The sequence below is a fragment of the Anser anser genome (assembly GCF_964211835.1).
Source record: "Anser anser genome assembly, chromosome: 2".
Taxonomy (NCBI): Eukaryota; Metazoa; Chordata; class Aves; order Anseriformes; family Anatidae; genus Anser; species Anser anser.
In genome coordinates this window covers 26,945,303-27,017,391 of record NC_139721.1, presented here as the reverse complement: position 1 = coordinate 27,017,391, position 72,089 = coordinate 26,945,303, and the positions used below count along the sequence as shown (strand labels likewise).

The following is a 72,089-nucleotide window of genomic DNA, read 5'->3' as shown; positions in this document are numbered from 1 at the left end:
GGACAGTGAATAAAGCAAACTATTCTGGGTGATCTCCAGCTGACCAGGAGCTGAGTTCTATAGCAATGGAAGCAATAATCGGTTTGCTTGCAGATGGTGAACTACAGGAAGCAATGTTCATTTCCAGTTTTCCACCAGACTCACCAATAAGCAACAACAAAATGAAGTTTTAGAATTTTGAATCTAATGCAATGTTAGTGCACGCATACTGTGTGTGCATATTTAACTGAGATGTAATGCACAAGTGTCCCTCCCTGCTAGTCCTCTGTAGCATCTACATGGGAACATACAGGTGCAAAACTTTAGGTTAAGTTTGGCAAGCCAGAAGACTTCAAGTGCTGGTAAAAATTGTACTCAAAGGAAAATATTAGTTGTTGATGAGACTTAGGATAGACTGGCTCTGGATTTCCTTAGTTCAGGAGGAACTAAGAGGAGGAGATTCTGCGATTCTGTGAACATTGATCAGCAAAGAAAGTAAGATTTTGTATTTGAAAAATACAGGGCTAAAATGACCAAAAAAAAATAAATCACCAAAATTCAATTTGAGTTAGCCCTTGAAAAAGAAACAAAAATGATAGAACCAGAACAAAGAAAGATTCCATGGAAAATCAATGCATTACCAATTGGATAGTTATAAAGACAGTTAAGGATAATCTAAATCTGGGTCCAAAGTTAAATAAATACTTTCCCACAGTTCTGTGGGAAAGATCTCAGTGCATGCGAAACAAAAGTGCTCATAACTTAAGGAAGGTAGCTGCTATTCTGGAACAATGAGAGAACTGCCAGTCCTCTCAACACAGATTTCTAATTTGTCACATTACGAACAACATATGACTGGACAAAAGGCAATGTGATGTTTATGTTTAAGAAAGACAAAATTGTGTTCAAGTAAACTACAGGCACATTGATCGCAATAATAAACAGGGCTTTAGAACATATTTTGGAGATGATAAAGACAGAATGAAAAGCACAAGGGTATATAGTTTAACATGATTTTTTAGAAATTATAATTTCTATTCATTATAATAATAATAATAATTTATTAAATAATAATATAATAAATTTTATATAATATATAAGTAATATATATAAATTATAAATATAATAAATATATACATATAATATATACATAAAATACATATAAATTATATATAAATTATATAAATAATAAATAATATAATTATATAAATAATAAATATAATAAATTTTAAATAATTATAAAAATAATTTATTGTTAAATTATTATTATCTAAAAATAATATATTATGATTTCTATTGATTTCTCTTTTTGAGAATTATTGCATTGTCCTGTTTTTAGAGAATAATGATACAGCAGGACTAATCGGTTTCAGGGAAGTATTTGATGTAGTATTTCATGGGTATTTATTGACCATCTTCAAGCAGACAGATAGGGTGGGAAAGAAATTGGTTAAAGTTGAAAACAGACACTTGGTTACATTGAAAGAAGAATTACCAGGCTAGAGAAAGATTATTACAGGAGCTCTTCATGGATCAACCTTGAGATTGGTCTGATTTAATATTTTCATTTATTACCTTGGCACACACAAACATTTCTAATACAATTTTCTGATGACACAAAGTTTTTAGACTTACTACAAAGGTTGGAAGAATTGATTGGAAGTTAGAAGAATTTAGGTTGGAAGTTGGAAGAATTTAGGACACACAAAAGACTTGGATGACTTTGAAAGTTCAAGCAATGGTAATGGGGTAAAGTATAGTCATACAAAGTGCAAATTCACACACAATTTAATTATGAAGCACTTTTCTATAAACTGGAGGATTATCAGTTGAGAGTGACAGGAAGGAAAAAAAAAAAGCATACGTAACACAGGACCTTACTGACAGTGCACACTAGCTGCCACTGAACAAAAAGGGTATGAAGAAAAGCTGAGAAATGTGGAGCACAAAATAGAGTGCTGCTGAACACACAGGTAATGTCAGATTACTGGCATATGTATATTAAAAGTATGGTTGTCCCAGTAACTGTAGTTATAGAATCAAACTCATAATCACACAAACAGACTGATGTTGTACATAAGGATTAGAAGACAAATCAAAGACACTAGCTCTGCAAAGAGAGAAAACAAGTTTATCTCCAATTTATGGTTCTCGCCAAACATTAGGGCCAGACTTGTTTGGAGATCATCACTCCACCTTTTTGTTTCCAAAGTAATTGTAATTATGATTTCACTATTTCAACTCTGAAAAGCTTGAGAAGGTAAATAAGCCTAGATTCAATCTCAGTAACTCTCTGCAACACCCTCCTATGCAAGCTAAATTTCCGCTTCTGCAGCTCTGGAACTTCTATTACACCTGGAAAAAGTATAAAATAGTGTAATTTACTACATAAACGAATAGATGAGGAGTCATTTGCAAAGTTACAGACTGTGGATCAAAACCATAAAGGGATAATCAGAAAATTATCAAAAAATATATATATTTAAAAAAATCATCAATTTATAAGAATTAGTTAAAGGAGGACTGATTAACATATTTGTGAGGTATTCGACACAATGGAAACGCTATCAACAAGTAATACCCAAAATTAAAGAGTTTGTAAGGCTTTCTTTTCTATCTTTCAGTAAAGCTCAGCTCCGGTCACACACCTGACAATTAAGATCACTAACAAGCCTGAAGGAGAAAGATGTCAAGTTATAATAGCAGAACAGACCTGAATGTTGTTGTTTTGGTTTTATGGCAAGCTGCTTCTTTCACTCTCAGTCTCACTCTCCTGCATTTTCCTTCCCTCATCCTTAGCTGAGTGCCTTACTGCAGTCACTGCTTCCTTTATGTCCAGTATGAAGAGTACAGAATTGCAGGGTGAGCTAGTTCAGCGGCTGCTCTGACAGAAAACTAAATGTCAGATTAGGGTTTAAGCTTTCCCCCCCTCCCTCCAACTCTTTCAATCATCTGTATCAGTTGAGGCATGAGCATAAAGTAAGGAGAAAGTAACACGTGTTACCTGGTAACACATACCCAGGTATCGGTTCTGAAAAAAAATAAAATAAAATAAAATAATATAGATTTAAAGGAAATGTATTATTTTTTGGGGTCCTGCATTTCAATAAAGATAAAGACTAATTAGAGAAGGATCAGAAGAAATAAATGCAATTTACTAGGGTACAGAAGACATGACACACGTACGCCCCCCCCCCCCCCCCCAAAAAAAAAAAAAATAAGGACCTGAAGCATTATATTTGGTTATTTCAGGAAAAGAATATATATAGATATATATTGACAAGAGTCTTGCAAGAAATTTTCTCAAGATACAGAAGGAAGAGAGGAATTATCTGAGGAATTATCTGTTCATTTTCTGTGATGGATAAGTTTTGATGTAATGGACTTAAATCTTTCTTACTGAAACTCAGGAGAAAATTTCTAAAATATTTGAATGCTGGAATAAATTAGCCTGGAGGATTGTGGAATCTCCATTATTAGGATATCTTTAAGAACAAGGGCAAAAACATCTGTCAGAAATGGCAGAGCTATAAACAATCCTGGCTTTAGATAGGAAAATGTATGAGATGACAAAGCTGAGCTTTTCCAACCCCTCAGAACCAACTTTTTTTTTTATCTCCACTTCCAGACTTTGAGATGTGCATTTTAAAATGTTTTTTCATGTTAGTATTCACATGAGTAGATATTTCCAAGTAAGATTAAAAGCGAAAACTGAAAACAGACCAATTTCAATACTTTTTGTCCTGTTTGATGCTAAGAAACCAAAAAATGCGTAATATAAATGTACTCTTAATATCTCTTCCTATTTTATATGACATTATTTTAGAGAGCTGGCTGATACAATTATGAAAATATAACACTAAATATTTAAAATTTTTATAAGAAGACAACAATAACAGGCTGCCCTTATCTGTTGAAACTGGTGATCTTATTTAGTTTCACTGTCTCCCATCCTTCCTTCTGTTTATAGCATTATTGTTAAACGTTTTCACAAGCATCTTAAAATATAAAAACGTATATGAGAGGTACAAACACTGAAGAGGAAATTACGCAAGTTTCAAATAATTAGAGGGACACTAATACAGCAATTAATATTGGAATATTATTAATCCTATATATACCCTCTCAAGTTATCTGAGGTTAAACATTGAATACATCAATTGCTTTGTCTCAAGAGATAACATAATTGTTGTCTTGCTTAAGGAAGAACCAAAAATATTTTCTTTTAATATTCAGCTTAACCTTATTTGCCATTGTATTACTATTATATGAGCTGTTTTTATCATTATTAAAAATAAAATAAAATAAAATAAAATAAAATAAAATAAAATAAAATAAAATAAAATAGTAAAAAAGAGCATACTTTGATGTATTAAAGGCAACAATTATCAACCTACATGACATTTGCTAAATGTCAGTCGTAGTTTATTTTGTCTCTGAAAACATACCCAGGAAAATGAAACATTCAGTAAGTCAGTCAATGCACTTACTCACTTGTTGCTGGGTTTCGCCAGGAAAAATGAAATGCAATCATGGAAGCTAAAATATTTCTGATATTCTCAGCCTAGGATAAATCCTTGATCCTTGTTTGCTACTATGCTTCATATCTGAAATATATAATTTTTCATCTTTTGTTCATTCTTTATTTTTCTAATCATCTGACTTCAGTCTGTAACTCCCATTCACATCTATAAAAGGCTAATTTGTCCATGTGTGCTTTGGGCAAAATCTTCCTAAACATATGAGTGGATTCTCACAAATGAGTTGTTAATCAACACTTTATAACTGACGACATTATTTACTTGATAAAAAGTTCAAAATGTCTTCTCTATTTAATGTGCTAAGACCAAAATGTACCAAAAGTTCTTATAGCTAATTAAATCAGTTCTCTTCTCAGTATAGAGATTTCTCTACTGAATAAAAAGACTCCCATTACTGGGAGGGAGCCTTGTCAATTGATAAAATCTTTAAAAACTTCCTTTTTCTTTCCTTTTCATTTTCTGAAGTGTCAGTTCATGCAGACAACTTAGCTTCCATATTTCACTTTTCAACATTTAATCTTTCAGTCCAAGTACTTTTTTTTTTTTCCTTCACTTGAATTTTTCTATTTCTCTTTCACATCTTGAATTTATATCTTCATTCACATTTAGAAAAGTCCAGAGCACCTTTGGACTGGACCTTTGGACTATTGTTTGACTTCCAGTCAATTTTTCTAAATTCACAATTCATCATTTTTTTATTTGATTTTTAGTCCCAGGTCTCCTACCTAAATCTATGCCTTTTTTTTTTTTTGTCTTTTTTTTTTTTTCCTTAAGTTTGTTTAGCAGTCGAAATTATGCTTCAAGTTCCTTAGAATTCAAATTCCACACTTTTTTTGCAATGTAACATAGTTATGTGCACGCTGGTGCTCTGGAAGAATTTAGCGTGTTAGTCTTTTTTGTTAAAGTGTAACAAACACTAAACTTAAAGCTTATTTTCTATCAGTGAAATACATGATGGGGCAAACATCTCCAGAGAAATCAACTAGCTATACAAAACTCCCTCAAAAAAAGCAGCTAAGGGGATGGGTAAGCATTTAGATGGCTGCTTTTCTATGGTATACATTTCATTTTTATGTATAGGAAATTCCACAAATTATCTTTTTACTTAATTCTCTGCATAAATATGTTGATGTACTTAATGATAACTACATCTATTCCAGTGTCAGTGGAAATGACAAAAAAGCATCAGAAAATTCCCTAAAATGCAACAAGGAGAATTAATTTTTTGGTAATCTGTAGAATTATTCCAGTGCAGATTCTGGCTAATGCATATTGTACCTCTCTGGTCACTATAACAGCCTGAATTCTGGCTTTACTAAACAATATCCAGTACAAGAAGTCCTAATTTAAACAGTTAAAATATGTCAGTCACTAAAACACAAGGTCATAGTACTGTTACCATATTTTGTCTGTACTTCCTTGGCTTTCAGCCATATTTCAATAAATTAGTGCATTTACAACCTATATTCAAGATACCTCTCTGAGTTAAATCATCCCATGAGGCAGATGATGCATGTTGGAATTCTCTCCAGAGATTTAGTCTCATTAATCATGAAGCTTATGCAGAATATGGCCCTTTGTTTAATAAGTCATGTGTCAGTCAGTGATTGCATGCACCAGTGCTCTGCAATTTGCACTGGCTATCAGCAGGTTGTTGGGAGTAATTCAGGATGCTGATTTTAACATCAGTAATTCAAAATCATTCCTGCATATGGAAGGGGGAGCTAATGGTGTCAGATTTTGGTTTTCTCTGAAAAGTTGATCTTATTCATGAATTAATTGTGCCATGCATGCAGAATCAAACAAGTGGGGATCACTTCCACTAACTCAAGTTGGTACTTGTTTTAGTGTTGGTCCTTGACTTCAGTGCAAGCTTGTGTCTGCCCATAGAACACTCTGTACTGTATTACACCAACATGATATCACCTGAGGGGTAAAAAATTCTTTGGCAAACAGCTATTTAAGTCACCAATAAAAACATAGTTTGTTTAGAAGATACAATGGTTTAGAAGATACGTGTTTTTTGTTTGTTTGTTTGTGTTTGTTTGCTGAAATGTGGAAACACTGGAACATGAACCTCTCTGAAAGGGACGGAGAGTTAGTGATGCTTCCCATGGAAGGGAACTGACTGATTGCTAGTTCTAGTGCCTGCTGCAAAATTAATTTTTCAGATATATAAAGGTTGACAAGTGCTGTGCTTAATGTGTAAGGGCTTTCACAGTATCTTTAGGCTTGTTAAAAACAAGACTTCATTGTTAGACCAGAACCGAGATCTTGTCTTGCACTAACTGGAGCTTTGGCTGTGGCTTACCTAACTGAAAAATTACTGCACAGGAAGCAAGTTCCTTTGTAACAGGGTGGAGTCTTCAAGATGTAATTTAGAAAATCTAAATTAGGTTCCTGCTCTGCATGATTCCCTCAAAAAGCCTACCAGTCCCCACTAACTATAAAGAAGTCTTAAGGAGACCAGACCAGGACAGCCAAATACTGTCTTAAGAATTATTTTCTCTCTCAGTTTCTGAGCACCTTCAGGGCTTGAGATCACATCAGTCCTACTGTAGTGAGGCCAACCTGTACTTCAGCTGAGGAGCTGAAATTTCACAAAAGTCTAGAATCCCAGGGACACAGATGAAGCCTATCCCCACACTAACATGGCTGTACAGCTTGGGAGACAGAGTTGGTTGGTGCCTTGCTGGGATGTGTGAGGATAGGTGAACTGTGCAACTGCCAGCCCTGACTCCGTAGTCAAGTGTTTATTGCATGCCAGGAGAACCTTTACACACTGCCTTTCAGGGCAGCAGTTTCACTGTGCTGTTAAATATACACACAATTAAATAAAGACTGGAAAAATTTATCATTTTTTTTATCATTTTTTTTTTTTCATTTATCTTCAGAAATTTTGTGAGGGTCAAGGGAAAGAGAAGTGATCATTTACTTGAATAATGTTAATTTCCTTATATCTGTCTAGAGATCTGCCACTAAATGCATCACATACCTTGTAAACTACATTAACAAAATAACACTGAAGAATTTTTGAAAGTTCAAAGGTCATGAGCTTCAAACAAAATAATAATATTCAAAAATCTATGAAAATGTTTTTATTCATCTATCTCACCTCAAATCTTATCAAATTATATTTTATGTGATAGTAATGTAGAAAGTATAAACACATATTCCATATATAGTAATTAGATGGGGTTTGTCAACATTAAATATGTAATATGTAGTGAACCTTAAAAGATTACTGTGTGGTTCTGTGTTCTAGGTATATGGTAAAAGTTTAAGAACGAAAACCACAATTGATGGTTAGTTATGACATGAAATATCAATACCAAAAACCAACATTCATTTACAATACTTTGCTAGCCACTTCTCTGATGTGTTATAGGAAGCTAGTTTGATCTTTCTGTCTTACCATTTGATATGTTTTTATGGGTATTTCAAAATAAATTATATATGTTTAAAAAAAATGTTTATGTGTTTTTGCTAATAATATTGAATTTCTGTCTATAAAATCTAGTACCTTATAGTACCTTATTTAATACTCTGGAAAGCATTGCGTGTTACTTTCTGAAAACATGGAACACCTGTAGCTTTGAGAATTCATCACTTTGTATTATTTTTATTTAGGGCTACAAAGATGGTGAAGGCTCTAGAGAGGAGTGTCTGAGGTCACTTCGTTTGTTCATCCCAGAGGAGAGGAGACTAAGGGGAGGCCTCATGCCGGTTCAGGTTGGATATCGGGAAAAGGTTCTTCACTGAGAGGGTGGTGGACCACTGGAACAGGCTCCCCACGGAACTGGTCACAGCACCAAGACAGAAAACGTTCAAGAACAATTTGGACGACATTCTCAGACAAAGGGTCTGATTTTTGGGTGGTCTTGTGTGGAGCCAGGAGTTGGACTCAATGATCCTTGTAGGTCCCTTCCAACTTGAGATTTCTGTGATTCTATGATTTTATGATCCTATGTAATCATATTTCCTGATTTTCTAAAATCTTACCTACACATATTAATGTTCTGCAAGAGAACACCAACTCTCCTTAAAATTTTCATTCCTAGATGCAAGTCCTACCAGACAGTAAAACAGATGTTCTAAAAAGTTGCTGGTCATCAAAGTTCCAAAGAAAAACTTGAAAACATAAGATTTGAGAACCTGGAACATAATATAAGCAAAACCAATGTAATTTTTTTTTCCTATTTCTTATTTCTTCTTTTTTTTTTTCCCCTAAGAAAACTGATGACTTTTTAATTTTAAATTATGTTGTTAATATTCCTTAATCTATTTTTTTCCATGTGATTAACAATATTCTATATTCTTCTTCCAGAGAACATAATGGCAAATACATTACCTACACAAATGACTCTGAGGTTAATTTGTCTGACTGAATATCACAAGACAGCAGATGTAATGTACCTGGATTGATATATCAGTGAGATTTCCTCAAATGAGTTAATGTAAATTCTGCAAAATTATTTGCTATGCCTTCTGAAAACAAATCATAATTACAATATTTTTATGACAATTACTATTCACTGGACTGTAATGGAGTGTTGCATCTTTTAAAAGGGGTAGCAATTTACTTTTAAATAATATTTCTATTCAAATGGATTTGTGCTAGTTTTATAAACTTATCTCTTACAGAGATTCAGAGAAAAAGTCATTTTATATCATTAGAATCTACACTTTCATGTTCTTGTAGAGACTCAGAATATTCTGCTCCTTGAAGAGACCAAGATTTCAAAATTTTATAGTCTCAAGTTGTTTAATACAAAATTATTTTAGGTCATTTTAGAAGTTTAGAAGTCCCTTGAAGCTATGAAAAGTTAGGCTTACAGTATGTAATACAAATAACAAAAGAAATACGTAGAAAAATGAAAAGGATAAAGCAAAATGTGTTTATGTATGTACATATGTGTGTACATATTATATGTATGTACATATTATATGTACATTTGAGAGGTGTGTTGTTTTCACGCACAGAAAAAAGTGTAAAATAATAAAATTTTTATAGGCCCTTTTTTATTTTATTTTTTTTTTGACTTCCATAGCTGGTAGCTTATCCATCCCAAAACTTCTGTTTGTAAGATTTTGCAATATACAGTGCTATCTTCTATTCTCTAGCTATGAATCATAAAAAGCAGTGAGATAGAAGTGACAAATTGCTAAGTCATATGGAAACTATATTCCTCATTTCTCTTTGCTCACCTCATTTTCACTCTGCTAGCTTGTCTATCTCATTAAACTTTGAACATTTCACAGTTCTGAAAATTTTTAAACAGCTCCTTTTTTTTTTTTTTTTTTTTTTAAATCAGGATGCTGAATAAAGCAACATCTTTCCGGAAAAAATTCAATGTTTTTTACTTACACTTAGAACAAAACTTGAGCTTTCCTAAAGTCCAAGGTAGGCAGCACTTCTTCCAGGAACATTTCTTTTTAACTGCTAAGCTAAAAGAAGTTGAACTGAGGATAAATGTAAAGCGTCAACTTTATCATAGGTAACACATGAAAGTTACCCATTTATATATGTAATATACCTAATATATACATATATATTTAACATTTGTATCGACCTATGTAAATACAAGTTATATATGCGTGGAAGTAGTAGTAGTAGTTTAACTGTGTTTTTTAGCTTTGTCTGTACTTTGCTTACTTTGCTCTGTTGCACAGCTATTAGATTCAGTGTGTAAGAGTTATATTATAATGTTACATTGCAAGAAACCCTCCAACTACTAATTTTGTACTCCATTTTTCAAGTCATGAATTTTATCAAGGCACTGAATGCAGAATGGCTGATTTTATAACCTAAAGGTAAAAGACCAAATTCTTTGTACAGCAGGAAAACATCTAAAATGATATCTTTTACAAACTTCTGGTTCTGATTGTGTTGGAGGCTGAGGTGTTTACTGTTTGTTCAAACTGTTGGCTTTTTGTTTTTGTTTTTTGTTTTTTTTTTGTTTGTTTTTTTTAAACTATCACAGTGCACCCATTCAAATGCAAGCATTAAGTTATATCTCAACTCATAAATGGTTCCCTACAGTTATTTCAGAGCAAGCTGTCAAGTTTTCAGAAAGATGACTTGTGTTCATCTTGAGAACTGTAGTATAGATAAGGTGAAAAAATTTCAGGCATTATTGTTACATTGAACTACATAAATGGCACTTAAGTACTTAAACTTTTTCTAAGTCTTATAGGTGCTAAAAGTGAAAATCTGTTTGAAAAAAAATCCAGAAGTAATTTTTCTCCTGTGTAATCTTGTTTTCTTTATGGAAAAAAAAGATGTCACCATATTTAGAGACTACACATAAAACTTGTGAATTTATGTGGGTTTTAGATGATATATAGAACTGGAACATTCTATACAGAGGTGAATTTCCCTCAGTGGTAAATTAATAATTTCTCCTGTGTTAGCTTGGAATGTGCCTAGCACAGCAAGGACTTGAATCTGATTAATGACTGCAATATTGTTTTATTTTGTTATTATTGGTAATCAAATTGTATAAATATATTTTACTGTTCTCTTCTGATTCACTGATGATCTGCATCAAATGAAATATGTTTTCTCATAACCATTATGACAAAGAGAACGGTAAAATTATAAGTATTAATGCTTAACAGGTGCTTTCAAAAGTGTTTTCAAGCCACAAACTAATAATATTTGACTTAATCTCCAAAATACGTTGATGGATCCATATACTCCAAGGTCTAGTGAATAACATAGTATTTCAGTAAAGTTTATCCCTTTCCTCTCTCACATTTTTATTTCTAATATTCTTCTGTCCTTATAATATACAAAGTGGACCATTCAATTATTGTGTATCAAAGAAAAAAATCCCTATGTAAACCGGTAAGGCAGATGAATTAGGATAGCAGTTTCCACTTTATCTCCTCTGACAACAGTGCAGTCATCCCTCTTCACAGTGAGGGTATGATCTGGGCAGATAGAATCTGGACAACTCATGAAAACAACGTAAACTCCATAGGGCTGTGCTGTCATAGGGTGCCCACACTCTTTGTATAATCACATGCAATGAATGTTTGTGTTTCATCTCCCATGATGTCAGCTTGCCTGTGAAGATGAAGAGGAAGAGATTGATCTCAAGCATGTGAAGGAGTGATTTCTAGGCTGCAAAATACAGAAGGAAACAAACAAACAAACAAAACAAAACAAAACAAAACAAAAACAAACAAAGCAACAAAAATAAAACAAAGAGATGATCACAGCAAGGGATTGAGAGCCTTCATCTCTAATAGAGGGGTGGAAGACAAAGAGCAGAAGGGAACAAGGACCAGACAGCCAGACCACAGAGGTGGCAGAAGACCAGACAAAAACAAAGTTTTCTGCTGTTCAAACATTCTCTGAGCAGCTTCAAACTAAGAAAGTATGCAAGGATATTCATTCAAAGAAGAACTGTTTATAAACCTTGTTTTGCTGTGCAGACATAGTCATTCTAAATTTTCTCTTTTAAAGCTTATACTCCAATAAACCTCTTTTTTTCCTGTTGAAAAGCCAATATTACAGTTATTCTAGAAGAGCTCACTGAAGGGGCAAGTTCTAGGTCCTTCAGAGATTTGGCCAAGTCAATGTCCCATCATATTCAACTAGTTTCCTAGTTTGAGTTTCCTAGATATTCAGATACCAGAAACTGTACAGCTTAATTAGTGTACTTCACCACTGAAGCTAATGAGAAGAACAGACTATACAGTAATGTACAGAGTTCATCAAAACCAGGATTGTTTTCATCTGGCGTCCTGGCTAACTCTGATGTGGTTGGTTTGGATAGATCGGTGCAGTTCTTCACTATCTTACACAGTTACAGGTTCACTAAATATATAATTTTTACAGGCTATACAGTCAGAAAAAGCCATACAGCAAATCAAAATAATCTATGAGGAGCAATATAAGAAAATTATGTCTTTACTGTTAGTATGACAATACCTATAAGTCATTTTCTTCTGTTGCCTTAAGGTTATTTAAAGGTTCCCCATCCAGACCTATCCAGGGTTAAATACCTGCCTCCATTTGAGAATAAAATGATACCGGTCATTAAACAAAATCATTGGACTCAATTTAAAGGTAAGCTCTGTGGAGCTGTATAAGAACTTTATCCCATTCCCTACATCTGTATCCTCCATGTGAATGAAATCATCTATCATCTCCTTCAGTCTGGATAACAGCAACACATTCACCATCCTATTTCTAGCCAGAAAGAAATGAAACTCAAGGGCAAACAGAACCCTGTTGGAAATATCTGAATAAGTTCCTAATGGATGGTTGTTATCAAAGCACTCCCATTTTGCCATCCTCAGACAATTTTATGTTTTGTAGACGGATGGCAGCCTTTTTTTTCATTTCCCAACTTCTATAATTAGCATTTAATCTTATTGGTGTTTCCGAGTGCTCTCTTCAGGGTCATGGTACAAGTAATATTGTCTCTATGGAAAAAATAAATTTACTTATCAGAAAAGTATTTAGGTAGAGATAAGAATTCTGTGCAGCTGAAGGAAAAAGTGAGATAGCTGAAAGCTGGAGTATCTTGGATCCAGTACAAATGCAGACACGTGCGTCCACAAAGATGCAGATGAGATGAATACTATCAGGCTTTTTCACCTTGTCACAAAATAAGAGGTGAATACAAGCAGATTCTCTCACAGGGGTGAGATGGGGAAAATCTCCAGGAATCTACTGAGCAAGACTTGTCTACACCCACCTCTGGGAGAGCACCTAGGGAAGCTAGATACTCTCTCAAAGGGCTGCCAGGGTTGCTTTCCCAGGCTGTGACACTAGCCATTTCCCAAAGGAAAAATGGGAAACAAGAACAGACACAGGCTGGGTGGAGAATGGATTAAGAACAGCCTTGATGAAAAGGACCTGGGGGTGCTGGTTGATGAGAAGCTCAACATGATCTGGCAATATGCGCTTGCAGCCCAGAAAGTCAACCATATCCCGGGCTGCATCAAAAGAGTGGCCAGCAGGTCAAGGGAGGTGATTCTCCCTTTCCGCTTTGCTCTTGTGAGACCTTACCTGGAGTGCTGTGTTCAGCTTTTGGGCCACCAACACAAGAAGGACATGGACCTATTAGAACCAATCCAGAGGAGGCCACAAAGATGATCAGAGGACTAAAGCACCTCTCTTATGAATACAGGCTAAGGGAGTTGGGGTTGTTCAGCCCAGAGAAGAGAAGGTTCTGGGGAGACATTATGGCAGCCTTCCAGTGCTTAAAAGGGGCCTACAGGAAAGCTGGAGGACACTTTATCAGGGTGTGTAGTGACAGGACAAATGAGAATGGCTTTAAACTAAAAAAGAGTAGGTTTAGATTAGATATTTTGAGGAATTTCTTTACTGTGGGAGTGGTGAGACACTCGAACAAGTTGCTTGGAGATGTTGTGGATGCCCCATTCCTGGAAGTGTTGCCAGGTTGGATGGAGCTTTTAGAAATGTGGTATAGTGGGAGGTGTCCCTGCCCATGGCAGGGGGTTGGAATTAGATGATCTTTAAGGTCCCTTCCAACGCAAACCATTCTATGATTCTATGGGTTTTACAGACTTGTCTTTCCTCTTAGCACATAATTTCTACTTCTGAAGCTTAATTTTTCTGCAGTATATACAGTATATAACAGTTGACCATAGTTTCTTCTTGCCTCATTCTTTGTCTTCCAAAATACTAATAGCCTATAACAGGTTATTCAACAGCCTTCTGTTTGCAGATAATGGATCCAACAAATACTTTATGAAAAGTAGATCAATGAACATTTCTTTTCCTGAAATTTTTTCTTTCTTTTCAAGTATATGTAAAACTGTCAAAAGTGATGTAAGCACTTAATTGCCTAAACTGAGTTGACTTTTAGTGAAACATAAATACCCAAACTCTTGCATCATTTTTGAAGCAGAATTTCATTGCTAAAATCATCTAGCCATTTTTTTTTAAATTACCATCTGTCTTTCAAATAATTTTCTGTATGATTATATTCTTTAGTTTCTTTAAAGAGGTACATTTAAGTCTGACTAAATTAGTAGAATGGAGACATTTAAGTTTGTGTCTTTTTTTTCTTTTTCTTTCTTTTTTTTTTTTTTTAGAATTTCAAATGACAAAACCAGGAAAATATTCTATGAAAAAAAAATCAAAAGGAATTGAAAAATATAAACATAAGGGTGTATTAGAGGAAACGTTTCAAGCTTCTTCTTAGAAAATTCAAAGAGAGTCTATAAAATACATTGTTCTTTGGATAAAAACAAAACAAAACAACAACAAAAAGCTGAGTATGTCTGGAGTATAAGTGGAAATACATAAAAGCAAGGATTTTATTTGGGGTTCAGCAAAACTTGAAATGAAATAACACATATGCCTGGTAAGGCATCAAGCTAGTACAGGCTTTTTCATACTTAATGTCTCCCTGATAGCAGCACTTGCAAATTTTTCTTTTCATGCAGTCACAGTATTTTTGTAGATCAACGTGAAAGGCTTGAACAGAAATCTCAGCCAGCCCATTGTTTTTGAGAAATGTATCCCATGCTCAAGCTTTTCCATGTATTTCTTTAAATTTTAATAAATAACGTTACTTGCTACTCCATATATTTCTGGGGGAAAAATGTAATTGTCTAAACAATTTCACAAAGAAATCTAATTCTCAGCTCAGGAGGAGCAATTCTTGACCTTCAAAAATTTTTCATATTTTATTATTTTTATCTTAGAACATAGAGCTAATCGTTTTTCACAGAAGGTTAGTGCTCATCCAATTTCATGGGGTTATTGGTTCATATCACAGATGTAAAAAATGCAAGTGTTGGTTATTTCATCTTTTCTAAAAATACAGACTACTGCAGGACAGAGTAATGGTATTTGGCTTATCTCTCAAGCACAAATATAACTTGGAGACCACTGGTGCATTTTAGGAAAGTAGTATCAATTTCTCATGTAAAACTCCAATCTCATTACAGCATTCTCTCAGCAGCAGTCCTCTTAAATAGAGTATAAATACTAAGTGTTTATATCCTTGCCTTTCAATAAGCAAAATGTATGTGCAGCATTACTGAAGTTTTTCTAGCTATTGATAGGTCACCTAAGGCCAGCTCTCAATCTCTCCAAGCCCAAAAGAGGTAAGGTTTCACCATAGGAAGGATCCTTAGATCCCGGTAGATAGAAACAGGTGAGTCCAGGTCTAGAATGTTGTATGTGTCATCATTTTGTCTTTCTTCAGATTCTAAGGTAGGGACTGAGGGAGAGATTAACCTCTCCAAAATTTAACTATTTGAATATAAGGTGCAGAGTCTGAACAAGATAGTTGCTTTCATTTGGGGATTTCAGTTTAGTTTTACAATGAAGTTACTTTTAACATGAATCCCACTTATTTTAAAGCTGAATGGAATACTAATTTGCCTGTCCAGCTGCAAAATAACTCTTTTATTAGTGTTTAAGTTTCAATCACACCTCAGTGTTCATAGTACACAGATATATATTCACATAGTTCAAGGTAGCTGGCAATGAGTGCAAAGAATTGGGATCTGCTGCTATAAAATACCCTCAAAAAAAAAAAACAAAGGAGAATTTCCACAATCTTCAGACCAAAAAAAAAAGAATATATATATTATAATAATAAAATAAATGTATATAAGATAATGCCATAGTACATATGGTACATAGAAAATTGTTTATGAGTGACAAGAATAGAGAGCATGGTTCTCTGTATACACTAGCCTCAATAAATGATCTTTATATTAATTACAGAATAGTTCTTCTAACCCAGACAGATAGTGAGGCCACTGCATAAAAGCAGCCATTACACTGCTTTCTGCTAGACCTGGACAGGCTGGCAGACAGGCCAAAAAACAACTTCATGGACATCGACGATGAATATATGTATATGGATACAGGCCCTGCCTAAGGACTCAGGCTCAAAGCAGCATTACCTGGTAAAAGTTAAAAGCAACATCAGCAAAAATAAACTAATAAAAAATAAACTAATAAACCTAGCCTGTAGATTCATACCACAAGGCACGTGAATCAATTTCCATGGCATTAGTTGCTGAGCAACCTGGTATTTCATTCAGTTGTTAAGACCAAAAGTGTCAATCCTGTCTGTCACCAGTAAGAAATGACTAGACATAAAATTTTCTTGCTTTATAGTGTTTTGTGTGTGTGTTTTTTTTTTGTTGTTGCTGTTGCTTTGTGGGTTTTTTTTTTGCTTAGTAACTGAACTCATTTCAGCTTTTCTCATACACTGTAGCCATAAATATTATTACTAAATATTATTGCTTAACAATAACAGCGATGACCAACTGCTTTCTGAGTTAGTAGGTGATTCATTACTTGGAGTGGAGCAAAAGTGAGCTTTTCCAATAGCTCATCTAGCTAAAGATCACCATTTACTCTGATAACCTACATTGAAACCAAACAGGAGAAATGACTAGCACTCCGAACTCAGTAGCAAAAAGTCAGTTCAAAGGAGAAGAAACATACAGTTATTTCTTTCAGACTGAATGACAATTTAAAATCTATGGTCCTGAGTTATTTTGGTTAGGAGGACAAAAAATAATGATGAAGCCTGGTTACCTTGATACAAACCTATTCTTATGTACATGAGGCACTGGAAACACTGTTTTGCATTATACTTAAAGAAATCAAATAATAGAAAATTGTCAACATTAACCTTAAAATACCTAGGTTTCACCTAGGTTTTCTCTCTTTCATCTCTTTCTTTTTCCTTGGTTCTTTTTTCTTGGCTTTTTCATTCTTCTCGGTATCTGCTGCTGTGATTTATGTCACTGCTTTTATTCTTTCATGTGCTTACCCATACAAAAATAATAGCCTGCCCAAAAAAGGGCATTACTTGTGACTTCTTGATTAGCTGAGTACTTTACAAAAGGAGCCTCACTTGATATTGCAAGGTTCTATTCAGTTCATGTAGCAAATTTAATAATACTGCAGTATTAGTATTATAGTAATATGCATACTGTACATTTCAATATAAACTTTATATACTACATAAAATTTAACTCATTGATGAGTATTGGTAAATACTTTGAACTGTCTTAATAAGCAAACTTTTGTTATTTGAATCAGATGGTCATATGAAGAGTACCAACTACAGCTGATATAATCAGAATGTCAGTACAAAAATTAAGAAAATATTCATTCTTAGCACATGTATACCCACCACTAAAATGAAGATCTCAGGATTTCTAACAAGACCAGTAGTTGGAGTAATAACAAAGAGCTGGTAATGAATGCAAAATTGGAAGCAAATCGAAGTGTCACCAACATAGTATCACAGTATCTGTATATATACAAATGTAACGATCTCACTGTTGATTCATTGATACTAAAGAAAAAATATCTGAAGTGGGAAGCAGATGTTAGAGTATTACAGCAGCAGGTGCACATCCCTTCCTGCCATTTGCAAACCAGCTTCAGCAATGACTCATTTGGGTGTAGTCTTGATTTGATTGACTTATTTCCCATACTCTTAGACAAGTATTCATTTCCAAAGCACCTAGCAGGCAAGAACAGCACAACCTATAGAAATTTGATGGATTAATATAGTAGTAATAATAATAATGTAATGCTTATACAGAGCATGTTCTATATGTATATATTTAAACAAATATTAACTAATGCAAAATAATGTTATTCCTTTACTTTCTCATGATAGTAACAAAGCATACTACTTATTCTCCGTCTACTCTTTCATGATTTTAGCCCTTTGCATTTGAGTATGTTACAGTAAACTCTAGAGATCAATTTGTACAGCACAGAAAGGTACATACAGGCATATTATATTTTACAAACTCCTCCATAAGCGGAAGTCTGGAGAAGAAGATAGACAAAGGTTCTTAAAATCAGGCATCATATAAAGATTACACTTATGGGATATTATGAGTTAAATATCAATGGAACCAAAAGAATTTCAGGCAAAATTACTGTTAGTCAGAATTCTCCTGAGAGTAGTTTACAGTCAGAGGATGGCAGTCTCTCAGAAATCTTCAGATGTGCAGTCCAGCTCACCTGCTGGAATTTTCAGGGGAGGGAAAGACTGGAGAAAGGGTTCAAGGGCAACCAGGGCCCTTAGCTCTGAGTAGCCCAGTAGGTTTAAGGGTCCAGAGACATATAGACTAGAGTAGCAAATTCTATCTGAACTCAATGCCTTTCCAAGCTTCACAGCATGTACCTAGAAACTTATGAATCTTTGAGCATTTTATACTTTTATTTTAGCCTCCAAGTGTGCCCTTGAGCTGCTGTCCCTTATTGCTCACACTGCCTGCCTGTTGACTCATGATCTGGCTTCTGAATTCAGGATAAGCCAGCTAGATCTGCTGATGGGGAAATCTAGAGATAAAAGAAATAGAAGTGTTGCTTGTTCCCAAACACTACAATATAGACAGAGCCAGTTGGTGCAGAGAGTTCAAGCTGAGTTTAGTTTCAGCAGAGTTACTAACGGCATCACTGAAATATTGTCTGACATCTAGACTTTGATCTCAATGAGGACAACCAAAAGCTGTCCATTTGTAACTCTCAGAAATCCTGGGGAAAAGAGTCTGATCCGGGGACTTTGGAAGTTGGGCTCTTAGATGGAATTTCAGATCTAAAAGAAACATTCTACTTTATAATTTTAAAAGAAAAAATGTTTTGTTTCTTTGCCTGAAAATTTGAAATACGTATTTTTCATTTTAAAAAGCACATTATCTGTGTTCAGAATTTCAGGATACTGGAAGGAGCTATTTCTGGTTTTCAACAATATTTAAGTAAAATTTAGTAAACTTCGTGGCAAAGATTTTCCTTCTCCAGATTCAGATATTTTTACGAGTAGGGTGAGAAGTAGGGAGTAGAGTTTTTTGCAGGGGATGTTTATAGATTCATTGTTAAATCATTACACTGAACAGCTGGGGAAAATAATGACTTAGTCATTGACTTATTATTTTGAAGATGTAAATATGGTATGAATACTAAGTATAATTACTCCTGTGCTTTTTCTTTTCTGTAAGGTTTCCAGTAGTTTAGCTGTTGGTGTTAGTGTCCTGGACAGTTTCCAAATAGCCTAAATAATTTCAATCTGCCTACTTTTTTTTTTTTTTTTTTTTTTAATTGTCTGAGAACAGGAGAAGGAAATTTTGTGATTCTCTTTAAGAAGCATGTGCCAGCCAAATTCAGATGAGGAGTGATGAAAGAAGTAGACAGATGTGGGAGAATGGACACCGATTGTAGCAATGCACTTATACAGTTACTCAACTAAGTGCAGGCTAGACTGCAATGGTTTTATCATTTCATAATTTATTTTGTAAATAAAGCAAATGGATAAATGAAGATGTTTATATGTTCATCCTTACACAGGCTACTAGATGTAAGTCTTGTGGAAACTTGTTGACAATAAAGGCTAGCTCAGGCATAATAATGGATAAAAGGAAAAATCCAAGGCTACCATGACAAAAATAGGATTGTAAGGCTACAGGAATAGGAAGATAGGAAAGACTAGGAAGGACGGAGAAATATGAGAAGGTAATATGGCAAATACTTTCATGTTTATATGAGGAAAGGTAAAAGTATTTTCACTTGTTCTCTCAAAACTGGAGAGTATTCTGTGCCAATATTTACCATAAAATGCAATAACTCTATTGAGATATTGTACATTTTTGCAATTATTTATCCAAGAATACAGTTTAGGAATTTAGGAATTGTTAATATTCGGGTGGGATAAGAATGAATCTATGCTGATGGAACAGAAAAATCAACTGTGTAACTGGTGGAGGTATCCTATGACGAAACAGAGAACAGCAAGGATTTGTACTGAGCACTCAGCAATAAAATTTGGATAGGAGGACTTTAACTAGTTACATTTTAACTAGTTAGAAAGGAAAAAGCAGAAAAGAAAAAATGGAAAGCAGACTTCAGGCTGCTCAGGGAACTAGTCAGCAAGGTCCCCTGGGAAGCTGCTTTTGAAGGCATAGGCGTCCATCAGTGCCGGTCAGTCTTTAAGCACTGCCTCCTAAAAGCACAAGATCAGGCAATTCCAAAATATCGGAAGGCAGGCAGGTGAGGCAGAAGGCCAGCCTGGCTGACCAGGGATCTTCTACTGGAGCTTAGGTGGAAAAAGAAAGTGTACGGCTACTGGAAGGAGGGTCAGGCGACGAGGAAGGAATACAGGGATGCTGTTCCTGTTTGTAGGGAGAAAATTCCTGTGGCCAAAGCCCAACTAGAGTTGAAGCTGGCCATGTCTGTGGGAGACAATAAAAAAGGTTTTTTTTAGATATGTTAACAGAAAAAGGAGAACCGAACATAGAAAACATAGGTCTGCTACTTGATGGGGAAGGTCTCCTCACAGACAATGACATAGGCAAAGCAGAGATGTTTAATGCCTTCTTCACCTCTGTCTTCAATGTTGATGATGGGCTTCGGGACCCTGGATGCCCTGAGCGGGAGGACCATGACAGTGGGAATGACAGACTCCCTACTGACCCTGAACGTGTGCGGGATTTGCTGCTCCACCTGGATCCATACAAGTCCATGGGTCCGGATGGTATTCATCCCAGGGTGCTTAAAGAGCTGGCTGATGTCATCACGGGACCTCTCTCAATTATTTTTCAATGATCTTGGGAGTCTGGAGAGGTCCCAGTAGACTGGAAGCTGGCAAATGTTGTGCCAATTTTCAAGAAGGGTAAGAAAGAAGACCCTAGCAATTACAGGCCTGTCAGTCTCACGTCAGTGCCTGGTAAAATTATGTAGAAGATGATTCTTGAAGTTATTGAGGCGCACCTGGGGGACAATGCAGTCATTGGTCCCAGCCAACATGGATTCATGAGGGATAGATCCTGCCTAACAAATTTGATTTCCTTTTATGATAAGATCACCCATCTAGTCGATCAAGGGAAACCAGCTGATGTGATCTTTTTGGACTTCAGCAAGGCTTTTGACACGGTTTCCCACAGGATCCTACTGGACAAAATGTCCAGCATACAGCTAAACAAAAACATCATACGATGGGTGAGCAATTGGCTGACAGGCAGGGCTCAAAGGGTTGTGGTAAATGGGGCCACATCTGGCTTGCGGATGGTCACTAGTGGGGTCCCTTAAGGCTCCATTTTAGGGCCAGTCCTCTTCAATGTTTTTATAAATGATTTGGATGTAGGACTAGAAGGTGTTTTGAGCAAATTTGCCGACGACACCAAACTTGGAGGAGTTGTGGACTCGGATGAGGGTGGAAAGGCCCTGCAGAGAGATCTGGACAGATTGGAGAGCTGGGCGATCACCAACCACATGAAGTTTAACAAAAGCAAGTGCCGGGTTCTGCACCTGGGACAGGGCAACCCTGGCTATATGTACAGACTGGGTGATGAGACGCTGGGGAGCAGCCCCGCAGAGAGGGATCTGGGGGTTTTGGTTGACAGCAAGTTGAATATGAGCCAGCAGTGTGCCCTGGCAGCCAGGAGGGCCAACTGTATACTGGGATACATCAGGCATGGCATCGCTAGTCAGTTGAGGGAGGTGATTGTCCCGCTCTACTCTGCGCTAGTCCGGCCTCACCTTGAGTACTGAGTGCAGTTCTGGGCACCACAGTACAAAAAGGACATTAAACTGTTGGAGAGTGTCCAGAGGAGGGCAACGGAGATGGTGAAGGGCCTAGAGGGGAAGACATATGAGGAGCGGCTGAGGTCACTGGGCCTGTTCAGCCTGGAGAAGAGGAGGGTGAGGGGGGACCTCATCGCAGTCTACAACTTCCTCGCGAGGGGGATTGGAGAGGCAGGTGACCTATTCTCTGTTATCACCAGTGACAGGACCCATGGGAACGGTGTTAAGCTGAGGCAGGGGAAGTTTAGGCTGGACATCAGGAAGAGGTTCTTCAACGAGAGGGTGGTTGCACACTGGCACAGGCTCCCCAGGGACGTAGTCACTGCACCAAGCCTGTCTGAGTTTAAAAAGCGATTGGACTGTGCACTTAGTCACATGGTCTAAAATTTGGGCAGACCTGTGCGGTGCCAGGAGTTGGACTTGATGATCCTTATGGTTCCCTTCCAACTCAAGATATTCTATGATTCTATGATTCTATGAAAAAAAAAAAAAAAAGTGTGTTTCTATTTTCTTTTGTAGAAAGCTAAGGCTTTGGGTACTGTTCTTACCTGTGTGAGTCTTTCGAAGTTACACTTCCTGCTCTAATTATTGTAGTAAGAAAGCTCTCCCATGGAAAGTCACTCAAAATTTTGTTCTAGAAGAGACTACAGCTTTCTGCTTAGGAGGCTATAGGGCACATGATCTCCATGGCTGGTGTTTTATGTAGGCTTTCAGATAATTTCCCAGTGCAGCTGGAGGAATCAGATCTCTTTTGTCAGGCCTTTTATGCTTTGGACCTGCTTCGGGCTAGCAGTCAGGACTGTCTGGAACAGGTGTGAATCTCCCCATGGAGACACAAATATTGCCTTGAGTCTTTCTACCTCAGCTCAGTCCAGCAGACATCCAGCTTCACTGACACTGAAAGCACACTATAAAACCTTCTTCTGTATACTTGCTTTTCCCTAAACAGTGAGCTCAACAGGTTCCTGTGGGAAGACCATTGTCTTTATGGCCTGTGTTGGAGAAAAGGCATACTACATAAGCAGCACACACAGACAAATATTTGAACATATTCCTCTGATTTTATTACTTTTAGGGTGGTTCTAGGCTGATAGAAACACACTATGATAAACTCACAAGGGAAAAACTATCTGCACAATTTACTTCTGGAAACCAGATGCCTAAAAGTAAGTTGTCCATTCCCTGACTTTATCCCTGTAAGCATTCAGTCAAGTCTGGCCCTTTGAGTGTTTTATTTTCTTTGAACTATTGAAATAACACCTTATTTACTGGGAGGCTGAAAGCTTAATTAGGCAGATATTATAGAAGGCTTCTTAAAGGTTTGGATATAACTGCCAAGATTCGTTCCTTATCATTTCAGTTTCATTACCAGCTCCAGTTTGCTAGTAAGCCTCATGCACAAGCCTCACAACACAGTGCTACTGTTGCTACATCTTCACTGCCACCTTATGTGACCTATATGTTTGTCCAGTATTTTGCACTACAAACTATGCCAAAGTCCATTATTTCTGTTTGTATAATGCTGAGCAAAATAGTACCCAGTTGGCTTCTCTGCAATGTGCTCTATAAATACTATGCACCAATATTATTATTATAGTTGTTATATTATGGTTATTATTATGTTTGTTGTTATTATTGCTATTATTACTATTATGTAATGACATACTTAACAGCTGTAAACCATTACATATGCCTTGAACTTCTGTTATACTGCAATAGTGTCTCAAGACTACATTATACACATCCTGAATATTCTACAGATGTGCTTATATTGTGTTTATAGATGCATTTAAAGTATGCCTCCATGATCCCAGAACCAATAAACATACATTGCCATAAATCAATTAAAAGCCCATATACCACATTGATGCATCTATATGTCTGCTTTGATTCTCTAGACATTGTTGACTTTCTGGGAGATGGTTGATCCTGTCATGAAGAAGCAAGAGAGGGTTGATCTGCAAGGGATAGGAGCGAGGAGTCAGACTGGCAAAGCAGTGCCCTCACCAACACAGATTCAGTCCCACAGTGCTGCAACCAGAACAGACCAGGTCCAGTGAGCATAACCAGGGGCAGTCAGGATCCCAGGCATCCCCATATGCTCCAAATATTTCTCTTAATGTTGTTTTCTTTTCTCCTTGTTTCTTAACCTTTACCAAACAGCAAGCATCCAGAAGCGACTAATCCCAAATGTAGAGTATCCAGTGAGACCTATGGCTTCTCCTGCAACTTCCTGATTCCACCAGTATCCATCATTGTTTTCCCCAGCTCTGAGAAGACTGTGATGAGCTATCCCAGGTGCTTCTAACTGTGGTCCTATCTCTTTTTAGTTATTCCACAAACCCTTAAAAACAATATAAACCTCTTTCTATTGAATTTGGTATCTATCCCACTCTTTGTTTTTGCTCTCTTCCTAAGTGATTGAAAGAGTCAGATGAGAAATCCTGATTTTTACAGTGCTTGGCATATCTCTTCAAGCGTTAGAAGACTCAGTTCTGAGATGGGTGATAAAGTTCATCCTGATCTGAGCCCAGTCATTTATGTTATCAAATGCCTTATTTCATAAGGTAAACTGGAAGGAGAAAATGATGCAGAAGAAGGGAACAGCTTGTGAACTCCTATACATGTGCAAGAGCCCAGATGTACAAACTTATGGACTTGTAATTATAGAAGTCTGGCAGCTTTAGGTGCTCAGAAAATTTAATGTGGATGCATAGTGCATAAAATGCATTGCCCTCAGAGACTTGTTTTTGTAGTTCATACCATCTTTCTTAATACTAGAAATGGCTGAACATGGTTATAAATATTTTTGTTGAGAAGAACATGAATGTGTAGGTCAGCAAGCTGACGGTGACTCTGAACACTCGGCTTTGGGGATAAACTCTCAGTCTGCCTTCTGGTTAAAATAAAAAATCACAGGAAGCAAGAGGGACCAGGAAATCACTGCTTCTATTTTTGATATTGTATTTAGTCTCCTCTCAGAAGTATTTCAGGATCATGGAATTGGAATCACGTGCAACCTATACCGTGCTCCCTCTTTTTTTTTTTTTTTTCCATGTTCCTGTGGACTTGGACCTCCATAACCTGATTTTTAATGTCATCATATGAGACTTTGAGAGGTATATACTTGGAATGTTTTAGCTGCAAGGATGGATAAGGATTTGTACTTTAATAGTGCATCTTGGACCTGTGATGGTATATTTGAGTGACATATTGGGAAACAGATGAACAACTAGAGGATGAATGAACAAATTCTGCTTATTATCCCTCATCTGGATTGGACTCAGTGACTTAAAAAATGTGCAGTTAAGTTAAATTACATACTTTCTACTCTCCGTTTGATTCTTGTGCACTGTGTATGTAAAGGTTAAAAGTTTCTACTTTAACAACCTGTCCTGGTTTCAGTTAGGACAGAGTTAATTTTCCTCCTAGTAGCTGGTAGGGTGCTATGTTTTGGATTAGGATGAGAAGAGCGCTGATAACATGCTGATGTTTTAGTTGTTGCAGAGCAGTGCTTACACCAAGCCAAGGACTTTTCAGCTTCTCCCTCTGTCCTGCCAGCGGGCAGGCTAGGGGTGCCGCAGGAGCTGGGAGGGGACAGACCCAGGACAGCTGACCCAAACTGGCCAAAGGGGTATTCCATACCATCTGACATCATGCTAAACAATAGATAGGGGTGGCTGGCCGGGGGAGGGGGGGGGCGTCTGCTCGGGGATAGGCTGGGCATCGGTCAGCGGGTGGTGGGCAATTGCATTGTGCATCACTTGTTTCGTACACAGTAGTAGTAGTAGTACTATTATCATTAGCATTAGTATTTTTTCCTGTCTTAATAAACTGTCTCTGTCTCAACGCACAGGCTTCGTTTTCCCGTTTCTCTCCCCCATCCCAGAGAGGGAGGGGGGAGGGTGAGCAAACGGCTGTGTGGTGCTTAGCTGCCTGCCGAGTTAAACCACAACAACAGCAATGTAGTCACGTAACCAACTTAAAGCCAAAACTTTCAGCCCAGTCCTTGACCTGAATAGTGAGTGAGGATCCGGATCCTGCCATTTATACGTGAGAGTTTATATGCAGCCAAAGTAAATACTATAGTCAGAGGTCATGGGGCTAGATTTTGAAAAGTCCTGCATAAAGAAGAGATCTCAGAAAAGCAAATTTAAAAAACATTAATGTCAAGAAAAGTAATTCTGATTGCTATATTCTTTATCTGTCATGACTAGACAGATGAAGATCTATGATAGCAATTTTTCCCTTAAGGTCATTTTCTTTTTTCTTTATTTATTTCTTTATTTTTATGTATTAATTTTTTTAACAGGCTCTGTACTAATTTTCATCACAGAATGACTAACAGAAATATGACCCTTATGCACCTTTTGCAGTTAATTCATTAGGTCAATTCTAACCACTAAACCTCTTGTCAGGTTACTTCTATCAGTGATAAGGAGCAATTGACCTTAAAACATTGAAGCCAGGTAGATGAGCCTATTCCACAAGGTCTCTTGGCTCCACCCTTGTTAGGTGAAATCTGCCAGATGTGGATCATTTGACCTTTGCTATATAGGAAGCATGAGGAGTTGTGGGGAATTGCTTCCCCAGGGGAGTTTGAGGCTCAGATTATCTGGGGTGCTTTTCTACCAGAGTGAAATGGACTCGGTGTTCCCCAGTAGGCTGCTTTTTCTTCATGTTTTTTACCGTCTCTGTGAAATAGTTTTAGAGACTCTATGAGCTAGTTACGTTGGTGGTGCCTTCTCAGGACAGTAAAACCATGGTGGTACTACTTCACTGTGAAGTAGTTAGGAAGTGACTCAAGTTCAGAAGCTGGCAGGTAAGTGTTCCTGAGTTCTACAGTTGTTTAATGTCAAGGAGTTTGAGTACTTCCTTCACCTTGTCTGTTTTCAGCGAAATTACTTGCATGGATTCAAAGCTTCCTTCCTAGCAGGAGAAGAAGAAGAAAAAAAAAAACACCACAGAAGCTTAAGTGCATACAGGTAAGCCTGGCTTTGAAGAATGTTCTTAAGTCTGTGTTAAGATTGAACAACAAGCTGTGTGAAAAAGGTGCCTTACTGTGAATTCAAATTTTGCCTTGTGGTAAGTAGAAACAGATTTGGGTAGATACTGGTGGCATTATCATTACTTTTGCTAAGTGGCAATTGTGAGAATGTGCTGTTCATAAAAGAAATGCTGTTTTCACAATATGCTAGTCAAAAGCCTTTAAATTACTAGAAGTTATAGTTTCAAGGAGATAAATTTTTTTAAAGAAAGAAGTTATTGTTGGCCATCTCCCCCAACTCCTCCATAGACTGGCTCCCTGAAGAAAAAGCGTGAAAGGTGTAATTGTTAATAGCTTCTGAGGTAGGGTCAGGGGAAGATAAGTTTTCCCACGTGTTCACTCTCCCTTCTCCTCCAGGTGAGTTACGGTAGCTTTCCAAAACTTCGACTATACTTGAAATGCTCAGAGCAGCGTGTTCTTATAAGTATGTCTCCTGAATGCACTTAAGGTTTTGTTTAAGGTTAAACAAATACTTCAGAGTGTCATCCAGAGATCCGTGCTGAGGCAGGATAGTTATGCGTGGCAGGGAGAGTGGGAGGACATGCGCAGGTATCTAGAGCAGGGCGCACCTCCACTGGAAAGACCATGAGACCATGAGGAACCCGCAATGGATGAAGTGGCTAAACAAGTCTGGCAGTACAAAGACAGTCTTTCCTCTTCCCTACAGGTCTGCATCTCGGCTGTGCAGAAACATTCTAAACAGATGGACCAACAAAAAGAGAACTTAGCTTCCTCCCCACCTGTACAAAGCAGTATCTCAGCTATTGGGGGTAAGCCCACTTCTGTGCGAGGAAGACAAGAGAGCGCATACACAGCCTGTGCCACCCTGTGGTTGTACACTGTGGAAACTACACACATTCGTACCTACAATCACCATACCTACGTAAGTGACCACGGAGAGCATATGAGAAAACACGATGGAAAACAAATCTCGACACTAGAGGCATGGGTGTGAGTAGCAAGAAAAAATAATTTGGGAAAAGGAATTCTATGAGAAACTTCCAACTCCAACTTAAGGTGGGTGGAACCTGGTCCCCAGAGCTCTGGTCCCCAGAGCTCTGGTCCCCAGAGCTCTGGTCCCCAGAGCTCTGGTCCCCAGAGCTCTGGTCCCCAGAGCTCTGGTCCCCAGAGCTCTGGTCCCCAGAGCTCTGGTCCCCAGAGCTCTGGTCCCCAGAGCTCTGGTCCCCAGAGCTCTGGTCCCCAGAGCTCTGGTCCCCAGAGCTCTGGTCCCCAGAGCTCTGGTCCCCAGAGCTCTGGTCCCCAGAGCTCTGGTCCCCAGAGCTCTGGTCCCCAGAGCTCTGGTCCCCAGAGCTCTGGTCCCCAGAGCTCTGGTCCCCAGAGCTCTGGTCCCCAGAGCTCTGGTCCCCAGAGCTCTGGTCCCCAGAGCTCTGGTCCCCAGAGCTCTGGTCCCCAGAGCTCTGGTCCCCAGAGCTCTGGTCCCCAGAGCTCTGGTCCCCAGAGCTCTGGTCCCCAGAGCTCTGGTCCCCAGAGCTCTGGTCCCCAGAGCTCTGGTCCCCAGAGCTCTGGTCCCCAGAGCTCTGGTCCCCAGAGCTCTGGTCCCCAGAGCTCTGGTCCCCAGAGCTCTGGTCCCCAGAGCTCTGGTCCCCAGAGCTCTGGTCCCCAGAGCTCTGGTCCCCAGAGCTCTGGTCCCCAGAGCTCTGGTCCCCAGAGCTCTGGTCCCCAGAGCTCTGGTCCCCAGAGCTCTGGTCCCCAGAGCTCTGGTCCCCAGAGCTCTGGTCCCCAGAGCTCTGGTCCCCAGAGCTCTGGTCCCCAGAGCTCTGGTCCCCAGAGCTCTGGTCCCCAGAGCTCTGGTCCCCAGAGCTCTGGTCCCCAGAGCTCTGGTCCCCAGAGCTCTGGTCCCCAGAGCTCTGGTCCCCAGAGCTCTGGTCCCCAGAGCTCTGGTCCCCAGAGCTCTGGTCCCCAGAGCTCTGGTCCCCAGAGCTCTGGTCCCCAGAGCTCTGGTCCCCAGAGCTCTGGTCCCCAGAGCTCTGGTCCCCAGAGCTCTGGTCCCCAGAGCTCTGGTCCCCAGAGCTCTGGTCCCCAGAGCTCTGGTCCCCAGAGCTCTGGTCCCCAGAGCTCTGGTCCCCAGAGCTCTGGTCCCCAGAGCTCTGGTCCCCAGAGCTCTGGTCCCCAGAGCTCTGGTCCCCAGAGCTCTGGTCCCCAGAGCTCTGGTCCCCAGAGCTCTGGTCCCCAGAGCTCTGGTCCCCAGAGCTCTGGTCCCCAGAGCTCTGGTCCCCAGAGCTCTGGTCCCCAGAGCTCTGGTCCCCAGAGCTCTGGTCCCCAGAGCTCTGGTCCCCAGAGCTCTGGTCCCCAGAGCTCTGGTCCCCAGAGCTCTGGTCCCCAGAGCTCTGGTCCCCAGAGCTCTGGTCCCCAGAGCTCTGGTCCCCAGAGCTCTGGTCCCCAGAGCTCTGGTCCCCAGAGCTCTGGTCCCCAGAGCTCTGGTCCCCAGAGCTCTGGTCCCCAGAGCTCTGGTCCCCAGAGCTCTGGTCCCCAGAGCTCTGGTCCCCAGAGCTCTGGTCCCCAGAGCTCTGGTCCCCAGAGCTCTGGTCCCCAGAGCTCTGGTCCCCAGAGCTCTGGTCCCCAGAGCTCTGGTCCCCAGAGCTCTGGTCCCCAGAGCTCTGGTCCCCAGAGCTCTGGTCCCCAGAGCTCTGGTCCCCAGAGCTCTGGTCCCCAGAGCTCTGGTCCCCAGAGCTCTGGTCCCCAGAGCTCTGGTCCCCAGAGCTCTGGTCCCCAGAGCTCTGGTCCCCAGAGCTCTGGTCCCCAGAGCTCTGGTCCCCAGAGCTCTGGTCCCCAGAGCTCTGGTCCCCAGAGCTCTGGTCCCCAGAGCTCTGGTCCCCAGAGCTCTGGTCCCCAGAGCTCTGGTCCCCAGAGCTCTGGTCCCCAGAGCTCTGGTCCCCAGAGCTCTGGTCCCCAGAGCTCTGGTCCCCAGAGCTCTGGTCCCCAGAGCTCTGGTCCCCAGAGCTCTGGTCCCCAGAGCTCTGGTCCCCAGAGCTCTGGTCCCCAGAGCTCTGGTCCCCAGAGCTCTGGTCCCCAGAGCTCTGGTCCCCAGAGCTCTGGTCCCCAGAGCTCTGGTCCCCAGAGCTCTGGTCCCCAGAGCTCTGGTCCCCAGAGCTCTGGTCCCCAGAGCTCTGGTCCCCAGAGCTCTGGTCCCCAGAGCTCTGGTCCCCAGAGCTCTGGTCCCCAGAGCTCTGGTCCCCAGAGCTCTGGTCCCCAGAGCTCTGGTCCCCAGAGCTCTGGTCCCCAGAGCTCTGGTCCCCAGAGCTCTGGTCCCCAGAGCTCTGGTCCCCAGAGCTCTGGTCCCCAGAGCTCTGGTCCCCAGAGCTCTGGTCCCCAGAGCTCTGGTCCCCAGAGCTCTGGTCCCCAGAGCTCTGGTCCCCAGAGCTCTGGTCCCCAGAGCTCTGGTCCCCAGAGCTCTGGTCCCCAGAGCTCTGGTCCCCAGAGCTCTGGTCCCCAGAGCTCTGGTCCCCAGAGCTCTGGTCCCCAGAGCTCTGGTCCCCAGAGCTCTGGTCCCCAGAGCTCTGGTCCCCAGAGCTCTGGTCCCCAGAGCTCTGGTCCCCAGAGCTCTGGTCCCCAGAGCTCTGGTCCCCAGAGCTCTGGTCCCCAGAGCTCTGGTCCCCAGAGCTCTGGTCCCCAGAGCTCTGGTCCCCAGAGCTCTGGTCCCCAGAGCTCTGGTCCCCAGAGCTCTGGTCCCCAGAGCTCTGGTCCCCAGAGCTCTGGTCCCCAGAGCTCTGGTCCCCAGAGCTCTGGTCCCCAGAGCTCTGGTCCCCAGAGCTCTGGTCCCCAGAGCTCTGGTCCCCAGAGCTCTGGTCCCCAGAGCTCTGGTCCCCAGAGCTCTGGTCCCCAGAGCTCTGGTCCCCAGAGCTCTGGTCCCCAGAGCTCTGGTCCCCAGAGCTCTGGTCCCCAGAGCTCTGGTCCCCAGAGCTCTGGTCCCCAGAGCTCTGGTCCCCAGAGCTCTGGTCCCCAGAGCTCTGGTCCCCAGAGCTCTGGTCCCCAGAGCTCTGGTCCCCAGAGCTCTGGTCCCCAGAGCTCTGGTCCCCAGAGCTCTGGTCCCCAGAGCTCTGGTCCCCAGAGCTCTGGTCCCCAGAGCTCTGGTCCCCAGAGCTCTGGTCCCCAGAGCTCTGGTCCCCAGAGCTCTGGTCCCCAGAGCTCTGGTCCCCAGAGCTCTGGTCCCCAGAGCTCTGGTCCCCAGAGCTCTGGTCCCCAGAGCTCTGGTCCCCAGAGCTCTGGTCCCCAGAGCTCTGGTCCCCAGAGCTCTGGTCCCCAGAGCTCTGGTCCCCAGAGCTCTGGTCCCCAGAGCTCTGGTCCCCAGAGCTCTGGTCCCCAGAGCTCTGGTCCCCAGAGCTCTGGTCCCCAGAGCTCTGGTCCCCAGAGCTCTGGTCCCCAGAGCTCTGGTCCCCAGAGCTCTGGTCCCCAGAGCTCTGGTCCCCAGAGCTCTGGTCCCCAGAGCTCTGGTCCCCAGAGCTCTGGTCCCCAGAGCTCTGGTCCCCAGAGCTCTGGTCCCCAGAGCTCTGGTCCCCAGAGCTCTGGTCCCCAGAGCTCTGGTCCCCAGAGCTCTGGTCCCCAGAGCTCTGGTCCCCAGAGCTCTGGTCCCCAGAGCTCTGGTCCCCAGAGCTCTGGTCCCCAGAGCTCTGGTCCCCAGAGCTCTGGTCCCCAGAGCTCTGGTCCCCAGAGCTCTGGTCCCCAGAGCTCTGGTCCCCAGAGCTCTGGTCCCCAGAGCTCTGGTCCCCAGAGCTCTGGTCCCCAGAGCTCTGGTCCCCAGAGCTCTGGTCCCCAGAGCTCTGGTCCCCAGAGCTCTGGTCCCCAGAGCTCTGGTCCCCAGAGCTCTGGTCCCCAGAGCTCTGGTCCCCAGAGCTCTGGTCCCCAGAGCTCTGGTCCCCAGAGCTCTGGTCCCCAGAGCTCTGGTCCCCAGAGCTCTGGTCCCCAGAGCTCTGGTCCCCAGAGCTCTGGTCCCCAGAGCTCTGGTCCCCAGAGCTCTGGTCCCCAGAGCTCTGGTCCCCAGAGCTCTGGTCCCCAGAGCTCTGGTCCCCAGAGCTCTGGTCCCCAGAGCTCTGGTCCCCAGAGCTCTGGTCCCCAGAGCTCTGGTCCCCAGAGCTCTGGTCCCCAGAGCTCTGGTCCCCAGAGCTCTGGTCCCCAGAGCTCTGGTCCCCAGAGCTCTGGTCCCCAGAGCTCTGGTCCCCAGAGCTCTGGTCCCCAGAGCTCTGGTCCCCAGAGCTCTGGTCCCCAGAGCTCTGGTCCCCAGAGCTCTGGTCCCCAGAGCTCTGGTCCCCAGAGCTCTGGTCCCCAGAGCTCTGGTCCCCAGAGCTCTGGTCCCCAGAGCTCTGGTCCCCAGAGCTCTGGTCCCCAGAGCTCTGGTCCCCAGAGCTCTGGTCCCCAGAGCTCTGGTCCCCAGAGCTCTGGTCCCCAGAGCTCTGGTCCCCAGAGCTCTGGTCCCCAGAGCTCTGGTCCCCAGAGCTCTGGTCCCCAGAGCTCTGGTCCCCAGAGCTCTGGTCCCCAGAGCTCTGGTCCCCAGAGCTCTGGTCCCCAGAGCTCTGGTCCCCAGAGCTCTGGTCCCCAGAGCTCTGGTCCCCAGAGCTCTGGTCCCCAGAGCTCTGGTCCCCAGAGCTCTGGTCCCCAGAGCTCTGGTCCCCAGAGCTCTGGTCCCCAGAGCTCTGGTCCCCAGAGCTCTGGTCCCCAGAGCTCTGGTCCCCAGAGCTCTGGTCCCCAGAGCTCTGGTCCCCAGAGCTCTGGTCCCCAGAGCTCTGGTCCCCAGAGCTCTGGTCCCCAGAGCTCTGGTCCCCAGAGCTCTGGTCCCCAGAGCTCTGGTCCCCAGAGCTCTGGTCCCCAGAGCTCTGGTCCCCAGAGCTCTGGTCCCCAGAGCTCTGGTCCCCAGAGCTCTGGTCCCCAGAGCTCTGGTCCCCAGAGCTCTGGTCCCCAGAGCTCTGGTCCCCAGAGCTCTGGTCCCCAGAGCTCTGGTCCCCAGAGCTCTGGTCCCCAGAGCTCTGGTCCCCAGAGCTCTGGTCCCCAGAGCTCTGGTCCCCAGAGCTCTGGTCCCCAGAGCTCTGGTCCCCAGAGCTCTGGTCCCCAGAGCTCTGGTCCCCAGAGCTCTGGTCCCCAGAGCTCTGGTCCCCAGAGCTCTGGTCCCCAGAGCTCTGGTCCCCAGAGCTCTGGTCCCCAGAGCTCTGGTCCCCAGAGCTCTGGTCCCCAGAGCTCTGGTCCCCAGAGCTCTGGTCCCCAGAGCTCTGGTCCCCAGAGCTCTGGTCCCCAGAGCTCTGGTCCCCAGAGCTCTGGTCCCCAGAGCTCTGGTCCCCAGAGCTCTGGTCCCCAGAGCTCTGGTCCCCAGAGCTCTGGTCCCCAGAGCTCTGGTCCCCAGAGCTCTGGTCCCCAGAGCTCTGGTCCCCAGAGCTCTGGTCCCCAGAGCTCTGGTCCCCAGAGCTCTGGTCCCCAGAGCTCTGGTCCCCAGAGCTCTGGTCCCCAGAGCTCTGGTCCCCAGAGCTCTGGTCCCCAGAGCTCTGGTCCCCAGAGCTCTGGTCCCCAGAGCTCTGGTCCCCAGAGCTCTGGTCCCCAGAGCTCTGGTCCCCAGAGCTCTGGTCCCCAGAGCTCTGGTCCCCAGAGCTCTGGTCCCCAGAGCTCTGGTCCCCAGAGCTCTGGTCCCCAGAGCTCTGGTCCCCAGAGCTCTGGTCCCCAGAGCTCTGGTCCCCAGAGCTCTGGTCCCCAGAGCTCTGGTCCCCAGAGCTCTGGTCCCCAGAGCTCTGGTCCCCAGAGCTCTGGTCCCCAGAGCTCTGGTCCCCAGAGCTCTGGTCCCCAGAGCTCTGGTCCCCAGAGCTCTGGTCCCCAGAGCTCTGGTCCCCAGAGCTCTGGTCCCCAGAGCTCTGGTCCCCAGAGCTCTGGTCCCCAGAGCTCTGGTCCCCAGAGCTCTGGTCCCCAGAGCTCTGGTCCCCAGAGCTCTGGTCCCCAGAGCTCTGGTCCCCAGAGCTCTGGTCCCCAGAGCTCTGGTCCCCAGAGCTCTGGTCCCCAGAGCTCTGGTCCCCAGAGCTCTGGTCCCCAGAGCTCTGGTCCCCAGAGCTCTGGTCCCCAGAGCTCTGGTCCCCAGAGCTCTGGTCCCCAGAGCTCTGGTCCCCAGAGCTCTGGTCCCCAGAGCTCTGGTCCCCAGAGCTCTGGTCCCCAGAGCTCTGGTCCCCAGAGCTCTGGTCCCCAGAGCTCTGGTCCCCAGAGCTCTGGTCCCCAGAGCTCTGGTCCCCAGAGCTCTGGTCCCCAGAGCTCTGGTCCCCAGAGCTCTGGTCCCCAGAGCTCTGGTCCCCAGAGCTCTGGTCCCCAGAGCTCTGGTCCCCAGAGCTCTGGTCCCCAGAGCTCTGGTCCCCAGAGCTCTGGTCCCCAGAGCTCTGGTCCCCAGAGCTCTGGTCCCCAGAGCTCTGGTCCCCAGAGCTCTGGTCCCCAGAGCTCTGGTCCCCAGAGCTCTGGTCCCCAGAGCTCTGGTCCCCAGAGCTCTGGTCCCCAGAGCTCTGGTCCCCAGAGCTCTGGTCCCCAGAGCTCTGGTCCCCAGAGCTCTGGTCCCCAGAGCTCTGGTCCCCAGAGCTCTGGTCCCCAGAGCTCTGGTCCCCAGAGCTCTGGTCCCCAGAGCTCTGGTCCCCAGAGCTCTGGTCCCCAGAGCTCTGGTCCCCAGAGCTCTGGTCCCCAGAGCTCTGGTCCCCAGAGCTCTGGTCCCCAGAGCTCTGGTCCCCAACTTTTTCTGCTAGGAAGATTATTCAGATGAGCACTCTACCATTCCTTTACCTTTGAGGGTTCTGAAATTGTCCCTTGCTTAAAGGAGTCAGCTTCAGCCTGTCTCGGAAAAGAGTTGCTTAGAGCTAAAATCTGAGTTTCCGTTCTGTTACTTGAACGTCCAGAAGGACTCATCCTCCTTCCTTCGTTGAGTTCAGTGCTGCCTAGTTTTAAGTTTTTCAGTACTCAGTCGTGTAGCCCAGACTCTGCCATTTTAGAGGGATTGCACTCCCCTTACATAATGTGGGAATCCCATTAATCTGTGTCAAGGGTGAATGGAGTATGGCACTTATAAATCATTGCAGATTGTGGTTGTTGTCTGTTACCAAGTTATTTAAGGCCATGCAAGTACCTTTTACTCTTTTCTCTTTCCTTTCATTTCTTGTCTTATGACTGAAGATTACATATTCGTTGAAATGTCCTAAAAAAAAATTACTTTTTAATTTTAACAACTTTTCTGTTTCCCTCTAGCTCTGCCAGTAGCTGACAAGAGAAAAGGACATTTTTATACTCCTCGTTCTTGCGACGTTAGAGGCAGTGCCAATTTAAATGGTGACTGAGGCTCTGCAAAGGTGCAAGTCTATCTTACTCCATCAAATTCAGTGACGCAACCTGAGTTTGCCTTAATTAACTTTCAAGGATTCAACCAATTTAAAGCTTTTGGACAATGACAATTATTTGAAGACTTCATACAGGTTTATTTTCTTCGTTTACATTTGTTTCTTATCTCCATCCCGTTCAAAGCAATGAGGACTGGTGTGCTTCTCTCTTCTCTGGAAATTTGCACTAGCAACCAGTGTTAGAATCAGAATCTTGATCTAAGAGTATGATGAAAAATGTTGCGCTCCAAGTTGGAAATTGGAGAGGAAAACATTCACGTATACATAAGAATTGTACTCAAACAGCTGATTACACCTTTTCTTACACGTGAACAGATGCTTACATCTGTTAAGGGATAGCTTTTTAAACCTGAGAAGCAAGGTAGTTTTCTGCGTTTCCCTTGGGGATAGTGTTCTCTTCTGTATTTCACTTCTGTACCAACTGTTCAAAATTTTTAAGTCGTGTTGTCAGGCAAACAACCACGTAACCTTGCACGCTATTACATGTTCCCCTCCAGATAGATCAAGCCCTGAGTGCAAGATCAGTCAACTAAATAATTCCAACATGTAAAAATTAACTTGTAAATACATTACTTTTTGGCAGGTTTTTTGGCACGTTGTGGGCCTAACTGTATTTCAGTGAGAAGAATGTCTTCTGGTGTGAACTTTAATTATACCTCTATGCCATGCTGTCTTTGTTCTTATTTTATTCTTTTTTGGGGGGGCGGAGGGGGCAAAATTCCTTGTGTACACCTGAAGGAGTTGCTAAATAATAATAAAATTTAGGTGAAGGAAAAGTTCCTTCTCTGTTGTTGTTGTTCTTGTTTTCCATACAGTCTGAACATGAATTACAGAATTGTAGGGGTTAAAAGGGACCTCAAAAGATCATTGGCTCCAATCCCCCTGCCAAAGCAGGTTCCTTAGAGCAGGTTCTCCAGGTACGTGTCCAGACGGGCCTTGAATATCTCCAGAGAAGGAGACTCCACAACCTCCCTGGGCAGCCTTTTCCAGTGCTCTGTCACCCTCACCGTGGAGAAGTTCTTTTGCATGTTGGTGCGGAACTTCCTGTGCTCCATTTTGTGGCTGTCACCCCTTGTCCTGTCCCCACAAACCACTGAAAAGAGGTTGGCCAAATCCCTCTGTCTCCCACACCTCAGGTGTTTATAAACATGGATGAGGTCCCCTCTCAGTCTTCTTTTCTCCTGGCTGAACAGTCCCAGGTCTCTCAGCCTTTCTTCATAGGGAAGAAATGAAGGTCCCATTTTCTGGCTCTTGGCAGATTGTAAGCATGCTGGAACACTTCACATTACGTAGATCATATTTATCTGAAATGATAATAGCATACCTATAGTCTGCTGCAGGCTGAAAAGTAGCCTATGCCTCAGGTACTGTTTTATGCCTTTGCTTTTGTTACCACATCCTTGTAAGTCTTCAAAAGGGAAATGAAATTATCCTATACAGAAGAAACACTATCTAGAAGGAACTTCAGTTGCTAGGGCCTGAATTCTCACTGAAACCGAAGACAGGTATCTTACTGACTTGAAGAAAGAGGCTTTAATCTATCCTGGCTTCTTTACTAATAAAGGAGCGTGAAAGAGACGCGTGTCCTTGTATCTGAAGAGGAGGTGAAGGAACGGCTAGTGCAAGGAACACAAAAATCAGTTGCGCCAGACTGATATGTGGTTGGCTTTGAGCTTGGAGACTGCATCTTCAAACCTCCAGATCTAGAGGAGCACTTTGGCTGCAGCCTAAAAGCCCTGTGTACATAAACTCCCCCAAGCCAGCCAATCTTCTTCCCATGACCTGCCAGAAAACAGCTGCCCTGGTTTCAGCTAGGATAGAGTTAATTTTCCTCCTCATAGCTGGTAGGGTGCTATGTTTTGGATTAGGATGAAAAGTGTGTTGATAACACACTGATGTTTTAGTTGTTGCAGAGCAGTGCTTACACCAGGCCAAGGACTTTTCAGCTCCTCACTCTGTCCTGCCAGCGGGCAGGCTAGGGGTGCCACAGGAGCTGGGAGGGGACAGACCCATAGGACAGCTGACCCAAACTGGCCAAAGGGGTATTCCATACCATCTGACATCATGCTAAACAATAGATAGGGGTGGCTGGCCGGGGGAGGGGGGGGGCGTCTGCTCGGGGATAGGCTGGGCATCGGTCAGCGGGTGGTGAGCAATTGCATTGTGCATCACTTGTTTCGTACACATTATTAGTAGTAATACTATTATCATTATTATTATTATTGTTATTATTATTTTCCTGTCTTAATAAACTGTCTTTATCTCAACTCACAGGCTTCACTTTCCCATTTCTCTCCCCCATCCCAGAGAGGGAGGGGGGAGGGTAAGAGAATGGCTGTGTGGTGTTTAGCTGCCGGCCAGGTTAAACCACAACAGAAACAAAATATCTTCATGGTATGAACATTTCTCAGGTCATTAAGACTCTTTTTTCAACAGTTCTTTGATAACTGCTTACCTGAAGGATGTAGCCTTCTTTAGATTTTATTATTATTTTTTAATCTTATATTTCAACTTTGTATTACTGATTTTTACTATTTATTACACAGAAAGTAACCTTGATGAGAATTCCAGAAACTTCATTCATGAATAGATTTATTAATTTTCAAGTTTTAACTCTCTAGAAACTATAGCTCTTTGATAGCATATACAGGATTAATACATTAGTTGCCAAAAAAAGTGTAATTTAAAAAGTAACGATAGAAACATATAATTTTCCAGATACACTATGAAAATATCAGATAACTTTTGGATGCTGTGCTAGAAGTTTCATCTACAAATTTCATCTACAAATTAGATCTAAATATAAAGCCATTACAGAAATGAAAAAACCCTGCTGTAATGAACTTGTTTTAGAATACTTTAAAACATTTTAAAATTAAACTAAATTTAAAAGCATTATATATAAGTTATAGACTAGATATCAAAACTACCTTAATATTTTTATTCATATGTGAATGTTAGATGTCTGTCTGAGAAATCTAAAAATTTTTATGTGGTAATGAGATCTATATAATCTTTATAAAATAAAAATATTTTAAATTTAGTCACTCAGAATATATATTTAGTGTGTAAACTCCCTGTTTAAGTGCCCTTCAAAAGCTGTATCTTACCACACCAAAGCACTTTCAACTTCTTACAACCCTGTCATTTATTCTGCATCTGTTGATATCATCAGCCTGTAACACTTCGAAGAATGAAGCTCCATCTCCAAGTCCAGGGAAGAGTGATTATGAATTCAATATGCCAGCAGAGAAATTCAGACAGAGGTCAAGTATCCTGTATCCTATTAGTGTGTGGGACTGCTATAAGTCATCCAGATTTTTTAAGTCATCTCAGTTCATCTTTAGGAGAACTTTCAGACACATCTGGTTTTAGGTTTAAATTTTAATAAGACAACTTCCAAAAAAAAAAAAAAGACTTTTTTTATAAATCACACACTGTAACAACCAGATTTGAGGGAAAATATATTTGTTCCAGAAGCAACTGGCCTAGTGAAATTCTGTCCACAATGAAATGAGCTGCAAATCTCAAGGTATCTTCATAGGAGTGAAAGTTTTACCAGATTATGAGAAACTAGTTTAGGAGCTGGAAGAAAGATCATCCAAACCTGGCAGTCCCTGAGAAACTACTCTTTCAAACCCAGCGGCAAAACTAATTGATTATGATGGGATCAAGGCATCAAATTTGCTCCATATGATAGCTTCATTTAAAAAACACAAAACAAAAAATTATATTCAGTCATGAGAAAAACAGAATTGGAAATCATCTATATATTCACCATGTCACTTTCTGAAAGAGTTGAATTCTATCACATTCATTTTGACACAGGCTAACTTGTTTCTTTGTGTAGCCAGTCCTCTAAAGTATAACTAAGCAAAGAATAGACCTTATTGTTTAGATTCAGAATGAAAAACAGTATAAATAAATAGAAATTTAGGTTAATTAATGTACTTTTTTTCCTAAGTCCTGTACTCTACAGACATATAAATTATCTGGACTATATTGTTTAAAAATATGTTGTCTGTAGATTTCCTAGGATTGAACACAATAATGTGCTGTTTCTCTTTTAAGCAATGATAACATTATTGGCATAACCTAAAACCATCACATTAGCTATAGGTCTCTTTCAGTGGAGCATTACTGAAAATTACATTTTCTAGAGAAATTTTAATCAGAAACTGGTCGAAACAAAAATGGTCTGGTCTGGTCAAAACAAAAATGCAGGACAGGAGAAGGGGGACCAATAAGGGCAAGAAAAAAATGACATCTCCTAATGTGTTGATTAGCAAATGATCAAATCAAATTGTGATTTGGCAGGTAGGTAAAGATGAAAAATTACATTTTTTCAACACAAATAGACATACAACATTGAAAGTGAAAAGCATGAAGCACTTTAGAACACCTCTATTCAAATCAGTAAGAATCTCCTGATTGAATTTAAGAGCCTGTGTTTCAGGTTTTGACTGAACCCCCCCACTCTAAATTAATACTGTTTGCTTAGCTGAACAACAACAAATAAAAAAATGTTATTGATGGGTCTTGATTGCTATTTATGCTCCGTATGACTATTCTTCCACTGTTTGATAAGTAATGGAGAACATTTTAACCTTGTGAGGGGCTGGAAAATCTTCAGAGAGATAAAGCTCCATCAGTGAACAGTGTCTATTATGTAGTCTGCACTATGGCAATGACTGATTCCCAGGTAATTCACCTTCAAATATACCTTTCAAATCCATTTTACCTGATAAAAATCTTGGTGACCTCAGCAAGGCAAGGTTTGTAACATATCATTTATATACTCTGTACTCACAACTCAACCTACCACTTCTCTTGGAACATTACTTTAGCATTTTTACCTGTAAGTATATGTAGTGCTTATGAAATATATAGCACAAGCCAACATTTATATTAAGGAAAGTTTTGTGAGTGTGGTTATTGGTATGTTTTGACATGATAACCCTAGGAATAAAGAAATTGATGTAAATTTTAGAAGGACATCAGGTTATAATACCACTCCCAACCTAGCTTTGTATAGAGCAAAATGCAGAAACCTTACTTCAGCAAATGCTGAAACAGAATAAAAAATGTTCTTCATTTAAAATTCTGCACAAACCCTCCTTCTACTCACTGATTTTTCACAACAGAGCTGTTTTATCTATCAATTAAATAGGACTATTATAACATATGTGATGCCTTCAAAGCAAGTCACCTGTAATAATTCCCATGCTAACTGAATGTTTTTTTGTTTTTCCATCACCATAGAAAATAAACCATGGAAAGAACTACACAGGTAACCCAGTAAGTGTATAATAAACTCACTTTTTAACAATGCCAATTTGAACTAATAAGCATGACTCTCCAGATAATTCATATTTAATGTGAATTTGATATATTTGTTATGTATAAAAGATACACTTACATCAACTTTTGTTCAATTAGTTTGCTTTTCATATAGAGAGAATGAGGTCTGAGAATTGCAAATTGTTCCATTAGCACATGACCTCAGCTCATGTTGCACTTGAATACACTATTTCTATGCAAAGTTGTCTATTTAAATGTTTCCTCATAAGAAAGGAATTGCTAGTAGGTAACAGAAATCACCATCTCAAATGTTGCACACAAGTAGGATTTAATCATCTAACTGCCACACAAATAACGTGTGCAAATTTCAGATCTTGAAAAGCTGCTTTCAGTTGCATCCAAGTCCATGAGGAGACACCTATGTTTTTGACATTACTCCCCTCCAGACAGCTGCAGTTGAACTCCGGGCCTCTCAAGAAAGACAACCTTTGCTAGTTTTACTACTCTGAGCAGCCTGGTATTTCTATGTGATTCAGTGTCTGTGCTCCACACACCTTCCCTGCATGTTGGAATTGCTAAACCTGTATTTATTAACAAGTGGAGTCTGCACACCACTCAATCATAACACATGGGAAGGTGCTCCAGTGAATGTCTATAATGCCTTCCCCACAAAATAAACATTTATTCATGGTTCTACCTGTGTAAACAAAACACAAATATGTGTCAGAGTATGGAAATAAAGGTAATGACTTGAAAGTTTCACAGCATTTCATTTGCTTTTAAATGAAAGCCGCTGCTGACACACTGCCTAAAATAGCCTTCAGGTATTTTGGCAATAGGTAAATAAAAAAAGGGTATGTAACAGCATTTTAAAACTCTTTTATATTTAATTTGTCTACTGTAAAGGATATTTAACAGGATTTTTAAATATTAAGAAACTTAGTTTGTATGAAAAGTTAGCTAATACTTTGTTGTTCTTCCAATTCACAATGTTACAGCAGTAACTTTTTCTTCCCTGAGAATGCATCACCCTGATGGGAGCTGGTGCCCAGGTGTGCTGTTTTCATGTGCGGTTTGTACCTATGTTAGAAGGCAAGGAGTCCTACACAGCAGTGTGCTGAACACTGCCACATTCTCAGAACAGGCTTCAGAAGGCAGAAATCTGTGTCATTCACATTAAACACTTTGATTTCATTTTTATTTTTAATCCAGTGCATCAAAGATCAGAGAGAGGAGAACTGCAGCTCCCTTACTTTGGTCACAATCTGGATCTCTATTAAAAGCCATTCTGTGACAGGACACTCTTGACTGCTTTTATGAGAGCTGTTCTGTCACAAGTGTAAATTAAAAATATATAACATTCATTAGGTTAGTGACTGAGAGAGAAGTCCATAGCCCACAAGTTTTCGGTTACATTGCTCATCATGGGTGGCAGACTCAACAGAAGAGCAAATACAAGGGTTCTAATTAAATAAATTTCTGAGAGTATGGCTTAGCTTTCCATAATGGAACTAAACAAAATGAAAAGATGGAGAAAACTTGCTTTTAGAAAAGTATTTTCATTCCCACAATGTTAATAGACATCTCTCATTTAATGTAAAAATATACTATGATTTTAAAGGAAAAGTGGGACATACTCTTTCTAGTGAACCAAACTAATTCTGATTCTATGAAGAAACATTTCATGATTCCAAAAGCAACTTTAGTATGAATATTGCCATCTGGTGTACTCCAATTTAATCTTTTCAGTCATTGTACTGTTTTACCTTAAGACACAGGTTTGCAGTTGCAGTGAAAATTGCAGTGAATTTTATAGATAGGCTTAACTATGATTTTCATGTGAGCACAGAATTAAAATTTTCAACTTTCTAGTAGGCAGAGCATTAGAGGATTTAAAAATTCGTATTTAGTTCTAAATGCCTATTTCTGTCATCTAGCAAAAATTTGTATTTTGAAGATCAAGTTTTCATCAGACTCAGTAAAAGTATGTGCTTTTAATCAAAAAACATGTCAGATCTGTCTGGAAGGCAATCTGTGGATCAAAGGACTAAGAAGAAAAGTAAATTTTTTTGTCAACTATACCTCCTCCTTGTTCTTATTATAAATATCTTTGTTCCTTTGTTATATTTAAAACAAATTTGCACTGTTTTGCAATGTCAGTTTAATTGACTTAAATATATAAAAACACACACACTGATTTAATAAGGTAGGGATCAGGCCCAGAATATTTAATTCTTCATTAGCTTTCATTGGATGCTGTTTGAACTTATATGACTATATCAGAAACTATTTTTAAGCCTGGATTTCTGCTTCAAGACACTAGGGAGAAAAATCCCACCCTGACTACATTTTACATTATTTGACAAATACACTTTGGGATGAAACCTGCCACAATTAAGGATGCACAGGTTTTAAAGTGAGTCACACTGAACCATCTGAAGGTAATAAAAATTACTTATTGTCTAAGACAAACAATCCTTCTATTACCCACCAAAACCTGGACTTGGTATCCAATATTGTATCTGTTATTTATCAGGAAACCCTGCCAGGAGCATTTCTTGTTCTGTGCAGATATAAATATGAAAAACAGACATCAGACACATAGGGGTGTCATTTCTTTTCATGTCTGCAAAACAAATTTCTGTGTCTGGAAGGTCCCTTCTGCAAATGGTTTGTGCTCTGGGACAGGGATTTCAGAAAGTTTTTAACAACTCTGAAGGTGGATAATGAGGGGGAGACACTCCTCCTCGAGAGTTATATTTTCATGGATTGTGGCCACATGCCAGACAACTTGGTAGTCATTATTCTGAGCCCCTAAATGGTTTCTAGGGATTAAGTGCAAAATAATTGCTTTGAACAAATCATTTTACCCTGAAGTTAATTTTCCCATGAGGCTTGTGAAATGGGACACTTGCTTTCTGATTCTACAGAAATGTGATTGGAATAGTTCAATATATTGTTTGAAACAGTTCTCTGAAACTACAGTGATTTCCTGAAGTCCTCATATTTCCTATACTTTACATTTTTATTATTGTTTAGAGCAAAACTAATCCTTTCCTCTATTTCATAGTTTTATTGTACAAAGAGATTGTTGAAACCCTCACTTTGGGGTCAGGGTTTTGCATGAGCTGGAGACAGTCCAATAATTACATTTGGGATAAATTTGTCTTTCCATATATGATCATTAGTGGACCTGAACTTCACTAGCATTAGGACCATGATGTGGACATGACAGTCACCACTACACGATCAAAAGTAAGAGTGGGTCCAGAGACCTTAGGAGACCTTCTTCATTCCCAAAGTCTGCTACAGACTTTGTGGTTAAGTCTCTTCTTGCAAACTGTATAGGACAAGGTCATGGGTATGAGAATCACCTTTACTTTCATGTGTTGGCATACATCTTGCTGGCATTTTAGCCCAGACCAGCTAGAAGGGCCCCACACAATAAAAGAGTACAGTTTGGAAATTTAGATGAATAATAGAATAATTTTCTCCATAATTTTTCCAGGCATTGAGGTGAGATTGACAGCCCTGTCATTACCAGGGTCTTCTTTCTTGCCCTTCTTGAAAACTGGAACATTTTCCAGCTTCCAGTTGACCAGGACCACTCCAGATTCCCAAGACCACTGAAAAATAATTGAGAGAGGTCTCATGATGATATCAGTCAGCTCTTTGAGTGTCCTGGGATGAATCCCATATGTACCCATAGGTTTATATGCATTGAGGTAAAACAGCAAATCTCACACAAGTTAGGGGTTGGCTGGGAGTTCATCATTATGGTCTTATAACTCAGGGCTCTGTTGATCCCAGAGCCATTCATTGGTGTTGAAGACAGAGGCAAAGGCAGCATTAAACGTTTCTGCTTTGCCTATGTGCGTATTTGTAAGGCAATCATTTTCTACAAGTAATGGAGCAATGTTTTTTCTGATCCTTCTTTTGCTGTTATCTTATTTAAAAACAAAACAAAACCCTTCTTATTATCTCCCACAGTACTGGCCAGCTTCATCTCTAATTGAGTTTTTGCCACCCAATTTTTCTCCTTACAATGTCAAACAGCACCTCAGTAGTCCTCTCATGTCACCCTACCTTGCTTTTAGTGGCCAGATACTTTTCTTTTTCTGCCTAAGCTTTAGAAGATCCCTGTTTGGCCAAGCCTACCTTCTGCCCCGGCTGCTTGACTTACGACATTTTAGAATTGCCTGTTCCTGTGCCCTTAAGAGGTGGTACTTATAAAGTGACAAGCACTGATGGACCCCAATGTCTTCAAAATCAGTTTCCCAGAGGACCTTACTGACTAGTTCTCTGAGCAGCCTGAAGTCAATTCTCCCCATATCCAGCATTGAAGTTTTGTTGGTGGTTTTCTTCCTATCATCAAAAATTTTAAACTCAACTACTGGCCACCAACTGCCACTTCACCCACAAGACCTTATCTGTTTACCAGCAACAAATTTAGGAGGGCACCTAATCAGCTTCCTTATTATCTGTACCATGAAGTTACCATCAAGGTGTTTTAGGAATCTCCTGGACCTGTTTGTATCAGCTGTGCAGTATTCCCAGCTCACATCTGACTAGTTGAAGCCACCCATAATGACAAAATTGGCTGATCTAGAGGTGTCTCTTAATTGCTTAAAGAGTAACCCATCAGTGTTGTCATCCTGGCTGGGTGGCCTATAGTAGACTCACACCGTGACATCTGCTTTATTTGCTTGTCCCTTAATCCTTACCCAGAGGCTCTCAGCTACCTCTTCACCAACTGCAAGCTCTGCAGCCCAGCCCCTCCATTAAATATAGCACCTCCATTAAATACACCCCCTTCCCTTCCCTGCCTAATCCTTCTCAAGAGTCTGTAGCTATCCAGTGTAACATCCCAGTAACAGGGCTCTTCCCAACAAGTTTTGCTTATGTCAATGATGTCATAGTGCTGGGACTGAGCCAAAGCTTCAAGCTCCTCTTGCTTATTCCTTATGCTGCGTGCATTGGTATAGAAACTTTTCTGATATGCTTCATTGTACCCAGCACCTCATGGAGCAGACTGAAAGATCTCAACAGCATGCAATCTCTCACTTCAGCTTTAAATCCCTTCCAGCAATTTTTACTTTTTCTGAAAGTTATCAGCTGAGGGCAGGTCTCTACATCCTCTCACATGCACTAGGGAAGATGAAAAGAAGGAAATTATTTGTAGAAAACAATTATATGGGACACATTTTCTGTAAGACTGACTTACATATCTTACATATCTATTACTAGGCCTTTGTCAGAGTTGATAGAAGTGACTTTTTTGAGCTTGGGAAGGAAAAAAAAAAAAAAAAAAAAAGGGCGGGGGGGAGGGAAGAAAAGAAGTAATATTTTGGCAGTTAATGTTGAATAACTCCAAAATGTAGCTCAAGCCCAAAGCCAGTCAGTCAGCTGCCCATATTCAACAGGGAACTTTTAGAAGGGATGTCCTTCTAAGGGCCAGTGTTAGCAGCTTACTTGACTCTGCATTACAATCTGGAAAAGATTAAACTGATTTTTTTTTGCTATCCCCAATTTGTTCTACGGTTTAAATTGTTGATTCTAATAGCTATTTGCATTTTTAGGAAGACGGGAGAATTATAGTGATTGCTATCAAAAAGTCAGCCATTAGAAACATTTACTAAATCATGGTATTTGAGATACCATAATGCTTCTCTGTCATTAGAATAGGAAATAACTGTGGTATCACAGATATTGTGGTAAAGTAATTGTTGGTAAATGCTGATTTTTTTTGAAAATAGTAACCACAATGGCCACTAATTATAGACATGGAAATAATGGAATTACTATAAGGAGTGTTTTATTTGTTTCATGGTATAAATGTTAATTATATACTGTCATTTACTGTATATGAAAATATATTAACTATCCTGTAATCAACAGCTGATTAAGAATGGGCTCTATTGCCAGTCCTTTTCTCCTCAAGAACTCGGAGCAAATATAGTTATTTAACAATTCTTCTTGATGTGGTGAATGTAGAAAAGTTTTCCATTTAAATTATTCATTTTCTGAGAGACAGCCCATAGCATTTTGCATGTGTGTGTGGGCAGGACCTTCTCAGCCCTGCAGCTTGCAGTGGGATCTGCCTTTAAAAGGATCTTCCTTGGCTCCTCACTGATTTTTGTGCATCAGAATGAACCTGAATAACCATTTTAATCACAAGTCTCTGACCCTGAGCACTTCTGTGATTTTGGTAGCATCTTATCTGAGCTAAAGCAATGCAGCATGTCTGACATTAGTTTTACTAATGTTTTAGTAAAGCCTACGCCCTTAAAAGCAGGGCTCTCCAGACATCTTCCTTGCCTTTCAATTAAGTTATTCTGACATAAAATTAGAGTAAATGAAAGATGAATCAGGGCTATGACATTTGTCATTGGTACTGGATAATAATGTGACTATGCTACCCTTTCTTCGTTAACTTTAATTCCAATCATTCAAAATAACATTAAACAAACAAACAAAACCTTTATTTGTCTTGGAAGAAGGTGATAAGAGGACAGTGTTACCCATTTTAGTGGTAAAACTAAATTGCAGGGGTAACATTTTAAACCAATTTCAAGGATATTAAAAAAAAAAATCCAAAGGAACAGTTCATAACTGAATTTACTTAACTCAAAGCAGCTGGTTTATACCAAATGACCATATATGTCAACATTTTGCACTCTTCAAAGACAATTTTTTTATTATAAAGGAAGATTGCCATCATGAACAAATATAAATTTTTTCTTAAAAAGATTTTCAATTATTTCTCTATAGTGTGAGATCTATTTTGAAAGGGTTTGATGAACAAAGTCTGGCTGTTGGGCAAATGGAATAAAGGCATAGTGAGAAAGTGTGTCTGAATTATCCTGCTGAAGAACAGCTGAAAGAGCAAGATCAGTGCATTGAATACCATGCTATAGTATGGTATTCACCTATTCACCTTTCTTAGTATATGTATTTTATAGGTTTGGCTCAAACAAAATAGACTATATTATAATCATCTGTTTAAACAAGTAAATGCAATATATACTGAACCAATGTAAACCATTTACACCTTGATGTAAATGATTGTTGCTTTCATAGTAATGTATTGACTTCATATATTGGCCCCTATGGACACAGCATGGATGTGTGGGCATTTAGTGGAACATTTTTAATACAGTGTAGAGTACAAACCCAAATCATGGTAGACACCAATGGGTTTTATGCATAGCTCTCACAGACAACTTTAGGAGACTGTTCCTGTAATGGCCACGTGATATGTTTTGATAGAACCCACAAGGCAAGTACCTGTAATTCCTTATTGTGTTAAAATTTCTAAGCCTTTTTTTTTTTTTTTCCCTAAGGAAACTACTGTTGCAATAGAATTTTTGATGTTTTGTGTGCTGTTTTATCCTGCCAGGAAATATTAAAATATATTATTTAAAAAAAAAAAAATTACTCTAGCTGTTTATTTCCCACAGCAGTGATAATACAACCTCCTATTCACCTACCTCATCTTGGATGAATTTTATTCTAGCCATCAAGGGACATATATACAGATGCTTATTCTTCAAGGCTTTTTTTAGTTGAAATATTTCTGCAAGATTTATTTCTGCTTTTGGCCATTGTCATTGCCCATGTATGGTACATGACAAGCCAACTATTCCTCTCTCTGCCACCCCCAGAAGACTCTTGGGATATTTGTTCTACTTTCTTTCTGCATTTGAGAGCTCATTTCTCATCATTGTGCTATAATGCCACCACAAAATTGTGGTTAGCAAGGTTTGTCAAATAAAAATAGCTGATGCTGAATTTATTCAAACATGGGATTAAACAAGTATGTTTTCATTCTGAATCAGAAGAATGATTTGGTACTAATTGTGCGTGCAAGTTATTTTTTCCTAGTAGCAAGGTTATTACTGTTTAATAACTGGACTGTATTTTAGAAAGAAGGTGTTTTGATCAAGATTTAACACACTAAAATTTTGCACCAGCTTGAGGCTGAACACAGCCAAAAAATTCTTTTTCTTCAGCTGCCCATTTGTCATGGCTTGGCAAGACCAGCAGTAATGAAAAGTCACTCTCCATTTCACTGTACTTTCCTACAGTTCCTTCCCCACACCACTGCCTCAAAATGGAGTTGATGGCTCTCTAGACAGGATATTTTCAATGGGCTTGGCCCTGCTACAGCTCCACATGAAGCACTGTCAACTGAGGTTAAAGAATTTCTTGTATGATAACACTTAAGTTTATTTCAAGGTGGAGGAGATCAAAACCAGAAGGTGCTATACTCATGAATTTAATCTCTAGTGGTTTTGCTCATTGATGTTGACAAGGAACAAAAATTATAGCCTCTATTCCCCAAGCACCTCTTTCTGGAGTTCAGTCTTAATTTACTCACAGAAATGGAGGCAACCACCCTCTTCCTTGCCTCCTCTGCTCAGTACCATTTCTCCTCTGTTCCGTTCATTTATTTTTTTTTTATTTTTTTCTTTTACTGTATGTTGCTTTTTTGTTGTTTGAGGTTCCTGTTCCACACATCCTCACAAGTTTTACCACATTCTTTATTATATTCTTTATCAGATCTGTTTATGGCTTCATGAGATGATTGAGTGATTTTACAGGTAACTCGAATAATGTCAGATTAGACAAGAAAAGAAAACTGTGGGGTAGCAAGGTGAGTAAAGACAGCTGCAACAAAAGGATCAGAAAGTAAATTTTTCTGAGGACTTGCTTCACATCTGTTAAGAGGAACACTTCTGAAAATCAACAGATTTTTTTTCCTTTTAATGTATAGCTCCAAATAACTTGGTTACCATAGATACAGTGTTGACCAATTTCATAATCTTGAAGTTAATTAGAAGAAGATGAAAATTTTACATTAATATTTTCCAAAGAAAAAAGAATGTTATTTTAATTGAAAAGCCATATTCTTTCTCATTTCTCTTTTGGGAAAAAAAAAAAAAAAAAAAAGTAATTTAGATGAACCGAATGAGAACTACTTTTTTTTTTCACACTAAAAGACAAAAGTCAAACTCAAAAACAACAACAACAAAAACCACCTCTGCTTAAATTTCTTTAACTGCCCAAAAATTAAAATCCTTAGAAACAGTAATAGTCCTCTTGTGACCTGCTGCTGAGATGATAATGGTATTTGAAGCATTGTGTTCATGAACAGAGCCCGCCTAGACAATGCGTCATTGGTTCATTGCAATTTTATCATGTGTTAGAAACTTAACTCCTAAGGGAGCCTGAGGAGCATGGTCACATAAAACAAATCAACTTTTTGTATGCAAGTATGCTACACAAGAATGTAGAATAAGTCACACATAAACCTGCTTTACTATAGCAATAGGTTATCTCAGTCATTTTGAGATGCCATCCCAAATTCTTACTCTGTGTACTCTGTGTACCTATGCTTTAAAATCACCTTCATGTCTCACTTAATGTTGCTGAAAAATAACAACAACAACAAAAACACCACCAGCATATAAAACACAAATTTTGGAAAAAGCAAAGAGCTACTGTAGTTTTTCCCTATTCCTGAATACCACCGTGAGTCCTGTAAGATTCACAGCATTACTGGGGACAAGGATTTCAGGAAAGGTGTTAATTTGGGGTTTAACTGCTTTCTGAATCATGCTTTATTTGGTTTTCAATTCAAACATTCTGGTGTGTTGAACACCCAAAAAAAGGTACAGAGTCCTACCCAGTGACTGTTATCTCAGATGCCTGTGTTTTTCTGCACGTGCAAAGAATTTAAAAAATCTCAGTTCCTCACCATCCATACACATTTAAATGGTGAAAGCAGCTGTCCTTTCTAAGGACTAGACACTTGTCTTTGTTTCCTGTGTAATGGAAGATATTCTTCAGTGGAAATTCATTGAGGTATTTTTCTCTTGTGCAGAGAAAAACTGCTTAAATGTAATAAAAGGTATTCTTGCTCTGAAAGAGCAGACATTCTGTCTGCAATAGACTTTAAAACAAGTGTGTCACACCAAGCTAACAGGTCCTTCTGGGTACGGACAAGCCAAATACAAAAATATTTCCACATTTTATAAAGATAGAAATTGGGAGATATTTACAAACTCTGCATCTGAATTCAAGCCTCTTTGAGTCCTTTAGAAAGCGACCATTTTGCAGAACAGCAAATATCACAAAATTAGAGAATGGTTGAGGTGGGAAGGGATCCCTGGAGGTCATCTTTTCCAATATCCCTGCTCAAGCAGGGCTGCCCAGAGCTGGTTGCCCAGGATGATGACCAAATGGCTTTTGAATATCTCCAGTATTAAATAATATGTTAATAGACACTTGAAAAATTTGAAGTCTGGACTTTGTTTGCAGACGGTGTTTTCTGGAAAAGTACCCAGAATGTAGCCTATGGTAGATAATGTGACTAAGTGTCTGCAGCTATAGAGATGAGGTATCTCCACAAAAGCCTAGTCTGTATTGCTTATGGAAGGGTATTCTATGGATTTAAAAAAAAAAAAAAAAAGCTAGGATAGCAGGATTTAGCCTAAGCAGAACATTGACCAAAGCATCTGCAGTATTCCTCATACAAGCATATTTGACTCCAGGTTTCATTCGATTTTATGACCTGCCACACTTTTCAATTTCTAGTACGGGCAAAGCTAGGATAACAAATGGAGATGTGTGAGAACTGGATGTTTGTGTGGCTATATGGGAATTTAATATGAATCTCTGCAGACTGACATTTTAAAAATAAATTACAGCAAAAATAGCTACATAATTATATATACTGGCATTCATAAAATAAGCAGGATAAATGAATGAACTGGAATGTGATATATTCCAGATTAACCAGCAACTGCTCTGGATCATACCTATTATTTTACAAAAATTGCTACATTTCTGTTTGAAATCATAAAATGAAACAAACTGTTTTAAAGCTATATTCTCAGATTATGCCTCTTAATAAATGACAAGTCATTCTATTTTCAGTTTTGTTGTTGTTGTTGTTGTTCGTATTTTGTAATACATTGTGTAAGACAACAAAGAAGTAGGAAATACTAAGTTGATAATGAAAAGGTTTGTTCTTGTACATGTAGGGCAAGACTGATTCAGATATTATAAAGTCAGAAAGAACAATTGTTTTGACTTCCTACATAATGCAGATGATATCGCATATTTGAATTAATTCTCACCTGATGTGAAATGCACTTTTGAAAAGCACTGAATTTTGTTTTCACTATTTTCACTATTCAGTTTTTTTCTCACTATTCAGTTACCCACTGTATCTCTTCAAAAGGTGTTCCAGTGGTCAGTTATGCTTTAAAAAAAATAATAAAAGAAAAATATTCATAAAAAAATCAGGTACCTTGTTTCTGTATTTATCTTTCGTCACCTTCCAGCCAACTGAACCTGTATCTTTTCTGAGTAGCTTCAGAACTTTCAGCTGTCAAATGTTTCTTCCCTAAGCAGGTACTTACAAACTCTAAGTTATCCCTTGACTTTCTCTTTGTTAAACTAGTGTATTTAACCGATATTTATTTATAAATCAAAACAAAACAAGTAGTTCTGAACAGACCCACTGTTATAAGTGTGTGTGTGTAATATTTGGTGAAACTTGTCCCAGCTACATCTAAGCTGGCACCTTCCTTACTGCTCTGAGCTATATATTCAGGTGTACAACCCCGTCCCTGAGATCATTCACGTGCACAAATGAACTGCAGACTATGTGAGTTTTTCTTAGCAAACTATACTATTTTTGGAAAGGTTTAAATATCAGATACACATCTGAAAATATTGTAATTCCGCTGTGCCCTTAATGTTTCTATTATTTGTATTTTATTCTGAATGCAAATATATCATTGTTAGGATATACCTTGAAAATGTTTCATATTAACCATATCACCATTTGCTTTCTTATTTAGTTCTTGGTATATCCACTTTAACTTCCTGTCAAGGAATGGTATTTTCTAACTGATGCAATATTTTTTCTTCATTTCAGGACTGAGATTGAAATGTAACAAACCACTGTTAAACAGACATTTACTGCAGTTTTTTTACGTTCCTGTTCTTTCTCATACATGTTCTCAGGCTTGTGAAACCAGTGCTTTTAAGCAGAGAATGTGCGCAGGTGTGTAAGCATGTTCATATGAAGAATAAATACACACATTTTCTCTCTTCCTTAATATGAAGTGTGAGCAAGTCATGATCACTTGAACTTAATCACTATTCAGATCTCTGATCCCTTCCTCTGTTTCTGTCAGGATGAAGCCTAATATTGTTTTTCCCATGCTGGAGACTGTGTCCCTTGCAATGTTTAGGAATACCATAGTGAGTATGTCCTTGTCAGTGGATATAGAAGTGCTGAATAACATTGAACAAAACGTTTTTAGTTTAGTTTTTAACAATCCTCTCCATTTCACCTTATACAAAAGATATAATTGCACAAGTAGAGAGAATATGTCATCAATTAGTCGTCAAGGTGATCACATCATGGGACAGAATACCTTCACACCACTGAACACCTAGCTATCTGTCTTGTTATCTATTGGTATATCAGCCTTTGCCAGCTGTTCTCTTTTTGTCTATGATAAACCATTCTATTCCATTGGATGAATAGTCACGCCAGTCATGCAAAATGCCCTGTGAACTTAATTCAGAGCAAGCCTATTCTTCAAATGCATGCTTTTGTCCATTAAAACATCATTGTAGAACAAAAATATTTTTCTATTTTTTCAGGCATTGAAATAGTAGTTTTTTCTTCAGCCACATCTCACAGCTTTTGCAACCAAATTATTTTGTAGAAATACGTCTCATTGCTACTGTAAAAATTGAAGTTAGTTTTAATGCATATCAGAAAACATTAACAAGCAACACTAATCACTACCATATTGTGAAACTGCTGTTAGTTCCTAATGATCAATGCTCTTGATCTCTAGTAAGCTGTTGTCTCTATTTCCATTTCATTTTCTCTCCACTTCAAAACTTATAAATAAATAAATAAGTAAATACAGTGCTTTTGTTTTTCAGTTATTTTCAAGCCATGCTGCATTAACAGATTTACTGGGACTAGCTCACAGGCTCACACTGGACATGCTACTTGAACAAATGCACCACGGCAAGTCTGCACTTGTGTAAGTTACTCCCCACGAACCTTTGTCAACTTACACCAGCTGAGGTTCTGTTCCTGTATTTTGTTACCAATAGTTCTCAGCACTTCCTATAATCTAGAAAAAAATAAGGTTATAAAAAATTATTCCTCCTTTTATAGATTTGACAGATACAAATGCTTCGTGCAGTCAGGTTGGATCCATCTAGATAGGAGGGATTTGTATTGCTCATATATAGGTGAGATTATATGGCCTATCTCACATTTTATTGACTTCTTGGGACTCATAATTTGTCAGGCCAGAAGAAAGGACGCTTGTGGCTACTCTACTCTTCAAATTCTGAAATTTCAAGGAAGCAGAGATAAAACAGATATCTGTAGTTACAGGAATACCATTTACAGAATAGATCCCTCTGAAAAGATTGTCTGGCTCTGAATTTCTTTTCCCATATCATCTGCAGAGGGACATTAGAAATAAAAATTGTTTTGTTTTGTTTTGTTTTGTTTTTTAAACAATATTCACTCTCTTCATTCTTGTTCCCAATTTTTTTGTGAGGACTTGCTAGGATAAGTGAGCACAATTTTGTTCAACGGGGATCACTAAAATTTAGTCCTTCTTTATGCATCTAGCTAGCATGAAATTTTGTAGACTTTAGATGTAAAATTTACTGTATAGATGTTATACACTTGTACAACTGAGTGTGTGAGTCCCATAGTTTGTACACTTGAGCTGGTGAGAATTACCCTACCTCTATGCAATGTGACTGCATAAATACAGATATTATTGTCAGAAGCACAAAGCATTTATTTCAGTGCTAAAACAAAAAAGCCTTTTTCAAATTGTGGTGCTCTGAGTTAGAGTAAAATATCTTCTATCTTATACAGTATTTCTTAACAGTAGATTGACTTGTTTGGAAGAGAGTAAAATGATTCAAAACAGTACTCAAAGCTTGAAACAAAATTCAAAGCTTTTTTTTTTTAAATTCACAACAATATGTTAACTTAAAAATAGTCAACCAAACAAAAAATGAAAAAAAAAATAGGTTATACAGATGTGAAACAGCTTGCTTTTGATTTGTTTCATTTTATGCTGTTTCCAAATGCAAAAATTAAGAACCATTCAAACTTTCTCAGAAGAATAGATTAAATAAATAAAATATTTCTTGCAAGATTTTCTTCAAGTAAGCGTAAAGTAGTTCAGATGGTGAGTCAAACTGGACTAAATCTTAGATGAATTAAAGTTTGGCTATTGCTACTTTTGACAACATTTTCATTTAGAATATGTTTAGCAATGTTTTAACATGATTTAGATGGGTTAGATGTTAGTTTAATAGGTTCAATCATTTGTGAAAAATCAGCACTGAATTTCACTTTTATTTCTTCTTTTGGTGTAAGTAATCTTAACAGAAAACTTGCAATCTATGAATATAATACTGTGAATATGATAATGAATATTATCCTGTGGATTCTGATTCTTCATCAGGGCTACTGTAGAGGTTTGGTCTTGTTTCCCTTCTTTTTAGGCTCACATGTTATCCACAGAAATATTCCATACTTAATTGTTACATATATGTTATACCTATACATGTGTAAGTTATACTTATTGATATTCATTTAGATTTTCATGTACAATTACATTAACACACAAGTATACATAAATATATGTGCATACATATAAATGTCCCTATGTTTCTTCTTTCTTAAATCTGCAACAAGGTATTTTATTGGTGAAATAAATATATCTTTTCATATTAATGGTAAACAAACAATTTAGTTTTAAAAACAAACATTTTTATATTTTCCATTTTCAACATTTCTTTGAAATAGTTGGAACAATTAACATCAGGGAATGCAGAAAATGGGAATCCTTACTGCATGGAAATTTCTTATATTTTGACATTTGTTTTCTTTCTAAATTGTGATGGAAAACATGAAAGTTTCCCAAAAATTATGCTCTGAAACATCACTTCATTTCTTCCAATGTAAGTTAACTCTTTCACCATAGCTGTTTCTAAACTGAAATGATCAATTTGGCTCTTCAGTTGGATGATTAAACTTAAGGAAAAATAGTTTTAACTTCACTTAATAAACTCTTCTTCTCCAATTAAGTGCTGTTTCCCCAATATTTGTTCTCCCATGAAGTCTATAGCCTGTAATGCTGTCCCTGGGTCAAGCTTCTCAGCCAAACTCACCACCTGTGATGTATCACATCAGCCTAGTATAAGTGAAGAATAAAGCACCTGGCAAAAGATGTAGCCAGACCTGCTGTGGGCAGATAGTAAAAAAAAAAACGCAAATCCAACCCACAAGTGACCTGCAGTTCAGTTAAGAAGAAGAAGTGCTGTCTAAATTCACAGGGGATGTAATTTGGTTTAAGTGAAAATTACTTTGGGTCTAGACCTCTTCTAGTGCACTATTTTAGTTTTTTGACAGAGAACAGTCTGGGCAAAATCATGAGTTACATAAGTTAATTTTGAACTTCATGGAAAATGGATAGTTTATTTACACAACATTGGAATGAAAAATCCCTTATTAGTTTTAGCTAATACAAGAAAAGGATGGATCAATCGAGATTGTTATTTTGTCATTTATCATTTTTCAGTTGACCTGCAGTATGTACTCAGGATTTTCCTTTGCTTCTTCATGAACATACTGTAGACACGTTATAATTTTGTGGATACATTTCCATGCCTGGCATTTTAGTTTCACTTACTTTTATATTTAAAGGAGTTATACTTAGAGAAACAAATTCTACCATACATTGGTGTTATATAATTGTTTTGGAGGAAACAACAACAAAAACAAAGCAAACCAAAACCACAATAGTTTCATAGCTGTACGGAAGGTACTGATCATAGGGTGTTATGTGAAAGACATCTCTCTGAAATGTAGAAACAAGATGTTTTAAGAACTTTAGCATGTGTCTCTGTGTGTATGTGGGAGGAGAGGACACTGTGTATAACACCAAATGTGTAGATAATTAATGGATGATGGTAATACAAGAGGAAAAAAAAAAATGTTACTTAGTACCCTCAGGCTTACACTGAAAACTGATAGAAGCAGATTGCAAGGGGTAAACAGAAGATTAGTGTGCATGAAGGAATAATTGAAAGCTGTATTCATGTGAGCGTACTGTTTTTAATTATTCATTGACAGAAAACCTGTAGATAAAACACACCCGTTAATCTTTAATCTGACAAACCCTCAGGCCCATAAGACCTATTGAGGATGTAAAGAGGATTAATAAAGAGGTAGACAGAATCAAGAAGGATGTGAAAGTTGTCCTCAGTGTTCATTAACAGTGTAAGTTATGCAGAGATTTCATAAATTAGACTAAATAATTCAGTTTTATTTAGGCAGTACTGCTGCATATTTTAGTGTGATGCAGGATAGTAATAACAGCCATTTAAAAATATAGAAAGGCATCAGTGGTAATTCCTCTATCCCTTTTATCTCCAGCAATTATCTTTCTATTGAAGAAATGGGACAGATGTATTCTCTGAAATCGCCTTCTTAAGAGGCATCCTATATCACAAATATTTTAGCTTTTAATAAAAATACAAACTTGATGGCTGACATCATGATAAAACTGACCCTGTTAAAGAAACATCCAAATCTCCTGAAGAATAATAATGAAGTAAATGAGCAAGCAAAAATTAAAGGAAGAAAAGAAAAAAAGAAAAAGAAAAAGAAATGGGATTTTCAAAAGATTTTGGTGTATTTGGAAGAAAAATATTTTTTTTTTTTCTCTCAGCTCAGATATTTTTCATAGTTCACACAACAAAGCGTATCTGACATATCCCTTCTTAATATTTTGTTCAATCTGAAGCTGGAGTGTGGAGATATCTATAGCTCTGAAGGTTACAAGTAGGTCATTTAGTAAACATGAAACAAATTCAGTGAGAAAATTGAAAAGAAATGTTGCTTATTTGGTTCAGTTGGTGGAAAGAAAATAACAACAACAACAACTAATATTAAAAACTTAAAGTCCCCTGCTTTTGCAAAGTGTTACAGAGAAGCTTTGGCTCTAAGGGCTGATATACACACCAAATCATTACTGGTCCCTCTTAACATCCTTTTTGTCTGTTAGTGAAGCCAGAGGTTCTGGATAAATCTCACCAATTCCTTTCAAGTCTTCTGAAGCTAGCAGTCATTAGCTTACAAATAATTAGAGAGCCGATACCATCTTAGACTTTAAAATTCCTTTGACTTGTCTGTCATGCAGTACTTAGGTGTATCACATTTATTCTTTGGAGCTAGCAAAAAGTATGACTGACTTGACTTACATTTGTCACTCTGCAGAGTATAGATTAGCGAAAGAGATGTGCAGAGCATGGGACAAACCTGGTTGTGCTGAATTTTACAAGCAGAAAGAAATCTGCATCTCACTATGATTAAACTCAGCAGGAAGAGTCACAATAAATTGTGTTAAATCAAGCATGATATTACAAAGCCTTAATACGGATCAAAAAATTTTAGAAATGATTTTTCATGGGTAGGTATACAAAATACAGAATGGACAGAAATGCACGAAGAAAGACAGAAAGAACATTGCAATGACCCATATAATGCGTCAACATCTGTATTATTCACCAGATTTATAAAAGATGAAGTATAGTTTTTTTGTTTGTTTATATAAATGATTTTAGGGACCTTCCCCTGCTGAGTCAATGACATTGGAAATATTTAAATCTACATCATTGTAGAGGTTGGAGACATGCTTAACTTCCTAGTTAAGTGATAAAGCTAGAAAGGAAAAAGTAGAGAAGGTGCGAAGGGGCACAAATACTACATTTTTCTCTGGCACTGTTTGTTAGGGTTGCAATATTACTGTTGTCTGCTGAATGCTCTTGACAGATTGCTGCTGTAGGCATGGAAGATAAAGAACTATGTAGTTTGTGCATCCTGGCACATTTTACCGGTGATGTAGATACCCAAGTATCCAGTGCAGGAAAAGCAGATAACAGCTGGGCAATCTAAGAAGTCATTTTTCAAGCCCGCAAAACTTTACTGAAAAATAATAAAATAAAAAATAAAATAAAATAATAAAAATAATAAATAATAATAAATAAAAATAAAATAATAAAAATAATAAATAATAATAAATAAAAATAAAATAAATAAAATAAAATAAAATAAAATAAAATAAAATAAAATAAAATAAAATAAAATAAAATAAAATAAAATAAAATAAAATAAATAAATCTGTCCATTTCTGAATCTAAATGGGTACAAAGACCAATGTAAGGCAAAAACTGAAACTGAAAAATAATAAAGATTCAGTATGTCTCAAGGAGATATAACACTTAATGGATGTCAATTTACTGATCAATCTAATAGGCAATTGAACTGGGTATGTATCAATACAGTAAGATTAAAGGTCACAATTAACAGCACAATTAACAGACAATTTATATTGTGCCTTTTCTTTTTTGATGCTCCTACTTCACAGCAGATGCAAAGGAAGACATTTAAACATTACAGAGAGGAAAAATTGGGCACTAGCTTGCAAAGTGTCTTGTATGCTTTCTTGACCTGGGGTACTAAATGCTTAAAAACCTATGGAAGAGTATCCACAGGGGTAATGTTTGGTCTGGACCTTGCAACATTTCTAACCTTGGCAGTCCTGTGTACATTGCTGAGCTGTATAATTATCACAAATTATAGGTGTGTTGCTTAATGTTAATTAAACAGTCAAAAGGTATAGAATTGCATTTCTTTGCATTTTTGGCATGTATTTTTCTTTGCATTTTTCTGTCTTGGTATCAGCTTTTTTTTTTTCTTGTATTTTTCTTATATTTTCTTTCTTCATATTTGGTCTGTACGTGAAACATTATTTTGGTTTTGATAAAGCATTCCCTGACTATTGTATATCAGTTTTCTTTGAAAGTCTCTAAGCTATATTTAAACTTGAACTTGAACTTTCCCTTAACTTCTGACCTACTCACTACTGACAAAGCTTGCCTTTCTGAGTACTGGTATTAAGCACAGAAACCGAGGGACAGCATACTTTACTTCAGATCACCTCTGAAAATACTTCAGAATCTTGCCTCTATATTTTTGAAAAACACCATGGCATTACAGCCCTGCTGGAAATCATGAATGTAAATTACTTCGTATTAAAAAAAAAAACAAAAAAAACATATTATTTAGTATATTTTCAAATAGCTTACTTCAAAGTAGAGAACATTAATAAACATCAAGGAATTTAAAGTGGTGGTGGTGGTGGAAAGCAGAGAAGAGTTATGCCTTCAGCTTAAATATCATTTTACTTCTCCCCAGCTAACTAGTCTGCCAATGTAATGCTAGGGCATTGCTGTCTCCCAGTCAGCAGCAAATGTACAGAGCTTGATTGAATTATGATACAGGAGTGCAGGGAACACAGTCCTAAAATAAAAAGTACAAATAACAGGAACATGCCTGCCCTGACCCTGCATTTCCTCAGTTATTCAGTGGGTTAACCTATTGTAGCATATGTTCCTCACATTACTTCAAAATACGAATTAATGATTAAGGGCCCTGCCTTTAGCTCCTAATTTAGCAATGCAAACCATGCTGCAGTTTGAACAAGAATTTATTTTGAAATTTAGTAGGAAATATATTGCTGGTATTTTTTATATCATGTCTTTGTGAGTGTATATATATGAAGCATCAATAGACAAGTTTTGGTTTGTCTGGCAATCTCTCTGTAATAGTTTTATATATGTTATCCCCCTCACCCCCCCACCCCTTCCCCACAGCATCCCACCTCTTCACCTTGTCATTTCTCAGTTCTGCACAGATTTCAGTTTCCTCAGTGTCCTCACAACCAAAACCTTGACCCTTCCCATCTGTGTTTCTTCTTTCTGGCGCTTGGGCTTTTCAAGCTGTCTACCACCACAAAATGACACTTTTAAATTGATCTTTTTCAATCAGCTTTCCAAACAGGTCAGCTATGCCACACACAGCCTCTGTTAGCCTGACCTTGTGCCCCATCAAACTCCAGCTTTCTCTCTTCCTCAAGGTTTTAAATGCTCTCATACTGTGGTTTATTATTTTCAGAAGAAACATGAAATTGCAGTGGGACCCAGCAGAGTCAGACTGAGATAATCAACCAAAAGCTGTTCCAGAGGGCGTCTAGAGAGAGCTTCTACCTCACATCTGTGCAATGTGACTCAACCTTAAAAGCAAACTATTTTTCTTACAAATGTAAGATACCAGACGTCAGACCTATGTCTTTACTCTTCCACCTCAGCTACCTCCTTGGTTTTTGTGCTGTTTCTTTTTTCTCTTCCCTTCCCTTCCCTTCCCTTCCCTTCCCTTCCCTTCCCTTCCCTTCCCTTCCCTTCCCTTCCCTTCCCTTCCCTTCCCTTCCCTTCCCTTCCCTTCCCTTCCCTTCCCTTCCCTTCCCTTCCCTTCCCTTCCCTTCCCTTCCCTTCCCCTTTCCTTGTTTCCCTTTTTTATTTCCTTTTTCTTTATAGTTCCCCATTTGTCAGATTAGTCTTCTTTCATTGTTACCAGCCTTCTGCTCTGTATTTATCATCATTGTAAGTGCAGTTGGCCCAGCCAAAACCACAGCATGAACTCACAGACCTTTACACTCATGGTGGGGCCTGTGCTGGGCTGCCCCAGTGGTTCACATCTTCCTGAGGAAGACCTTCAGTGCCTGCTGGCTGTGCGCTGGCCGTGACCATTGCGGTAAGTAAGAGGATGCTGTTCATCATTGCGACAGGTCCATTCCTTCTGCCAACAGCGTCACCTGGCTCAGGAAAGGAAATTGAAGAGTTGTCAGGAGTAGAGGTATTACAGGTATCCAGATCTAGCAGAACTGGTAAATGCATTGCCTTGGCTAGAATTTTTGTAAAAACACCTTCTAATGAGAATACAATAGAGCAATGTCACTTGGCCAGCCCACAGCCTGTAGCTGTTCTCAGTCAGATCCCATCTTAAAACACAATTAAACTAAACTAAACTAAACAAAACAAAACAAAAAAACGGCTATTCTCTTTTTTTCATGAAAAATAAGGGGGAAAATGTTCCAAGTGCAAATATATCCTACCCATTTCTTTGCTGAGCAACTCCATTACTTCATGAGTAGGATTCCTCCCTTCAAACTGGTAATTGCCCTGGCATTGCCCTGGCTCAGAGGGTGCTTACAGCTTCCAAACCGTTCACAAGAGAGAGCTAGGTCCGTACAGCACCTGGGGCAACCACAGTCCTCCCAGAAAGAGGTCCCCATGCATTTTAAGCAGTTTGAAGTACTTGCATTTTGTGCTTTTTCAGATATGCAAATATGCAAAGGTCTCCAATATTAACGAAAAAGCTCAAAAATAATAATTTTGTAGGAGAATTTCCTTGATGCTCATGACTGGCATTTTTGGAAAAGACTTGACACTATGAAGCTCTCTGGGTCCCCTTTGTTCTAAAGACATTGCCGTTCTTCAGATGCTCCTGGAAAGAAAAAAAAAAAAAAAAAAAGAGTCTGGTTGGAAGATCTTTTCCTTGAATAACCAAATACCTGAGTATCTGAATTGAATAGATGCTTGCCAGGAAAGACTTGGAGAACTGTTTCTGAATTTATACAATATACAGTAATAACATATGAATATATTGGAAGTGCACTTTATTATTATTATTATTATTATTATTATTATTTATTATTATTTCAGAGCTTATCAAATTTGCAAAACACAAATACCCCTTCAAGCAGGAAACTCCGCTTCTCAGCCTTCTCTAGGATAACAGAGTTTTCCAGGATATATTTGAAATACAGTCACAGATTTATTATTTTATTTTATTTTATTTTATTTTATTTTATTTTATTTTATTTTATTTTATTTTATTTTATTTTGTTTTATTTTATTTATTTTATTTTATTTATTTATTTTATTTTATTTTATTTTATTTATTTTATATTATTATTTAATTTTATTTATTTCCATCTTCCCATTTTCACAACCTAAAACATTGACAGAAGGCTTCATTAATAAAACACTAAATATATTTTAGTCCAAAATATAGTAGCCTTATATGAAAGATAGCTTTGTGTTGGGCAGCTTTACAGTAAGTGCTATAAATCACTGTTGGCCCTAAAATGAGATGCTCCACTTTCTCTTTGGTCTCCTGTGAACTCATTAAGACAGCAAACTTGCATTTAGAGAACAATTCCAATGACTAGTAGTAGAATGTGCTAGCCTTCATGTACATGTACTCACCACCCAGGAAGGGAGAACAAACAAACAAAAACAAACAAGTGAACAAAAAAAAACAAACAAACAATCCTTTAAATGAAATTGCAAACAAGACATAATGAAGCACTTCCTTCTGTTTATTCTTCCAAATGTATAAAAGGGATATTTTCATTTCCAATTGATCTGAGCCCTCACTGATGGTGACTTTTATCTCAGCGTACCTTGTTATTACCTGGTCACAACTAAATACTATGATAGGGAAAGCGTTGTCTTAAAAAATAGCTCTAAAAAAACAAGCTACAAAATAATCAAGAAAATTTATTTTGGGGATCAGAGTCAGGGAATCAATTATATTTTATGGATGTTTTATGTATAGGTCAGTGTTAATACAAATAACTAGTTATTGGGATATATTTAAATCTAATGGCTTCAAAATTATGTATACAAAGAATTGTGGGATAAAATATACTTCAGTACAAGATCACAGTCTACAGAATAAAGTTTTACACAATATAATATTTTAAAAATATTTTTATAGGAAAGTTCTTCCAAACTTTTCTGTCCGAAGAAAACCAACTGCAAATCTGACTGCATAAGTGAGCTTATGCAGATGGTAAACATTTTCACTGAAAGCAAAAATGGTCAATCAATCCATAACTTCCTCTTCAGCTGGGAATCCTGTTCTTTTGATTCACAAAATAATGATCTCATAATCCAACCAGATTTTCTTCTATTGAGAAATGTAATAATAAACCCAGTGCAGAGTCCTGCCAGAAGATCTGGGGAAAATTTCAACAAGAGACTGAGACTTACCGTCGAATTAATCCCTCTGCAGAAACACGCACAGCAGCTCCTGTGAGATCTACAGTTCTCAGAGCCATGTCCCCTTGACCTCCTCTTCTAAATTTGAGGTGTAGTCTGGCAGAGCAGTAGTCCAATTTATCTTTAAAGAATTCTTTTTCCAGGCTTCCTGGAAATAGAACTGCTTATTAAATTTCAATGAATGAGAACATGCGGACAATTTCTAAAAAAAAAAAGACAGCAGAGTTTACTCTCTGTGTAACCAAAGTCATTCATACGGCCAAAATGGCAAACAGAAAAGACAAAGTAGTTTCTTTTTCATTCTTTCCGTTCTGCTATGTAGACTTCATAGATTTCTATGTACACAGTTTGATTTGTTGTTTTGTTTGTTTGTTTGTTTTTAACCATTTATGCCCAAATTCTTGTTGGAATGATCCAGGCAATGTAAAAGTGCTTTAGAAATGAGAGGAATCTTCAGTATACTGCTAAAAGCTCAGGACTACTTGTATTGGCTTTGCGTGGCAAGAATTTGGTAGCAGGGGGCTACAGGGGTGGCCTCTCTGAGCATAGCCCAGCAGCTGTCCCATGTTAGATAAGGGCCAGCTCCAGCTGCCTCCAAAAGGGACCCGCTGCTGGCCAGAGCCGAGCCAGTAAGCCATGTTGTTTGTGTCTCTGTGAGAGCAGATTTAACAAAGGGAAAAAAAAAATGCTGTGCCACAGCAGTTGGGAGAGCAAGAAGTGAGAAGCAGCCCTGCAGACCCCAAGATCACTGCAACAGGAGGGCAGGAGGTGCTCCAGGAGCCAGAGCAAAAGTTCCCCTGCGGCCTGCAGAGAGGCCCCTGGTGGAGCAGGCTGTCCCCCTGCAGCCCATGGGTCCCACACGGAGCAGATCTCCACGCTGCAGCCCGTGGAGGAGCCCCCGGTGGAGCAGGTGGATGTGGCCTGGAGGAGGCTGCGGCCCATGGAGAGCCCCCGCAGGAGCAGGCCCCGGGCCGGAGCTGCAGCCCGTGGAGAGGAGCCCACGCAGGAGCAGGGGTCTGGGGGGAGCTGCCGCCCGTGGGGGACCCGTGCTGGAGCAGTTTGCTCCTGGGGGATGGACCCCGTGGTACGGAGCCGTGTGGGAGCAGTTCTTGAAGAGCTGCTGCCTGTGGGCAGCCCCGGCAGGATCAGTTCGGGAAGGACGGCATCCCGTGGGAGGGACCCCACGGGGAGCAGGGGCAGAGAGGGACCATGAAGGAGCAGTGGAGACGAAGCGTCAGGGACTGACCACAGCCCACATTCCCCCATTCCTCTGCACTGCTTGGGGGGAGGAGGTAGAAGAGGGTAGATGGGGGGAAGGTGTTTTAGTTACTTTCCTTTCTTTCTCACTTCTCTAGCTTGTTAGTAACAGGCAATAAATTATATTAATCTCCCTACACTGCGTCTATTTTGCCCATCACAATAATTGTTGAGTGATCTCCCTGTCCTTATCCCAATCCCTGAGCCCTTTCAACTGTGTTTTCTTCCCCTTTCCCTTTGAGGAGGGGGATTGAGAGAGTGGTTGTGTTGTAGTTCAGCTGCGCAGATGGGTAAAACCATCACACTATTTTGAAGAATTTTCTGCAGCTTTTGTTGTAGCTACTATTTTTTTTTTAGTTTTAGTAATCTGGCAGATTGCAAGAAGAGACTAGCAAAGAGAAGCCGTTCCATTCTGTACTCCCTCATTTTATATTTTCCTAACTCCTAAATGTTCAGCAACATCAGGATTTCAAAGCTAATAAGTGAAAACATTAATGATCCAGTGGGTACTTCTCCCTAAACCTTCCACAAATTCCAGTTCCTTCATGAGTACAGCTAATGAATTAGAATGAACAGAAGACATCACTATAGGCTATTCACCTATAGCCAGAGCTCTCAGCTCTATCTATACAAAATACAGATTCATAAGCTTGGCCTTAGTTTAACACTGCAGGGAAATATCTCTTCACCTTTTTAACAGAGTCACAAAGGTGACAAAAAGCCAATCATCTTCTATTGATGCTAAGGTTAGAAAATTTCGAACACCTGGGAATTGGTTTGAGCATTAGACATAAGTAAATTAAAAAAAAATAACAATAATAAAAGTATTTGTCTCTCAAAATCCTGTGACATTGGAATGGAAATAGCTCCTATCAATCCTGTAGTAAAGGAAAATTGCCAGTTTCTACTTGTAAGCTGGTGAAATCATAGAAAGAGGTATTAATGTAATTGCTGTATGCAGTTTTCACATCAAAAATAATTCCAGACACTTACACTGTGCCTGACAGTGTTTAGTTTGTTAGACAAAGTTTCAGTTATGAAACTGCCTGCCTTGCATTGCAGGTGTAAATAGCTTTATGCACAACTGCTCTGAAAAGCTGTATACAGACAGTTGTCTCTGTTGGGGGAAAATCTAAATGTTCACTTTTGCTTCTGCCCAGGCTTCGGGAACAGATTTACTTAGCCATGTTGGAAACGATGACTACCTCCAAAGTTGACTTTAGAACGTCACCCATGAGATTTACAAACTTTTTAAATGGTTTGTGGTTCCACAGAGTTCTTTAAAACCCTATTGAGACATTGGTAGATGAACTGGAAACAGAGTTAAATCTAGAGATTTAACAACAACAACAAAGTCTCTTTTCAGCTTTTTTTCACTTATCTGTGCTAAATGAGTAAAACAGATTGTGGTTGAATGACCTAGTAGTTATAAATGTCTGTAGTAATTCCATCATAAGAGCTGTGTTGAGAATTGCAGAAAAAGTAGGTATATAATCTCTATTTCACACTTTAATGATTGGACTTAAACTTTAAATTTCATGCAGTGATTCTTCAGTGGACATGTAATCATCGATAACAGACTTACTGAAGAGGAAACAGCAGAGGACTACATGGTTTTGAAAGTTTTCTCTAAGGTATTTTTGAGTTCTGACATAAGTATGTCATAAAATCTGGGCTACACACTTGTGTAATGTCATTCATACATGCACATACCTCAAAAAAATTCACATAGAGCCCAAAATTTAAAACACCACTGAACACCACTGTGTTATTTCTGCTTTTCTTTATTTTAGTTCAATAGAATCACAGCGGTGTTAACTACTAAGCTGGTCCTATGTTTTTGAGACTGATATCTTTTCTTCATTGACTCTTTGTGCTTTCACTCTGCCCTATTATCTTGTTACCAAAGGAAGGACTTTACAGCATCCTGCTCACTCCAATCAACAAGTACATGTCACAGTTTTCACATTAAATGAAAAAAAAAAATATGATAGTACAGTTGCACATCCATAGAATTATTTATGTTCTTATCAGCCAGGCTAGACGATATCTTCATAGTGGAGATACCTTTATAACCTCTGGTTCTTGGGCAATGTTAAACAGAAATTGCAACCCAATTCTCCTTTTCTTTATCAAGAAGAAAAAATAAATAGGTTGCTTTTATTGGCAAAGAGGAGGGCAATGCTGCAGACAAAATTGAACTGTACATTATTTTGATATTCCATTACAAAGACAGCTGCTTCTTCTAATTTAGTTTGTGGTTTACTAGAAAGCAATCTGAGTAAAGATCTTCAGAAAATTTTACGGTCTGAACTGTGACTGATGAAAGTATAGTCAATGAAGGGGGATGTCTGGATAGATGAGAGCTGGCAATAAAGGGTGTCCCTGTTAATTACTATAGCCCTACAGGAAACTCCCACTCAGTCTGCTGTCCAGCCGTCTTCCTGGGACTTTGACCCCACTATTCTGTTTTCCATGTATGTTCTCTTTTATTCTTCCACATACTTAAGCTCTTACAGAATCACAGAATGGCTGAGGTGGGAAGGGATCTCTGAAGGTCATTTGTGTCCAACCTCCCTGCTCAAGCAGAGACATATAGAGCTGCTTGCACAGACGCTTTTGAATGTCTCCAGGGAGAAAGACTCCACAACCTCTCTGGGCATCCTCTGCCAGTGTTCCATCACCCCCACAGGAAAGAAGCATTTTCTGATATTCAGATGAAGCTTCCGGTGTTCCAATTCCTGCCCATTGCCTCTTGTCGTACTGTTGGGCAACACTGAAAAGAGCCTTGCTCCATCCTCATTGTACCCTTCCTTACAAATATTTGTAAACATTGATTTTATCTCCCTGAGCCTTCTCTTCTCCAGGCTGAACAGTCCCAGCTACGAGCCGTTCTTCATAGGAAAGGTGCTCCAGGCCCTTCATAATCTTTGTGGTTCTTAATTAGACTCTCCCCCGTAGCTCCATGTCTCTCTTGTACTGGGGAGCCTGGAACTGGACACAGTACTATAGGTGTGGACTCACCAGGGCTGAGTAGAAGGGAAGGATCACCTTCCTCAACCTGCTGTCCATATTTTGTCTAATGCAGTCCAGGATACGCAATTCTTTAAGCCTTGTTATACATATGAATTCCTCTGCACCAGAGAATAGCAAGCTGTTTTAGCTATATTCTCTTGCTTGCTTAAATACAATTAAATTAGATCTGACATATTCTTGTGTATAACCAGGACTTAATAAATAGGGTGTCAAGGAACCACGAATGTATTGGACAAATCATCTGTATGAAGGGAAGCTGTGGATATAAAGTCATTGAATAATACTGTGGAGAGGTAAGCTGCCCTGTGGAGCTGCCACATACCTCATCCGGCTGCTGGCGTAGAATGGATAGGCATTTGAGATGACTGAGTCTATCCCATCACTGGAGGCCTTTTTTTTTTTTTTTTCCTGTAGTGATTTTATTGGTAGGAAATCAACTGAGCAAGTCTGAGTTAAAACTAAACGGGAAGTGAGGCTTGTCCTCCGTGTGTCTGTTTTTTCTGGCAAAAGCAAAAATGTCACAGGCAGTATTATGTCTCACTTTAATTTGCATGACCCATGGTTATCCAGGCACTGGAGACAACAGTTCCCAATGTTCCTTTGCAAAATGACCTTTTTAGAGTTTCAACAATGCACGAGCTATGTAAAGGAACAAGTACTGTGTCCTCCCGTACAATCATATAGAAAGACAGACGTCTGTTCCTTTCCTGGGTAAAACTCACGTATTACATTACATGAAGAGGGAAAAGTAGTCAGCCTTGTCTCAAGTCAAACTTTAAATCAAAGTAGGATTTAAAAAATATTAGACAGTTCATTCAAATATGTCCTTCAAGCCTTAAATATATGTTGTATGAAATTTATACAATCTATATATATGGTTTTAAAATACACTCATTTTAATAATTTTATTATTTCTTCACACAATTTGCCTTCAGACCTGAAATCATTAAATCTCAGTCAAAAGAAGTTTACTTGTCATTCACTGATAGTATTAATGTTTGGGTGGTCCACTGGGGAACCAGGAGTTAGACTCGATAATCCTTATGGGTCCCTTCCAACTCGAACATTCTATGATTCTGTGATTCTGTGTCTTCTATATTTCAGAGCAAAGCAAATTAACTAAGTTATCTGCAAACATTGTCTGAGCTTTGTTTTTTACAAAACTCTGTCAGGTCTCTGTGAATAAAGAGCAGTAAATTTCAAACCTAAGAGATATAATATTTTTTGAGATTTTTTTTTTGAGATATTATCACAAGGTTTTGTCCAGAGAATGAAGTATGTACCTGAGACTGTATTTTTTCATAAATGATTTTCACAAGTTTATCCTAAAGATAAAATAACTAAAATAAACCAAAATAAATTAAAAAAACATACAAATGTCATTCTTTTGGTTTGGTCAGTTTAATAGCACTTTAGTTCTAGCTGCCCTGCAAAGTCTGACACTGGTTGCATTTGAATCAACTATCCATCATGTTAGCTCAAAGATCAATTTTAAAAGAACGTAAGAAAGGACATAAATGCACATATCCTCCCTCAACTACATTTAGCAGAGCATATACTGTTGAACATGGATGACTGAGTATGCTTCATTTCTTAAAGGGATTTAGGTCCTTGCAGAGGAGACCTCTTATTCTGTCTTGTGTTACTTGCAATAGCCTCTAATATCATCAAAATAGGGGCCATCTGAATGCCATCTGCAAATATATGCCAATACTTTTTAGTCCTCCAGGAATAAACGCAGTCGACTGCAGAACTAACTAAACTCAGAGAAACTGTATGTGCTGCAACAGTTCCCAAGTGTCACCTCAGAAGATGATTTAAGGATGTAAAGTCAGTACAATAAGAAAACTAAATAAATTTGCCTGGCCTTCAGTGATTTGGGGCCAGTTTGATACTGCACAAGCTGACCAATTTATCACAAATGTGATAAACTAAGTACTGTTTCCACTGTTACCTCTTCCTGAGGGTCCCTCAGATTGAGTTACTCTCCCCATGTTTCATCTTTAATTGACTCAACTGCCACAGTGCACCCCAGAATTCCCAGGGACATGATGTATTCAGTTTTTCAAAATGTTAGATTAAAGAAATAGGAATGCTCTTGTATTCCCAAAAGGAAATTAAACAACAATTATTATTATTAATTATTATTATTATTATTATATTATTACAAAGAAGAAGAAGAAGAAGAAGAAGAAGAAGAAGAAGAAGAAGAAGAAGAAGTCACGTATTTAAAAAAAACATACATCCAAAATTGCATTCCCCTGCACCCCACTTGAAAAAAAAAATGTGTCATATGTTTCAAAACAGAGATAAAATATAACATTTGGAAGAATCATACTGGCCACATTTCTCACTTTGAGGTTGTGGTTAATGATATATTGTTACGTAAATTTTTTTCACACTCTAGATAGCTGGAAAATACCATAATTAAGAGGTTTTCAAAGATTTTAGTTACAAGTGAATAAATTGTCAGAGAATAATGTTCAAATTATGTTTCTTAAAGTGTCTATTAAACCTCTATTTTCCTTTAGACTAAGTAGATAGTAAGTTATCACACTAAGTAAACGCAAGTGAATTCAAGCTTCACAGACCATTGAGTTTGATACCATGGCATTTAGAGAGTCCTCTGAAGCAAAATTTCCCTTTGCATATTGTTTGCATATGAATTAGTGATCCCTATATATTCAGATCAAGCAACAATGGGGTGAAAATTGCAATTTCCATTATTCTCATGAATGTTTCAGGTAGTGCTTCCTTCTGTTCCTCAAGCCTGAGGGAATAGAAATTAGATCTTGAAAACAGTAGTCAACGTAGACTTTTCATGGCAAATCATTATATACTGCAGTGTATTCTGAAAAGATTTCTAGAAGATACAGAAAAGCTGATATTTTTAGTTATGACCAAAGTATATTTCAATATAATTTTAATTAAAATTATATTAGTTTTGATAAATGAGTGCTACCTATTGCCTTAACTGTAAGCTTCTTGTATTGGGAAATAATACTTCATCACCAACCATATTCCCAATTCCCAGGGATTTTAAACACATATATTTCACTTATAAAAAAGCAGAAAAATATTGCTTTAGCACTATTTCTTTCTTGATATTGCCTTTGTCTTAATATTGTTGTTTGTTCAGTTGTATTGAAAAAGGCCCTGTTCTGTTTATTCATGCATGTCCCACCTGTGGAGTTTTTACAGCGCAGTCTTTTTCTTCTTAAACATTGATCATAAATTTCTTGAGAAAATAACATTTTAATCTAACATCTTTTTGTACCTTGCCTTTTTTTTTTTTTGTGGTGACTGAAAATGCAGATAAAGAAAAGTTCTCTACTATGTGTTCATATTACAGTCCTGTAAAATCTATGACAAAAGTGAAATAATTCTTATGCACAAAATCCCTGCATAATAGGAAAAATGGGTGAAAAGTTATCTCTGTAAAATGAATCAGTAAAGTTTAGGAAACAAGTGCAAATCACAAATATTGAAAATCTCCCTGTTTGAGTTACCTTCCTTTACTATAGTATTAACTCTTTAAAATAGAAAGGATGGAAGTTGGAATTTCTTTTACTACTACAAATAATAATAACAATAATAATAACAATAATAATGTTATTTTATGGTTCTAGTTCTACAGAGGAAAGGGTCAAATGGCATATCTCATCCTGTATTCAACCAATCATTTTCTTCCCCTCCATACTAAGTTGTCAGAACTTGAAACTGTCACCTGCCAGAAACAGCAGAATCTTTCATGTCCGAAAACTTTTCAGACCTACAACTTTGCTTTTGCCTCTCAGAAGGAAGGCTTTGAGAAGTCCTGAAAAGGAACTCTGGAGATGACAGAACAAGGGACTAGCAGTGATTTCCTTAATCCCAACATATGACATAATGATGTAATTATTATTGTATAATTATTATTGTGGTTTTTTGTTGTTGTTGTTTTTGTTTTTGTTTCTCATTTA

The 72,089-nt window shown here is 39.3% G+C and overlaps 2 long non-coding RNA genes across 2 annotated transcripts; one reads left to right on the top strand and one right to left on the bottom strand.

Moving 5' to 3' along the window:
- The first annotated feature begins 25,779 nt into the window (after positions 1-25,779).
- Positions 25,780-36,350, top strand: LOC310894560. Its single transcript, XR_014580006.1, has 3 exons — positions 25,780-26,902; positions 27,795-28,078; positions 35,336-36,350. It is a non-coding gene; the product is annotated as an uncharacterized lncRNA (long non-coding RNA).
- A 268-nt stretch (positions 36,351-36,618) lies between these two features.
- LOC310894561 lies at positions 36,619-63,973 on the bottom strand. The gene is made up of 3 exons (XR_014580007.1): positions 63,826-63,973; positions 61,415-61,580; positions 36,619-36,788 (listed from the first exon to the last, which is right to left on the bottom strand). It is a non-coding gene; the product is annotated as an uncharacterized lncRNA (long non-coding RNA).
- Between the last annotated feature and the right edge of the window lie 8,116 nt (positions 63,974-72,089).